Source organism: Scyliorhinus torazame, chromosome 18 (assembly GCF_047496885.1).
Source record: "Scyliorhinus torazame isolate Kashiwa2021f chromosome 18, sScyTor2.1, whole genome shotgun sequence".
Taxonomy (NCBI): Eukaryota; Metazoa; Chordata; class Chondrichthyes; order Carcharhiniformes; family Scyliorhinidae; genus Scyliorhinus; species Scyliorhinus torazame.
Genome location: NC_092724.1, coordinates 89643798 through 89715886, shown reverse-complemented (window position 1 = coordinate 89715886; position 72089 = coordinate 89643798). Strand labels below are relative to the sequence as shown.

At 51.3% G+C, this 72089-nt stretch overlaps 1 protein-coding gene across 2 annotated transcripts; it reads left to right on the top strand.

The window, feature by feature from the left end:
- Positions 1-35890: 35890 nt before the first annotated feature.
- On the top strand, positions 35891-64451 carry LOC140395363 (serine/threonine-protein kinase SBK1-like). Of its 2 annotated transcripts, none has more exons than XM_072483018.1 (4): positions 35891-36157; positions 41276-41446; positions 59379-59581; positions 60284-64451. In XM_072483018.1, exons 2-4 carry the CDS (start codon positions 41278-41280, stop codon positions 61067-61069), a joined length of 1158 nt encoding a protein of 385 aa, XP_072339119.1. In that variant the 5' UTR covers positions 35891-36157; positions 41276-41277; the 3' UTR covers positions 61070-64451. The 2 variants fall into 2 exon arrangements, with proteins under 2 accessions (XP_072339119.1, XP_072339118.1); XM_072483017.1 differs by having other exon boundaries at positions 35892-36157; positions 41216-41446.
- Positions 64452-72089: the final 7638 nt, after the last annotated feature.

Below are 72089 nucleotides of genomic sequence, written 5' to 3'. Positions count from 1 at the left end.
TGCAGGTGTGAACGGCGCCAGCGTGACCTGGAGTCACGCCATCGGGACTTCGGCCCATCCGGACCGCAGAATCCACGGGACCCCGGAGAATTATGGGACTTGGCCCCTTGGCCGATTCTCCGGGCGGCACGGCGCCGTTCACGATGACGCCGGTCACGCCGGTTGAGAGAATGGCGGAACAGTGTTGGACCAGCATTGCGTACAAAATCGGCACGATCGCCGATTCTCTGACCCGGCGCGGTTTGAGAGAATCCTGCCCCCTGTCCCTCAGCATCTTTTCCTAAAGGGGCATAGCCTCAAAATAAGGGGAAGTAGATTTAGGACTGAGTTTAGGAGTTTAGGAGGAACTTCTTCACCCAAAGGGTTGTGAATCTATGGAATTCCTTGCCCAGTGAAGCAGTAGAGGCTCCTTCATTAAATGTTTTTAAGATAAAGATAGATAGTTTTTTGAAGAATAAAGGGATTAAGGGTTATGGTGTTCGGGCCGGAAAGTGGAGCTGAGTCCACAAAAGATCAGCCATGATCTCAATGAATGGTGGAGCAGGCTCGAGGGGCCAGATGGCCTACTCCTGCTCCTTGTTCTTATGTTCTTATGTTCTAAAGCTTCCCACCACTGATGTCAGGCTCACCAGCCTATAATTTGCTGGATTGTCCCTGCTTCCTTTCTTAAACAAGGGAATAACATTGGCTATTCTCCAGTCCTCTGGAGCCTCATTTGTGGTCAAAGAGAATGTGAAGATATCTGTTAAGGCCCCAGCTATTTCTCCCCTTGCATCGCACAGTATCCTGGGATAGATCCCATCCGGCCCCGGGGACTTATCTACCTGAAAGCAATTTAGGATACTCAACACTTCTTCCTTTGATATATTGATGTTCTCAAGAGCATTCACACACATATCCCTGACTTCAACATCCGTCATGTCCTTCTCCCTGGTGAATACCAATAAGGATTTCACCCACTTCTTGTGGTTCCACGCATAATGTCCCTCCATTGTCCTTGAGTGGGCCTACTCTTTCTCTTGCTACCCTCTTGCTCCTAAGATATGCAGAAAAAGCCTTGGGATTCTCCTTGACCATGTTTGCTGTGGCCCCTTTTAGCCCTCCTTTCATGGCCCCTTTTAGCCCTCTAATTCCCTGTTGACGTTCCTTCCTACTTTGACTATACTCCTCAAGGGCTGCTTCAGCTTTTAGATGCCTAATCCTATCTTATGCAGCTTTTTCCTTTTGACTAAGCTTCCAATTTCCCTTGTCATCCATGGTTCCCAAATCCTGCCATTTCTATCCTTCATTTTTGCGGGGACAAGCCTGTCCTGCACTTCAATCAACTGGCCTTTAAAAGCTTCCCACGTGTCAGACATGGATTTGCCTTCAAATAGCCGCTCACAATCCACATTTCACAGTTCCTGTCTAATTTGGATGTAATTGGCCCTCGCCCAATTAACACCCTCACTCACAGGCCACTTCTGTCCTTATCCATGACTATTCAAAGTCTTATGGAATTATGGTCGCTAAACCCAAAATGCCTCCACTGAAACATCAATCACCTGGCCTGGCTCATTCCTCAATACTAAGTCTAGTAGGGCCTTCCCTGGTTGGATTGTCAACATAATGTATCAAAAAGCCTTCCTGGACACATCTTTTCTTTTTTTTTTAAATTTTGCGTACCCTATTCATTATTTCCAATTAAGGGGCAATTTAGCGTGTTCAATCCACCTATCCTGCACATCTTTGGGTTGTGAGGGCGAAACTCACGCAAACACGGGGAGAATGTGCAAATTCCACACGGTCAGTGACCCAGAGCCGGGATCGAACCTGGGACCTCGGCGCCGTGAGACAGCAGGGCTAACCCACTGCGCCACCGTGCTGCCCCTTACTGGACACATCTGACAAATTGCTCTCCATCCGAGCCCCTGGCTGTAAGGGATTCCCAGTCAATATTGGGGAAGTTAAGTCACCCATCATAACTACCCTGCTTTTTTCACACACCTTTTCAGTATCATGACACAATTGCTCCTCTGTCTCCTGCGGGCTGTTGGGAGGTCTATAGTACACTTCCAACAATGCGATTTCACCCTTCTTATCCCTGAATTCCACCCATAATGCCTCACTACAAGATCCCTCCAATGTGTCCTCCCTCAACACAGCTGTGATCTGCAGCTTAATCAGCAATGCCACTCTCCCACCTCTTCTTTTTCTCCTTCTGTCACGTTTAAAACAACGATATCCCGGAATTGTTAAGCTACCAGTCCTATCCCTCCTTTAACTATGTCTCCATTGTCGTGTTGTGTTCTCTGCTCCATAGACGAACCAACACGGTTGCGGATGGTACAACTCAATTTTATTACTAACAATATTTACAATGATAAACTGGTGACTGTGGTTCGTTCATTACCCTTGAATCTGTGGACCTAGCCCTAACACTATCTTGGAGAAGCACTCAGCACATAGTGAATGTCTGAGTCGCTTGCTGTGAGGTCTGTGCCCTGAGCTGTCTCCTGCCAGATTGCCCGGGAAGTGTCGTGTTCCCCGTTTTATCGTGTGTATGCTCTTGCCTGTGATTGGCTGTGGTGTTGTGTGTGTATTGATTGGTCCGTTGATCTGTCCATCAGTATGTATGTATGTTTACACCATGATGTTTACCTGAATATCATGACATCCCCCCCCTTTTTTTACAAGAACATGTGCCTATGTGGTTATAAATAGAGATGTGTACTGAGTGCAGCTGAATGTGTATGTGTGCAATATCTACAGCATGTACATGAGGCGAAACTATATACATGGGACGATGTCAGGTGCGAGGTTTACCATAAACAAAAGACAGGGAAATGTTGAACGTCAAAACGAACTCCTGTAACGACAAGGAAAAATAGAAACATATTAACACAGTGTTATTATGCATCAGTGAGTTCAATGTTCAGACAGGCTCATAAGTCCAGTCTAGTAGGCGGGCGATGAATTCGGGTTGACCGCCTCAAGGGTGGGTCAGGATCCACCGGCTGAGGAATGGGCCTGGCCACGGGCGACGACGGAATGGGCATGGTGGCAGGAAGCTCCACGAAATCGACATCAGGAACAACAGGAGAGCGTGGTACCGGTGTAAGTTCCCGTAGCGAGCGTGGAAGCAGGCGAAGAGCCCGGCGATTGCGCCTGCGAATGGATCCATCAGGCATGCGAACCAGGAACGAGCAGGGAGCCACGCGTCGGAGAACTTCGGCAGGTGCTGACCAGCAACCTTCTGGTAGGTGGATGCAGATGTCGTCTCCAGGCAACAGGTCGGGAAGATCAGTTGCCCGTGTGTCATGTGCCACCTTCTGGCGAACGCGCTGCTGTCGCATCCTGTGCAGTACTGGAGCATGGTTGGTTGTGGGGACCAGAATGGATGGCACAGTGGTCCTGAGGGCGCGACCCATCAACAGCTGGGCTGGTGAGAGGCCAGTGGCCAGTGGGGCCGAGCGATAGGCCAGTAGGGCTAAGCAGAAATCCGATCCGGCAGCAGCAGCCTTGCAGAGGAGCCGCTTGACAATGTGAACGCCCTTCTCCGCCTTTCCATTGGACTGGGGATGCAGAGGGCTGGACGTCACGTGCGTGAAGCCATACGAAGCAGCAAAGGATGACCATTCCTGGCTGGCAAAACAGGGCCCATTGTCCGACATGACAGTAATCGGAATGCCGTGGCGAGCGAAGGTGTCTTTGCAGGCCCTTGTGACAGCGGACAATGTCAAATCGTGCAGGCGTATGACCTCTGGATAGTTTGAAAAATAATCTATGATGATTACATAATCCCTGCCGAGCGCGTGAAAAAGGTCCACACCCACCTTCGCCCAGGGGGACGTCACCAGCTCATGGGGCTGAAGCGTCTCAGGAGGGTGCGCCGGCTGAAACCTTTGGCAGGTGGGGCAGTTGAGCACCATATTGGCAATGTCATCACTGATGCCCGGCCAGTATACCGCTTCTCTGGCCCTCCGTCTGCACTTCTCGACCCCCAGGTGGCCTTCGTGTAGTTGGTCGAGTACCAGCTTGTGCATGCTGTGCGGAATCACAATCCGGTCCAGCTTTAGGAGGACACCATCAATGACGGCCAAGCCGTCCCGGACATTGTAGAATTGTGGGCACTGTCCTTTGAGCCACCCTCCCGTCATGTGGCGCATCACACGTTGTAGAAGGGGGTCAGCCGCAGTCTCCCGGCGAATACGGGCCAGACTGGAGTCGTCGGCTGGCAGATTTGCCGATGTCAAGGCCACCTGCGCTTTGACCTGACAGACGAACCCCTCCGAGTCGGGCGGTGTGCTCACTGCTCTAGATAGGGCATCCGCAATGATAAGGTCCTTTCCCGGGGTGTAGACCAGTTGGAAGTCGTACCTCCTGAGTTTGAGTAGAATGCGCTGGAGGCGAGGGATCATTTCGTTCAGGTCCTTAAGTATGATGCTGACCAGGGGGCGATGGTCAGTCTCAACGGTAAACTGGGGGAGACCATACACGTAGTCATGGAACTTGTCTATTCCGGTTAGCAAACCCCGGCACTACTTTTCGACTTTTCGATCTGTGCGTAGCGCTGTTCTGTGGGGGTCATGGCGCTCGAGGCATAGGCGACCAGGGCCCATGTCGCAGTGTTATCCCGCTGTAGGAGTACCGCCCCAATGCCGGACTGGCTGGCATCAGTCGAAATTTTAGTGTCACAAGATGTGTCGAAAAACGCCAATACCGGGGCTGTGGTGAGCTTGATTTTGAGCTCCTTCCACTCCTTGTAGTGTCCAGGCAGCCACTGGAACTCCGTGGACTTCTTGACTAGGTGGCGAAGAGCCGTCGTGTGGGAGGCAAGGTTGGGAATGAACTTCCCCAGGAAGTTGACCATGCCTAGGAAGCGTAGCATTGCTTTCTTGTCTGCCGGCTGCGGCATGGCTGTAATGGCGCTCACCTTGTCTGCATCCGGACGTAACCCTGACCGGGAAATGTGGTCCCCCAGAAACTTCAGCTCGGTTTGGCCGAAAGACCACTTGGCTCGGTTGAGGCGCAGACCGTTTTCCCATATCTGCGCAAAGACGCGCTGGAGACGATTGATGTGCTCCTGTGATGTGGTGGACCAGATGATGACGTCATCAACGTAGACACACACCCCTTCGATGCCCTCCATCATCTGTTCCATGATCCTGTGAAAGACCTCGGATGCCGAGATGATGCCAAACGGCATTCTGTTATAGTAGAACCTGCCGAAAGGAGTGTTGAAGGTGCACAGCTTCCTGCCGGACTGGTCCAGTTGGATCTGCCAAAAACCCTTCAAGGCATCCAGTTTTGTAAAGATTTTAGCCCGGGCCATTTAGCTCGTGATCTCGTCCCGTTTGGGTATGGGGTAGTGTTCCCTCATTATGTTGTTGCTGAGGTTTTTTGGATCAATGCAGATCCGGAGCTCGCCAGAGGGCTTCTTAACACACACCATGGAGCTGACCCATGGCGTGGACTCCGTGACATGGGATAGCACCCCTTGGTCCTGGAGACCCTGCAGCTGCTGCTTGAGGCAGTCTTTGAGTGGCGCTGGGTCCCTGCGAGGTGCGTGAATGACCGGGGTGGCGTCCGGTTTGAGTTGTATTCTGTAGGTATAGGACAGTGTGCCCATGCCCTTGAATGCCTCCTGGTTGTGGGCGAGGAGCAATTGAAGCTGTGCCCTAAATTCTGCATTCGGAAAGTCTGATGTGCCTTCTGGAGACAGAGCGTGGACCCGCTGCAGGAGGTGGAGAACCTTGCATGCCTGTGCGCCTAGCAGGGAGTCCTTTGATGAGCCGACTATTTTGAATGACAGTGTGGCCATGTATGTGTTGTGTGTCACCTGGAGCTGGCAGGATCCCATGGCCGGGATAACGTTTCCATTGTAGTCCACCATCTTGCAACGGGATGGCCGAATTGGTGGTCTGACCTTCATGGCATAGAAGGCTGACCATGCTATGTGGTTGGCGGAAGCGCCAGTGTCCAGACGGAATGTTATCGGTGATCGGTTGACCGTTAGAGTGGCACACCATTCATCACCCGGATTGATACTGTTCACTTGCAACGGCTGGTGGGTCCTGCCTGGAGACATCCGGTTCTGGATATCGCCTGGGCACGACTCATAGTATGGAGGCTGAATGGTCCGCACGTCCCTGCGAGGTTGTCAGAATTGGGGAGCAATGGCAGGTTGAGCTGCTCGACAGCAGGCAGCGTAGTGGCCCATCTTGCCACAGCGGAGACATTGTCCGTTTTTTGCCAGACATTGCCGCTTTAAATGTGCGGCTCCGCAGTTGCCGCACGTCGTGACGTCATGGTGTTCGTTGCGCCACCGCGCATGCGCAGTTCGGTCTTGCGTTGTGCGCGCCTGCGCATCACGTCCCTCTGCGTCAACGTCTTTTTTGGCGCGCACAAACGCGGGAGGCCTCGGAAAGCGTGCGAAATGGCCGCCCTCATCCGGGCCGCAGGCCTGGAGGAACTCAATCGCCTGGACCCGTTCGACCTCGCAGGACGCCTGCCCTGTCGATCCGGCCGCGTAGGACCCCTGCTGTGCCGATTCAGCCGATTGAAATTGGGAGTAGCGGCTGGTCGCGTTTTCATGAAGGACACATGCTTCGACTGCGGAGGTTAGGGTGAGGCCTTTCATTTTGAGGAGCTGGTGGCGTAGGGTGTTCGAGGCGACCCCAAAAACAATCTGATCCTGAATCATTGAATCGGAGGTGGCGTCGCAACCGCAAGACTGCGCGAGGACACGGAGGTGTGCAAGGAAAGACCGAAAAGGCTCAACCCTACCCTGCAGGCGTTGAAACAGCTTCCAGTGGACGCCGAGGTTTTCAGCGATCTGCAGCGGCTGCGGCATGCTGACGGTGTCCATGGCGCAGCATGGATTCCCGAGGACGCGTAGGTCGGTCTCACAGATACTGGGTTCCACTCGTGGTACTATGTCGTCTTGTGTTCTCTGCTCCATAGACGAACCAACACGGTTGCGGTTGGTACAACTCAGTTTTATTACTAACAATATTTACAATGATAAACTGGTTACTGTGGTTCGTTTATTACCCTTGAATCTGTGGGCCTATGCCTAACACTATCTTGGAGAACCACTCAGCACATAGTGAATGTCTGAGTCGCTTGCTGTGAGCTCTGTGCCCTTAGCTGTCTCCTGCTGGAATGCCCGGGAAGTGTCGTGTTCCCCGTTTTATAGTGTGTATGCTCTTGCCTGTGATTGGCTGTAATTGGTGTGTGTATTGATTGGTCCGTTGATCTGTCCATCAGTATGTATGTATGTTTGCACCATGATGTTTACCTGAATACCATGACATCCATAATTGCAATTACATCATAATTCCATGCAGTAATCCAGGCTCTCAATTCATCTGTTTTACCTGTTATATTTCTTGCATGAAGCAAACGCCCGACAGATCTACCAGCTGTGCCCTGCGACTTCCCTCTGCCTGCTCTTACTCTGTGCTATGCTTATCTCAGTCTCACTTTTTTCCCCAGTCTCTACACTTACTGGCCTGCTGTTCCAGTTCCCACCCCCCTGCCACACTAGTTTAAACCCTCCCAAACAGTACTAGCAAACCTCCCGCCGAGGATATTGGTGCCCCGCCAGTTCATCCTTGTTGTATAGGTCCTTGACACCAGTTCTTCAGCTCCCACAGTACATTCGAGTGACTGAGTTGACTTCCTCCAGAATCCTCTTCTGCATCTTCTGCCACCTCTGCTGGATGATGATCGTTGGAATAGTTGAGCCGAGAGATATGAGTGAGGGTTTCAGAAGCAGTAGAGCTGAGACAGTGTTGAATGATGTTACGGAGGTGAAATAGTTCACCTTGGCACAAATATGAGGTTGGAAGATCATCTTGGAATCAAATGTGATGCCAGATGCTGCGAACATCCTGGCGTAACCTCAAACCTTTGCAAAGGTGAGGGATGGATTCGGTAGCAAGGGAAGAGAATTTGGAAAGGGACAACAAAGAATGGCTTCAGCCTTCCCAATATTTAGTTGGAGGAAATTCCTGCTCATCCAGAACTGGATATTGAATAAGCAGCCTGACCATTCAGCAACAGTGAAGGTATGGAGAGGTGTGGTGAGGTAGATAAGAGTGGGGCCAGGTAGAAACGGTCGCACCCAGCTGAGCAACGATGATAGTGTCAAAGACTGCAGACAGGTTGTGAATAATGAGGAGAGATAGTGACCTTTGTCACAGTCACATATGCAATTTGTGACTTTAATCAGAGCTGTTTCATTTGGCGAGAAGAAAGTTGTGCCATTCATCTTTCAGCATACAACTATACTCCTTGGAGATACTTTTATATCAAATAAACAGTCACCTCAGAAATCCACTGCCAGTGCTGTTTCCTCCTACAGTTTCCATTTGCAATTCAAGTTATTTGCTTCCACTCATTTGATTTTTGATTAGAAAATTAGATTACATATAAAGTAAGATGGAAACAATTATATTGTGAGTCACTGAGCATATTAAGAGACGGAATTATTTTGTGCTGATGCACGGTCTCTACGCAGTTGTACAAAGGAGCACAGACAATCAAGTCTATTGTCGTGCTCGCTCAGGTTTCTCTGTTGGGTGAGCATCCAGATATAATTATCCACACGTTGGAACTGATTGAGCTGGCCAGTTACAAGATGACACCGATCCTTGCAGTCCAGAGTGAGACATTTTGAACACTGAGACCGTGGCCTTGAACCACCCCATCAAACGGCATATCTTTACTGAACGCCTTGTACCAGCGAACATTTAACACCCAGTCCTGCTCTTCCTTGAGCCAGGTCTCTGTTATCGCCGCAGCATTACAATTCTGCATGGCAATCTGTGCCTGTGACTCCCAGTCTTACTATATTCCTTGCATTCAAATCGATGCACCTGATTCAGACATCATGGGCGGGTTTCTCTGTCCCATCGCGCCAGATTTCTGGTGCGACACGCCGTCGGGATTCACCGTTTCGCCGGCTGGTCAGTGGGGTTCCTCATTGTGGGGCAGTCCCACGCCCTTGGGAAACCCACAGGCTGCCGGCAAAACGTAAAATCCCGACGGCGGAGAATTCAGCCCCATTACTTTCTCACATAGAAATATAGCAGGTAAGGCAGATGAACTTAGAGCACTTGGAATTATGATGTTGCGGCTATCACAGAAACATAGAACATAGAACTGTACAGCACAGTATAGGCCCTTCGGCCCACGATGTTGTGCCGAACCGTGGTTAAAAGAAGGGTAGGATTGGCATCAGAACATTGGAGGATATAGATACAGAGATACATAGAAGATAGGAGTAAGAGGAGGCCTTTTGGCCCTTCGAGCCTGCTCCGCCATTTATCACGAACATGGCTGATCATCCAACTCAATAGCCTAATCCTGCTTTCTCCCCGTAGTCTTTGATCCCATTCTCACCAAGTGCGATATCCAGCCGCCTCTTGAATATATTCAAAGTTTTAGCATCAACTACTTCCTGTGGTAATGAATTCCACAGGCTCACCACTCTTTGTGTGAAGAAATGTCTCCTTATATCTGTCCGAAATGGTTTACCCTGAATCCTCAGACTGTGACCCCTGGTTTTGGACACATCCATCATTGGTAACATCTTCCCTGCATCTACCCTGTCTAGTCCCGTTTAAATTTGATAAGTCTCTATGAGAGCCCCCCTCATTCTTCTGAACTCCAGCGAGAACAATCCCAACCTAGTCAATCTCTCCTCATATGACAGTCCCGCCATCCCTGGGATCAGTCTGATAAACCTTCGCTGCACTCCCTCGAGAGCAAAAACATCCTTCCTCAGAGAAGGAGACCCAAACTGCACACAATACTCCAAGGGTGGCCTCACCAAGGCACTGTATAATTGCAGCAACACATCCCGGCTTCTGTACTCAAAATCTCTCGCAATGAAGGCCAATATACCATTAGCCTTCTTTACCGCCTGCTGCATCTGCATGCTTACCTTCAGCAAATGGTGCACACAGACACCCAGGTCCCGCTCCACACTCTCCTCTTCCCAATTTACAACCATTCAGGTAGTAATCTGCCTTCCTGTTTTTGCTTCCAAGGTGAATAGCCTCATACTTATCCAAATTATACTGCAACTGCCATTGATTTGCCCGCTTGCCCAACCTGTCCAGATCATGCTGCAGGATCCTTGCATCCTCGTCACAATTCACCCTCCCACCTAACTTGGTATCATCAGATAGATGATATAGGTGCCATATATATATCATATAGATGCTTGAGGAGAGATAAAGGGGGATGTAAAAGGGGTGGGGGAATAGCAATACTGGTTAAGGAAAATATTATAGCCGTACTGCAGGAGGACACCTCGGAGGAATCATACAATGAGGCAATCTGGGTAGAGCTCAGGAACAGGAAGGGGGCAATCACCATGTTAGAGTTTATTACAGGCCCCCCAACTGCCAGTAAGAGATAGAGGAGCAGATAGGTAGAGAGATTTTGGATAGGTGCAAAAGTAACAGGGTTGTTGTGGTAGAGGATTTTGACTTCCCCTATGTTGACTGGGACTCACTTAGTGATAGGGGCTTGGATGGGGCAGAGTTTGTAAGGTGTACCCAGGAATGCTTCTTGATGCAATATGGCGATAGTCCAACTAGAGAAGGGGCAGTACTGGATCTGGTATCTGGGAATGAGCCTGAACAGGTGGTTGAGATTTCAGTCGGGGAACATTTTGGGAGTAGTGACCACAATTCTGTAAGTTTTAGGGTACTTGAAATGAAAATGAAAATGAAAATCGCTTATTGTCACAAGTAGGCTTCAAATGAAGTTACTGTGAAAAGCCCCTACTTTTGGTACTTTTGGATAGGGATGAGGGTAATCCTCGCGTTACGGTGCTAAACAGGGGATAGGCAAATTATGATAACATTAGACAGGAATGGAAGAATTTGGATTAGGTGCGGCTGTTGGAGGGTAAATCAACATCGGACATGTAGGAGTCTTTCAAGCGACAGTTGATTAGGATTCAGGAAAGCCACGTTCCTGAGAGAACAAAGGATAAGAATGGGAAGTTTAGGGAGCCTTGGATAACGAGGGATATTGTGAACCTCATCAAAAAGAAAAAGGAGGCTTTTGTATGGTCCAGAAGGATGGGGACAGTCGAAACCCTTGAGGAGTATAAAGAAAGAAGGAAGGTACTTAAGTGGGAAATTAGGAGGGCTAGGAGGGGTCATGAAAAGTCCTTGGCAAGTAGGATTAATGTGAATCCCAAAGCTTTTGATTCATATGTAAAAAGCCAGAGGGGGGCCAGGGAAAGGATTGGACCACTTAAGGACAGTGGAGAAATCTGTGTATTGAGCCAAAGGAACTGGGCGAGGTACTAAATGAATACTTTGCATCAGTGTTCCCAAAGAAAAGGACTTGGTGGAAGATGATTCTCAGGTAAGGTGTGTGGACAGTCTGGGACATGTTGACATCAAAAAGGAGGAGGTATTGGGTGTTTTAAAATACATTAAGGTAGGTAAGTCTCCTGGGCTGGAAGGGATTTACTCCAGAATACTAAAGCAAGGGAGGAAATTGCTGGGGCCTTGACTGACATCTTTGTATCCTCATTGGCTACAGGTGAGATCCCAGAGGACTGGAGAATAGCTAATGTGGTACTGCTGTTTAAGAAAGGTAGCAGGGATAATCCTGGAAACTATAGGCCGGTGAGCCACATGTCGGTAGTAGGTAAATTCTCAGGGACAGAATTTATACTTGGAAACAAATGGACTCATTAGCGATAGACAGCTTGGTTTTGTGAAGGGGAGGTCGTGCCTCGCTAACTTGATCGGGTTTTCTGAGGAGGTGACAAAGATGATTGATGAGGGGAGGGCGGTGTATGTTGTTTACATGGACTACAGCAAAGCCTTTGCCAAGGTGCCTCAAGACAGACTAGTACAAATGGTGAAGTCACCTGGAATCAGAGGTGAGATGGTAAGGTGAATATAGAACTGGCTTGGTCACAGAAGGCAGAGGTTAGCAGTAGAAGGGTGTTTTTTTGAGTGGAAGGTTGTGACTAGTGGTTTTCCACAGGTGCTGGGGAGTCTGTTGTTTGTAGTGGACGTAAACGATTTGGAGGAAAATGTAGCCAGTCTGATTAGTAAGTTCGCGAATGACACCAAGGTTGGTGGCGTGGCATACAGTGCAGAAGGAGGCCATTCGGCCCAATATGTCTGCACCGACCCACTTAAGCCCTTACTTCCATCCTATCCCCGCAACCCAATAACCCCTCCTAACCTTTTTGGTCACTAAGGGCAATTTATCATGGCCTATCCACCTAACCTGCACATCTTTGGACTGTGGGAGGAAACCGGAGCACCCGGAGGAAACCCACGCAGACACGGGGAGAACATGCAGACTCCACACAGACAGTGACCCAGCAGGGAATCAAACCTGGGACCCTGGTGCTGTGAAGCCACAGTGCTATTGTTATGGGCCAGGGTTTAGAGAACCCCAAAGTGTATCATGGAGTTCACCTGACCTAAAGCTTTTAATAGATTGTGGTATGGGGAGCACACGGCCCACTCCACAGGTGCGGTACAGCAGAAATGGAAAAGCATTATTTAAAGCAAAACAATGTTTATTCTATGAACTCAAGTTAACCTTTTTAAAACATACAGTGAACATCTTAGCAACCATTAATTCAAATACAACCCTAAGGACTACAACACTAAGTAATCCTTTCAGCTTTCCTTTTAACATCCATAAGACTTAAAAACAAAACCTTTAACAGAAGCACATCAGGTTAAAGTCACTACTGCGAGCAGTTATTAGTTTTAAAACACCAAAGGATAGATTTACAGTTTTTAGATTACAGAGAGAAAGACTAATACCCCTTCTGGCTGTGACTGCAGCTATCCAGCTCTGAAAATGAAATTAAAACATACCCTGCAGCAAACAGACTAAAACGAAAGTAAAAGGCTGACAGACAGCCCAGCTCCACCCACACTCTGACATCACTGATAAACACCCATTTCTTAAAGGTACATTTCTGAAACACCCATTTATTAAAGGTACTCTCACATGACACCTCCCCCCCCAAAAAAAACCCATCAACTTCAAGATGGTTTCATTTTTCACTTTTTCACGAACCTTTAAGAAGTGCACACAGTAACTATACTTTTTCGTTTAAATAAAACAACACATGCAAACAGGTATAATAATCTAGTCCATTTTTTTTCGTTCTTCTTCCTCGAACTGAAATTCTTCTTTTTTAAAAAATAAATTTAGAGAACCCAATTCATTTTTTCCAATTAAGGGGCAATTTAGCGTGGCCAATCCACCTAGCCTGCACATCTTTGGGTTGTGGAGGCGAAACCCACGCAAACACGGGAAGAATGTGCAAACTCCACACAGGCAGTGACCCAGAGCTGGGATCGAACCTGGGACCTCAGCGCCGTGATGCTGTAGGGCTAACCCACTGCGCCACCATGCTGCCAACTGAAATTCTTCTTGATTGACAGTCTATTTGGACAAGAAGGTCTCTGCACGATCCATCCATTTCTCTACACCTCGGCATGTCTCTTTAAAGTCAGATGCTTTAGTTCAATCTGACCACAGAGTCCCTTGCAATTCTCCAACACAGGAGCATTGGTTATCACAGCTTTCAGGCATTCAAATGGGTGTTGAAACGCCGCTGTCCATTGAAATTTTCAACATTTCTTCAACAAGTCCATCAGTGGAGCAATGACTCTACAAAACCTTTGCACACATGTTCAATCAAATCCACTCATGCCACAAAATCGCATTATTACCCTTCGTCTTGAGGCTATCGGAAACTCCTCTGTACCTGTTGGTTTCACATCCCGTGTGACCATTCGACCCTGTCCAATTGTATGGCCAAGGAAAGTGACTTGGCTTTTCCAAATTCACTTTTAGCTAGGTTTATCACCAAACCCGCCTCCTGAAGTCGATCGAATAACTCCATCAGATTTTAAATGTTCTTTCCATGTCTGGCTGAAAATTACCAGATCATCGATGTATACCGCATTATCGGGTAATCCTGAAATGACTTTGTTAGTTAACCGTTGAAATGTGGCTGGGGCGTTTTTCATGTCAAATGGCATAACTTTGAATTGGTACATACCATCTGGAGTCACAAAAGCTGAAATCTCCTTTGCCCTCTCGGATAAAGGTACCTGCCAGTAACCTTTAAGTAAATCCAATTTGGAAATAAAAGCTGATTGCCCCACTTTCTCAATGCAATCCTCCAAACATGGGATAGGATAAGAGTCCGTTCTTGTAACTGCATTAACCTTTCTATAGTCCACACACAACCGTTGGGTACCATCTGGTTTAGGTACCATCACTATGGGTGAGCTCCATTGGCTGCAACCCACTTCAATTATGCCATTTTTAAACATACTCTCAATCTATTTGTTAACCTGTGCCAATTTTAAAGGGTTAAGTCTATATGGTTGTTGTTTGATTGGAACAAAATTTCCCACATCTACATCATGTATAGCCATTTTAGTACTTCCCAATTTAGCTCTACAAACTTGCCCACGTGATATCAATAACTCTTTCAGGTCAGTTTGTTTTTCCTCTGGAAGGTAACTCAACAATTTATTCCAATTTTTAAGAACATCCTCATTTTCCAATTTAATTTGAGGTATGTCAAATTCACAGTCATCTGGATTTGGTTCATCACTTTGAGTTAGAATCATTAAAACCTCCCCTTTTTCTCTCCTTCCCTTTCAAAGTACCTTTTAAGCATATTCATATGACACACTCGGTGAGTCTTCCTTCTATCTGGTTTTACCACATAATTCACCTCACTTAATTTCCTTTCAATCTGATACGGTCCACAAAACCTTGCTTTTAAAAGTTCACCTACCACTGGTAACAACACTAAAACTGTATCTCCAATGACAAAACTACGACCTTTGGATTTCTCGGCCGCTACCCGTTTCATCACATTTTGTGCAACTTTTAAATGTTGTCTAGCCAATTCACCTGCTCTATTTAATCATTCCCTAAAATTTGACATGTAATCCAATAATGTAATTTCCGATTTCTCACTCACCAATTTTTCCTTAATCAATTTAAATGGTCCTCTTACTTCATGACCAAAATTTAGTTCAAAAGGACTGAATTTAGTTGACTCATTAGGTGCATCCCTAATTGCAAACAGTATGAATGGAATTCCTTTATCCCAATCCTCTGGATAATCTTGACAATAAGCCCTCAACATTGTCATTAATGTCTGATGCCACCTTTCTAACGCTCCCTGCGATTCTGAATGGTATGCAATTGATTTAAATTGTTTTATTCCTAAGCTATCCATAACTTCTTTGAACAACCGGGAGGTAAAATTTGATCCTTGATCCGATTGTATTTCTGTGGGTAGTCCATATCTGGTAAAGAGTTGAAGTAACTCCTCCACAATCTTTTTAGCTGTAATATTACATACTGGAGTGGCCTCTGGAAACCTAGTAGACACATCCATTAGAGTCAAAAGGTATTGATTCCCACTTTTCATTTTAGGAAGCGGTCCTACGGAATCAATTAGGACCCTTGTAAAAGGTTCTTTAATGCTGGAATGGGTATTATGGGTACTGGTTTTATCACTGCTTGAGGTTTCCCAATCACTTGACATGTGTGACATGATTGACAAGATTTAACTACATCTTTATGTAGACCAGGCCAATAAAAATGTTTCTGGATTTTAGTTTGAGTTTTTCTCATCCCAAATGACTTCCCACTGGTACCTCATGTGTAACTCGCAACACTCCTTTCTATACCCTACTACTTGATGAACTTCTGCTCCCTTTTCATCCGCCTGCATATGTAAAGGTCTCCATTTTCTCATCAAGACATCACATTTACGGTAATAACACTCTGGTATACACGCAGATTCCTCTTCCGTGTATGCTTTCTGATACATCCGTTTTATTTCTACATCTTTCTGTTGTAACTCCACCAATTTTCCTGAACTAAAAACATCCGCCTCATCCTCCACCTGTTCCTGTTCTTCTTCAACCATCTGATCAAAAATCGTTTCTGATAATTGCACTTCAACTTGACCTTCACTCTTTGATTTCTCCTCTTGTCTTAACCTGTGACTTTGCAACCTTGTTACTGCACAATCCGGAAAAATCCCAGGATATTCGTCCTTCAACATTTCAGTTGTCTGATTTTCCATTGGCTTATCAACCACAGTAGGCATCACTCCCACCTGCGATCCAGCTATATCATTACCCAAGATAAACTGTGTTCCTGGTCAAGATAGTTTCTCTATTACACCTACTACCACTTCACCACTCTTCACTGGACTTTCCAACCTTACCTTATATAATGGAACACTACTCCTCTCACTCTGAATTCCACATATTACCGCCTTTTCTGGCAACATTCTTCCCAAACTACATAGCTCATCTCTTACCATTAAAGATTGACTAGCTCGCGTATCTCTTAAAATTGTGACTTCTTTACCTACTTCTCCTGATATACATGAGTAAACTTTACCCACACAAGTAAATTCTTTAAAGAGATCTGGCACCTTCTTTTCAATCAACTGTTGATCAGGCTGTACAATCTTTTGCACCTCCTTCGCTTCACTTGAGCTTTCCTTTACCACTTTAACAAACCCCACTGTCTTATCCTGTTTTACCACACCAGCCTTCCCAGTGCTTTTCTTCAACCACCAACACTGACTTTACATGGCCTAATTTATAACAGTGAAAACATTTGAAACTTTTCATTTCTTTTCCACCCTCCTGAATTTATTTTTAAATCTGAGGTACACTCTCCTTATTATCTCCCATCAGATCACCTTTACCTTTACCACTTGAGTATTTCTCATGTCCCCAGTTTCTATCCCTCACAGGCTGAAACTGATGTCAGAAATCAAGCTTTGATTTATGAACTAATTCATAATTATCTGCCATTTCTGCTGCTAATCTCTCTGCTCTTCCACATGAGTTCTCACTTCATCAGGAACTGAATTTTTAATCTCCTCCAAAAGTATAATTTCTCTGAGAGCTCCATACGTTTGGTCTATTTTCAAAGCCCTTATCCACCTATCAAAATTACTCTGTTTGATCCTTTCAAAATCCATGTATGTTTGACCAGGTTCCTTCCTTAAATTTCTAAACCTTTGTCTGTAGGCTTCAGGCACTAGTTCATATGCACCTAAGATGGATTTTTTCACCTCCTCATACGACTCAGATACCTCCTTTGATAGTGATGCAAATACTTCACTAGCACTACCCAACAGCTTTGTTTGAATCAGTAATACCCACATGTCCTGTGGCCATTTCATTTGTTTAGCTACCTTCTCAAATGAAATGAGAAAGGCTTCTACCTCCTTCTCATCAAACATTGGCATTGCTTGGACATATTTAAATAGATTTCCACCAAGCCTTCGACTATGACGCTCTTTCTCACTATCCTCATCACTATCATCTAACTGTACGTTTCCCTTTACGCCTGCCAATTTTAACTGACTGTCATGTTTCATGACCATTTTCTGAAGTTCAAAATCTCTCTCTTTATCTTTTTCCCTGATCTGTATCTCCCTTTCTCTTTCTTTTTCCTCTCTCTCTCTTTCATATTCAAGCTGCTTTAATTCTTTCTCATGTTCCATTTGTTTAATTTGTAACTGAATTTTTGCCATTTCCAATGATTTCTTAAAGGTACTCTCACATGACACTATCCACTTGTGCTACCGCGCTGCCCGATATTAGTATAAATATCAATATATTGATATATAAATATATAGTAAATAGCAAAACTCTTAGGAATATATAAAGTCAGAGAGATTTGGGTGTACAGGTCTGCAGATCTTTAAAAGTGGCAACACAAGTGGACAAGTCAAGAAAGCATACGGGATGCTTGCCTTCAATGGACGGGGCATCGAGTATAAAAACTGACAAGTCATTCTAAAGTTGTATATATCCTTGGTAAGACTGCACTTGGAATATTTTGCACAATTCCGGTCGTGGAGAAGTCAGTCAACAGGGGGCATAGGTTTCAGGTCCATGGGGCAAGGTTACTCTGTTTGATCCTTTCAAACTCCATGTTTGAAAGGCGAGGCAAGTTTTTTACACAGAGGGTGGTGAGTGCCTGGAACGCGTTGCCAGGGGAGGTTGTGGAAGCAGATACATTAAAGCGTTCAAAAGGCATCTCGACAAATACATGGATAGGATGGGTATAGAGGGATACGGCACTAGGAAGTACTGAGGGTTTTGGCCAAGGATGGTATCATGACAGGTACAGGCTTGGAGAACTAAAGGGCCTGTTCCTGTGCTGTGTTGTTCTTTGTTCTTCTTTGTTCTTTATTCCGATTTCGCCTGTTAACTCACTAATTTCTATTCTAGTGCTATCTGCCTCTCCTTGTATTTTGTGCACCTTGGTATTATCCTCTAATATTCCCTCCTGAATTTAAATCCCACCCAATAGCACTGGCAAAATAAATGCTAGCAAGGAGCTCAAGTCCTGGATCTGTTCAAGCCGTCTAGCTTGTACAGGTGCCATCTTCCCAGTGCCCCAAGAATCTAAAGCCCTCCCTCCTACATCACCTTTCCAGCCATGCATTCATCTGCCTTATCTTCCTATTTTGTATTAAATTGCTCTGGGAGTAATACAAAAATTACTGCATTTGAGGCCCTGCTTGCTGACTTCCTGCCAAGCTCCCTAAATCCTAATTGCAGGACCAGATGCCCCTTCCTAATGAAGTCATTGGTACTAATGGGGACCATAGCCTCTGGCTCATCACCCTCCCCCAGAAGAATGTCTTGCAGCCATTCTTTGACATTGTTGGCCCTGGAACCAGGCAGACAACATATCATCCGAGAGTCCCGTCTATGGCCACAAAAACACCTGCCTGTTCGCCTCGCTAATGAGCTCCCTATCACTATTGCTCTTCATTTCTTCTTCCCCTCCTCCTGTGCAGCCGAGCCACTTGTGGATCACAAACATAGCACTGACTGCACTCCTCTGAGGAACCAACACCTTCACCAGTATACAAAACGGAAAACTGATTAGTGAGCGTGACCTCAGGAAATTCTTACACTCCATGCCTGGTTGTTTTGGACTGCTTCACCCATTCCTCTTCTGCCTCCATGCTCCTAACCTGTGGTGCTCCTAACCACCTCTCTGAACATGCTATCATATATCCCTCTGCCTCACAGATGTGCATCAGTGACTGGAGCTACCACTCGATCTCCAAAACCCAGAACTCAAGTTTCTGCAGCTGGCAGCAGTTCCTACACAAGTGGTCATCCAGGTCACCAGTGCTACGCACAACATCCCACATATTACAGGACATGCATTACATGTGACCGAGTTGCCTTACCCTGTCTTAACTTTACTTCCCTTACAATAACTTTATCTTACTTTGGTTTACTTCTATTACTTTACTTACTGGCCTTGGTTTCCCCTTAATCATACTGTTTCTTACCAACCAATGAACTTGAAGTTTTCCTGTGATGTCACTCGTCGGTTTTTTAAAAACTCAGCTCCAAAGGTGTGGTTTGCATCCAGGTCCGTTTCTGCTCAGCTGCTCCTGTTCCTGACTTACAATAATTCCTGTTTGTACCACACCTTTTTCCCCCTGCACGGAATTCTCTTGTGTACCTAATTTGCGGGTCACTCAGTCTCTGTCTCACCTTTGGGCCAGAATTCTCTGACCGTTGGTATTCTCTTTACCCGCTGGCACCACACCCCAGTGTCTGGGTTTCCCAGGGGCATGGGGTGGCTTCAATGGGAAATTCCATTGACAAATGGCGGGGAGATGGAATCCTGCCACCATTGCCGAGTCACACGGCTGGGGGTGGGAGAATCCAGCCCAGCGTCTTTAGTTTTGTCTAAAATTTTGACAAAACTTTCAGAAATTTAGGAAGCCAAGGGATAGAGTTGATTTGGGGCATGGCACTTGTTTGCAGTATAACCTGAGGAGTTTGGAGTCACAAAATCACACTAGTTTATACTAGACCGCCACCAGCAGCCTGGTGTAATTCCTATGTAAGAAGCTTATGTGACCAATTGCCATTAGAAATGTAGCACAGGAATGGAAAACATTGACTGAAAGTGCAGGCAGACATAGGGGGTGGAATTCTCCATCGGCCGACACCGAAATCGGGAAAGGCGATTGGGCGGAGAATCAGTCTTGATGCCGAAATCGTGGCTCCCGCGCTATGATCACGCCAAATCGCAATTCTCCGGTTCCTCTGCAGCAGCGTCCATGCGTTCTGCTCCACACGCACAGTAAACGCCGTTTAAATATCATTGGCGGGCCTGAGCCGGTATTCTCCGGGGCCTCCGCAATCCTCCACCTCCGCAGGGGATCTTCACTTGTGCTTTCAAAAATCGGGCAGCAGGTGCCATGGCTGATGAGGAAGAGAGAGGAGCTAGGATACGAAAATATTGCCGGCCCTGACACTGATCCGGCTGGCTGAGGGGGGCCATGTAAGGGTCGGAGGGGGTGGGGGGGAGGGGGGGGGGGTGATGGGGGCTGACAGGGGGTGACCAGGGTTCAGGCCGTGGGGCCGGGGTGAAGATTGCCATTGCCGCGGCCAGCGAGGCAGCCACCTTTCTGCACACCCCACTGACCGACCACCTTGGCCCATGGTTCTGCAGACTGAGACCGGCCATATGGGTGGCCCCAACCCACCACCCCCCACACCCCATCCTTCACCCTCCACCCCACCACCTCCACACCCCACCCTCAGCAATACCACCTCCCCCCTCACATACTACACGCGAGCGGACATCAGGCGGCCCACCCAAGGGCAACGCCCACAGTAGCCCCTATAGGAGAGCAACGGACGGGGGTCATGGAGTGTACTGCTGGCAAGGGCAACACCACCCGACAGTATCTCTGGCAGCAGGGACGGGCGCCAGGGTCAGGGGCCCCGGTGGTGTCAGGCATTAACGTGGCCAGGGGTGCAAAGTTGGGGAGGAGGGGGGTGGGAGGGGGACATGCGGGGGCAGGTGGCAACTGGGGCCACCATGTAACCTGTTAGACCTGATTAGGCACGGGGTTACGCACCATGCTGATATGTCGGCACTTCACCTGCTGCAGACAATGGATATTGGAATTCAACCAGCAATGGTGGCCTTCCTCCTAGTCACCGTAGCCTTGGGGGATGCACTGAGGCTCAAGAGCTGGAGCTGCTTGAGGAGGAGGAAGCTGCAGCAGCAAAACCAGCCCCAGTGAAGCAAGAGCCAGCTGGTGAGGATGAAGAGCCGGCCTCCCAACCGGCTGACGAGGAGGATACAGGGGAGGGAAAAGGATGGACAAGGCATATGGCCCAGGCAGACACAGGAGGCCGTGCAAAGTGTGTGCTTGGGCTGACATGCATGGGATGCTCTGATCGCCTCCAGGTTCACTGACTAGGGGGATAGTGCACCCCACCCCTACATCCAGCCCCCAGCCATCCCCTCCCATGATCACCCTCTCCGCAAACCCCTCCCCCCCCTTGCTCCCGTCTCCCCCTTGCAACCTGTGGTAGTCACCACTGTTGTATTATATTGTATATACTGCACTGCATACGAGGGTATTACGGTAAGGCCCCTGTACTACAGGTACGGGGGTAAATCCCTGCCTGCTGGCTCCGCCCAGTAGGCGGAGTATCAATGTGTGTGCTCTCCGAACGGCAGCCATTTCGGCAGCAGCTGTAGGAGGTCACACATCTCTGTGTAATAAAGCCTCGATTACTCTCTACTCTCGTCTCGTCGTAATTGATAGTGCATCAATTTATCACACAGAGATTTTACAAAGATGGATCTCCGCATCAAGCCGAATCGCCTGAAGCTGCATCTTCAAGCAGACAATGCCAAAAAGGACTTTGCACATTGGCTAGCAAGTATACATCGGAACTGCGACAGAATCCCAGAAGCTCCAGATTCTGTACACGCGGCTGAGCTCCGATGTCTTTCCCCTCATCCAGGACGCGCCTACCTACGCAGAGGCCATGGCGCTACTGAAGTAGAACTATGCTCAGCAGACCAACAAGATCTACGCCAGGCACCTCCTGTCCACGCGGCACCAACTTCCCGGTGAGTCTGTGGAAGATTTCTGCCGTGCCCTGCTCGCCCTGGTGAGAGACTGTGATTGCCAGGCCGTTTCAGCCGCTGAACATTCTAAGCTGCTAATGAGAGACGCGTTCATTACGGGCATAGGGTCGGCCTACATCCGCCAGCGCCTCTTAGAAGGGGCTATGCTTGACCTTGCGGCGACCAAGAAACTAGCGCTCTCGCTCACGGTCGCCTCACGCAACGTACAGGCGTATGCCCTCGACCGCACGGCCCACCACTCCTGGGCATCGTGGACCCCGCCAGCGGCCACCCCATCGTGGACCCCATCAGCGACCGCCCCCAGCCAACCGCACGCCTGCACCGCGCGGCAGCCAACCAACCCCGGGGGACCCAAGTGTTATTTCTGCGGACAGACAAAATACCCCCAGCAGCGCTGAGCGCGCTCTGCAAGGCCTGCGGCAAGAAAGGACATTTTGCTGCAGTGTGCCAGGCCCGCTCAATCGCGGCTATTGTCCCTGCATCCACCGCGTGTGGCCAGTGAGCGCCACCATCTTCCTCGCCTCAGAGCGCGTGCGGCCTGTGGGCGCCGCCATCTTCCTCGCCTCAGAGCGCGTGCGGCCTGTGGGCGCCGCCATCTTGCTCCCCTCACAACACATGCGGCCCTTGGCGCCACCATCTTGCTTGCCTCACAACCAATGGGCGGAGCCATCTTGCCTGCCCCAGGACACATCCGGCCCGAGGGTGCCGCCATCTTGCCTGCCTCAAGACACGTGCAGACCGTGGGCGGCGCCATCTTCCCCGCCTCAGGACCCCTGCCCGTCGGGCACCTCATCAGGCCGCTCATCGCCTGCAACCACTAACGACCAGCCGCGTCTCACCTCTGTGACGATCGACCAGTCCCAACCACACAACCTCGCGACCACGTCGACAAAGGTGAAGGTCGACGGGCATGAGATATCCTGCCTGCTGGGCTCCGGGAGCACTGAGAGCTTCATCCACCCTAATACGGTAAGGCCCTGCTCCCTTGCGGTACACCCCATTAACCAAAGAATCTCCCTGGCCTCCGGATCCCACTCCGTGGCGATCCGGGGGTATTGCACCCCCACCCTCACCATCCAGGGAGTAGAGTTCAGCGGCTTCCGACTCTACATCCTCCCCAGCCTCTGTGCTGCCTTGCTACTCGGCCTGGACTTCCAGTGCAACCTCCAGAGTCTATCCCTGAAATTCGGCGGGCCCCTACCACCCCTTACTGTATGCGGTCTCATGACCCTTAAGGTCGACCCGCCTTCCCTCTTTGCAAACCTCACCCCGGATTACAAACCCGTCGCCACCAGGAGCAGACGGTACAGCGCCCAGGACAGGACCTTCATCAGGTCTGAGGTCCAGCGGCTGCTGCGGGAAGGTATCATCGAGGCCAGCAACAGCCCCTGGAGAGCCCAAGTGGTAGTGGTGAAAACGGGGGAGAAAAACAGGATGGTCATTGACTACAGTCAGACCATCAATCGGTACACGCAGCTCGACGCGTACCCCCTCCCACGCATATCTGATTTGGTCAGTCAGATTGCACAGTACCGGGTCTTCTCGACAGTGGACCTGAAATCTGCCTGCAACCAGATCCCCATTCACAAGGCGGACCACCCATACACTGCGTTTGAAGCGGGCGGCCGCCTTTACCATTTCCTGAGGGTTCCCTTCGGCGTCACTGACGGAGTCTCGGTCTTCCAACGGGAGATGGACCGAATGGTTGACCGGTACGGACTGCGGGCCACTCTCCCATACCTGGATAACGTCACCATTTGCGGCCACGACCAGCAGGACCACAACGCTAACCTTTCCAAATTTCTCCACACCGCCAAACTCCTCAACCTAACCTACAACAAGGAGAAGTGTGTGTTCAGCATGAACCGATTAGCCATCCTCGGCTATGTGGTTCAAAACGCAGTTCTAGGGCCCGACCCCGATCGCATGAGCCCCCTCATGGATCTCCCCCTTCCCCACTGCCCCAAGGTCCCCAAGCGATGCTTGGGGTTCTTTTCGTACTACGCCCAGTGGGTCCCTAACTATGCGGACAAGGCCCTCCCACTCATCCACTCCACCGGTTTCCCACTGACGGCCGAGGCTCACCAGGCCATCAACCGTATCAAGGCCGACATCGCCAAGGCCTCGATGCACGCGGTCAACGAGACGCTCCCCTTCCAAGTCGGGAGCGATGCATCAGACGTCACTCTGGCCGCCACCTTCAACCAGGCAGGCAGGCCAGTGGCATTCTCTTCCCGCACCCTCCATGCCTCCGAAATTCAGCACTCCTCCGTCGAAAAGAAGGACCAAGCTATCGTTGAAGCTGTGCAGCACTGGAGGCATTATCTGGCCGGCAGGAGATTCATTCTCCTCACAGACCAACGGTCGGTTGCCTTCATGTTTGTGGTAGTATGTATTGGGGGTCATGTGGGACTGGAAGCCCTAATGTCATTGGCTGACAGATCCCGGGTCCTGGTTGGCCGTTGACCTCATACTCCGCCCTGAAGGCGAAGTATAAGGAGCCGGTGCCTTCCCCCGCATGCCAGTTTACTATCGGGCTGCTGGGGAACAGACACGCTTAATAAAGCCTCATCGACTTCACTCTGTTTGTCTCACGGAGTCTTTGTGCGCCACAATGTTTAACAGCACACAGCGGGGTAAGATCAAAAATGATAAGATATTGCGGTGGAGGATCGAGCTCTCCACCTTTAATTACGAGATCTTGTAAGGCCCCGGTAAACTCAACGAGCCCCCCGATGCCCTGTCCCGAGGTACATGTGCCAGTGCACAAGTGGAACGACTTCTAACCCTGCACAACGATCTGTCACCCAGGGGTAACCTGCTTTTATCACTTCATTAAGGCCCGCAATCTGCCCTACTCCATCGAGGAAGTCAGGGCGATCACCAGAGACTGCCAGGTCTGCGCGGAGTGTAAACCACACTTCTACCGGCCAGACCGGGCACACCTGGTGAAGGCCTCCCGCCCCTTTGAACGCCTCAACTTCAAACGCCTTCCCGTACCAGCCTCCCTGAACAGGCGCCGGAATGTGCCGACTAAGGGCTTTTCACAGTAACTTCATTGAAGTCTGACAGAAATCTTTGGATCCTCGCTGTCTTCAGGGGATGTCCCGGAGGACTGGAGAATAGCCAATGTTGTTCCTCTGTTTAAGAAGGGTAGCAAGGATAATCCCGGGAACTACAGGCCGATGAGCCTTACTTCAGTGGTAGGGAAATTACTGGAGAGAATTCTTCGAGACAGGATCTACTCCCATTTGGAAGCAAATGGACGTATTAGTGAGAGGCAGCACGGTTTTGTGAAGGGGAGGTCGTGTCTCACTAGCTTGATAGAGTTTTTCGAGGAGGTCACTAAGATGATTGATGCAGGTAGGGCAATAGATGTTGTCTATATGGACTTCAGTAAGGCCTTTGACAAGGTCCCTCATGGTAGACTAGTACAAAAGGTGAAGTCACACGGGATCAGGGGTGAGCTGGCAAGGTGGATACAGAACTGGCTAGGCCATAGAAGGCAGAGAGTAGCAATGGAGGGATGCTTTTCTAATTGGAGGGCTGTGACCAGTGGTGTTCCACAGGGATCAGTGCTGGGACCTTTGCTCTTTGTAGTATATATAAATGATTTGGAGGAAAATGTAACTGGTCTGATTAGTAAGTTTGCAGACGACACAAAGGTTGGTGGAATTGCGGATAGCGATGAGGACTGTCGGAGGATACAGCAGGATTTAGATTGTCTGGAGACTTGGGCGGAGAGATGGCAGATGGAGTTTAATCCGGACAAATGTGAGGTAATGCATTTTGGAAGGTCTAATGCAGGTAGGGAATATACAGTGAATGGTAGAACCCTCAAGAGTATTGAAAGTCAAAGAGATCTAGGAGTACAGGTCCACAGGTCATTGAAAGGGGCAACACAGGTGGAGAAGGTAGTCAAGAAGGCATACGGCATGCTTGCCTTCATTGGCCGGGGCATTGAGTATAAGAATTGGCAAGTCATGTTGCAGCTGTATAGAACCTTAGTTAGGCCACACTTGGAGTATAGTGTTCAATTCTGGTCGCCACACTACCAGAAGGATGTGGAGGCTTTAGAGAGGGTGCAGAAGAGATTTACCAGAATGTTGCCTGGTATGGAGGGCATTAGCTATGAGGAGCGATTGAATAAACTCGGTTTGTTCTCACTGGAACGAAGGAGGTTGAGGGGAGACCTGATAGAGGTATATAAAATTATGAGGGGCATAGACAGAGTGGATAGTCAGAGGCTTTTCCCCAGGGTAGAGGGGTCAATTACTAGGGGGCATAGGTTTAAGGTGAGAGGGGCAAGGTTTAGAGTAGATGTACGAGGCAAGTTTTTTACGCAGAGGGTAGTGGGTGCCTGGAACTCGCTACCGGAGGAGATAGTGGAAGCAGGGACGATAGGGACATTTAAGGGGCATCTTGACAAATATATGAATAGGATGGGAATAGAAGGATACGGACCCAGGAAGTGTAGAAGATTGTAGTTTAGTCGGGCAGCATGGTCGGCACGGGCTTGGAGGGCCGAAGGGCCTGTTCCTGTGCTGTACATTTCTTTGTTCTTTGTTCTTTGTACTTGTGACAATAAGCGATTTTCATTTCATTTCATTTCATTTCCACCGACCACAACACTTATTTTCTCAATGTGGTCGACGAATATTCCAGATTTCCCTTCGCCATCCCATGCCCCGATATGACGTCTGCCACCGTCATCAAAGCCCTCAACACCATCTTCGCTCTGTTCAGTTTCCCCGCCTACATCCACAGCGACCGGGGATCCTCATTTAGGAGCGATGAGCTGCGCCAGAACCTGCTCATCAGGGGCATTGCCTCGAGTAGGACGACCAGCTACAACCCCCGGGGAAACGGGCAGGTGGAGCGGGAGAATGGGACGGTCTGGAGGGCCGTCCAGCTGGCCCTAAGGTCCAGAAATCTCCCGGTCTCCCGCTGGCAGGAGGTCCTCCCCGACGCACTTCACTCCATTCGGTCGCTCCTGTGCACGGCGACTAACGAAACCCCCCATGAATGCCTCTTTGCCTTCCCCAGGAAGTTCACCTCCAGGGTTTCGCTCCCAACGTGGCTGGCAGTTCCAGGACCCGTTCTCCTCCGCAAGCACGTGCGGCTCCACAAGGCGGACCCGTTGGTTGAGAGGGTACAGCTACTCCACGCAAACCCGCAGTACGCCTACGTAGCGTACCCCGACGGCCGCCAAGACACAGTCTCCCTCAGGGACCTGGCACCAGCTGGGTCCCCACACCCCCCCCCCCCCCTCTGCCCCGGCACCACCCTCCCTTCCCCCAGTGCACCGCACCACAGCCCCCGCTCCAGGACAATCCGTCCTCCCCTTGGTCCCACCCGGATATGAAGAGGATGTCGACACGCTCCCGGAGACACCGACGACCGAGCCGACGCCTGACTCACCACCAGCACTGCGGCGCTCTCAACGACGGATCAAGGCACCCGACCGTCTAAATTTGTAACCTTCTCTGAAATTTTAATGGCGACCTGTATGTAAATAGTTTTCCACCACCCCCGCTGGACTCATTTTTAACAGGGGGTGAATGTGGTAGACACCACTGTTGTATTATATTGTATATACTGCACTGCATACGAGGTTATTACGGTAAGGCCCCAGTACTACAGGTACGGGGGTAGATCCCTGCCCGCTTGCTCCGCACAGTAGGCGGAGTATAAATGTGTGGGCTCTCCGAACTGCAGCCTTTTCAGCAGCAGCTGTAGGAGGCCACACATCTACGTGTAATAAAGCCTTGATTACTCTCTACTCTCGTCTCGTCGTAATTGATAGTGCATCACTGCCTTCATCCTGGTTCGTACATGCCTCACTATGGGGTGCGGTCTCGGTTGCAGTAACAGCGGGTGTGGCCCACGGGATGGAGGAAGATGACAACCCGTCTAGGATGAGCTGTGGTGTTCCGCAACATTGGGCAACGTCTGACTCCTGCCTATGTTAGCATTTATGTCCGCCCACCTGGGTGATCCCCGCATGTGAGCTGACCATTCCATCATACGGTCCCATCAAATCTTTGGGGTATCGGAGGTTGGGACAGTGTGGGGTGGGGAGGAATGGGGGAGGGGACACCAGAGTGGTTCCTGGGCTAAGTCCACCCACAACGTCCGCCCATACCCCACCCCACACCCCTGCGTCCCCTCTGTGACCAGCCCAGACCAGCCCATCCCTCACACCCTTCTGCAGAGCACCGAGGCATTAAACACATTGTGCACAGGTGTTTAATGTGAACAAATATATGCATGTTTGTGCCCTAGCCTCTCTCGCTATACTGTGCCCTACCCATGCCAACCTAACTGATGACTGCTTTTCTGGCCATATGAGCCCTAAAGCTACACCTATGTGAATCCCCAGATGGTACATCAGGAGTGAAGGCGGCCTGCTGCGGTTCCCACCCTGCGTCAGTGTCTTCCCTGGATTCGAGCTCTGGGGTATTACGGGATGCGGGTTGTTGGCTCCCGTCCATATCAATGTCATCATCATCGCTGCTCGCCACCTGGGGATGTGCTTGTGATTGGGGTCAGGGGTGAGGGACACCAGAGGGCCCAGCTCATCAACAGCAGCTCCTGCAAGACAAGACAAGGCGCATGATTGCACCGTGGGCAGGGGAGGGGGTGGGGGTGGGGGGGGAGGGGAGGAGAGTGCGTGGGCATGATAGGTATGTACGGGGGGAGTGTCTGGCAAGGGGGAGGGGAGGTGGTGGTGGCGACGAGGTGTCGGGGTAGTGGTGATCGAGCGAGGGTGTGGGGAGGTGTGGGGGTCGTGGTGGATGTGGGGGTGGGTGGAGGGGTGGTGACAGGGGTGGTGAGGGGGTGACACACGTGCCATGGGAAACCGCAACTCAGCGGGGTCTCACTTCCTCGCCCAATGCTGACCTCCACCCCGATGGCTGCCTTTCTCCAGGCTTTCCGACCACCTCCAGTGCCCTCTGTTCTGCTGCGGTGAGGGAAGCAGTTCCGGCGGTCCCCCTCCAGTCTTCTGTGTGCGGCCTTCTACTGGGGGGTGTGGAAACAGAAAGCACGCAGGCTTAGACAGTCTGATGCATGCAGCACAGGGGTTGTTAGCTGGTGCCTCCAGTGGCCAGGGCACCTGTCCATGGTGCCGACATGTGGTGCAGGATGGGAGTTCCAGCTACCCTCCGGGTGGGAGGGGGGGGGTGGGTGCGCGGGTTATGGGTGTGTGGAACGTGAGTTAGTGGCAGGGGCACGGTGCTGCCTACTCACCCTGGCCACACTGAAGAGGTCCTGCAGCTTTTTTCTGCACTGCTGGCGGCTTCTCATGACATTGCTCACGGCGCTCACGACCTTTGCACCCTGTGTCCAGACTCGGCGAATGGCGGCAGCTGGCAGCCGCCTTCCGAGGTACAGGGTCGCCTGCTTCTCCTCTACAGCATCCAGCAAGGTCTCGAGTTCGCTGTCTGTAAATCTTGGTGCCCCTCTTCTTGCTGCACCTTGTTGGCTGGGATGAGTGTGCGCGGGGTGGAGTGTGTATATGCGGCTGCAGCATGTCAGCCTCCTGAGTGTGAATCCCGAACCCAGTGAATCAGACACCTGTTCTTATTGGAATTGGTCGTGTTCCATGTGTTGCTGGCCCCTTAATGGACAGTGAATTGGTCCAGGTGCAGCACCTGTTTTGCTGTCATGGAACTCCACTAATCCTGCCCCGGCCTCACCATTACTCTGAGGAACGGAGAATCCAGCCAAGGATTTTTGATATATTAGTAGTCATGCATGCAGCAGTCATTTCCTCTGAGTATGACATTTATTTCTTATAACACTTACCCTGTCACACTTTGCTGGTTACATCCACATTATAAAACAACATACCCTCCAACTCATTGTGAGCAATCCCATCTGCTAATGTATTATATATAGTTTGGAAGTTACTTGATGCTGAACTGTACATATGTTCAGACGATTCCCTTCAAGTTTCAATGTCATCCATTGAAAAAAGTATTATTATTTATTTTAAATAAAGACAGAAAAGGTTAGAAATATTCAGTTGGTCTGGCAGTCTCGGTGTAGCGAGATCTCCGGCCTTTGGGATTCTCTGTTCCCGTTGACAGTGCACCCTCACCTGCAGGATTCCCGGCGAGTGGGGGTGGTTTCAATGGCAATTCCCACTGACAAGCAGCGGGAGTAGAGAATCTGGCCACCAGCGAACGACGTGACAAAATTCCCCATCCTCGCTAGCAGCGCTATTGGGGCGGACTCGCAACGGAGAGTCCTGGCCATTAACTCTGTTTTTCTCTCCACGGTATCTGTCAGATCTGCTGAGTACTTCCAGCATTTTCAGATCCGCGACATCGGCAGTATTTTGCTTTTGCGTGTGATTGTTTAAAATTGGTTAGCATTCTGTTAGAACAAGCAAAGAGGTTTTCTCAATGATGACAGGCTAACACGGCATGGTCTGTGAGGCACGATCAATTTGGTTGGAGACGAAGTTGAATTCAAACTGAGGCTTTATTAGTCCCTGAAGTGTGGCCTCCCACAGCAGCTGACGAAATGGCTGCGAAATGAAATGAAATGAAATGAAAACCGCTTATTGTCACAAGTAGGCTTCAAATGAAGTTACTGTGAAAAGCCCCCAGTCGCCACATTCCGGCGCCTGTTCGGGGAGGCTGATACGGGAATTGATCCGTGCTGCGGTCCTGCCTTGGTCTGCTTTCAAAGCCAGCGATTTAGCCCTGAGCTGAAGGCCACGCATATTTATAACCCGGCTCCTGGGCGGAGCTAGCATGCAGGGGCCCAGGTGAACCGGTAGTGCAGGTTCTACCGTACAACCCTTAATATAGGAACACAGTGGTTTACTACATTCACCCCCTGTTAAAATTGAGTCCGGCGGGGGTGGTGGATAACTATATACAATTCGCTATCTTTAATATTTACAGAACAGTGAAAAAAAAAATTATCTGGCCATCCGGTGGGCCGGTCAGAGGTTCAGCCGGTCCGGCGCCTTGATCGTCCTCTGGGATCAACGAAGTGGAGCCGGCGATATTGGTGCTGTCGTGGTCGAAGTTGACTCCGGGAGCGTGCCGAAATCCTCTTCATTAACGGGAGTGCGCAGCGTGAGGATGGACAGTCCTAGGGGGGGTGATGGGGGCAGCGGGGGAGGGGAGGGTGGTGCCGAGGGCGACGGGGGTGCTGTGGGGGCGGAACCTGCTGGTGCCAGGTCCCTGAGGGAGATGGTATCTTGACAGCCGTCGGGGAACGCCATGTAGGCGTACTGTGGGTTTGCATGGAGCAGGTGTACCCTTTCCACCAACGGGTCTGCCTTGTGGAGCCGCACAAGTTTACGGAGAAGCACGGTTCCCAGAGCTGTGAACCAAGTTGGGATTGATACCCCGGATGTCGGCTTCCTGGGGAAGGCAAAAAGACGTTCATGCGGTGTACTGTTAGTAGCAGTGCAAAGTAATGAGTGAATGGAATGTAGTGCATCAGGGAGGACCTCTTGCCAGCAGGAGGCTGGGAGATTTCTGGACCGTAAGACCAGCTGGACGGCCCTCCATACCGTCCCATTCTCCCTTTCTACCTGTCCGTTTCCCCGGGTGTTGTAGCTCATCGTTCTGCTGGAGGCGCTACCCCTGCTGAGCAGGAACTGACGTAGCTCATCACTCATGAATGAGGATCCCCTGTCACTGTGGATGTAGGCGGGGAAGCCGAACAGAGTGAAGATAGAATTAAGGGCTTTAATGACGGTGGCAGACGTCATGTCGGGGCATGGGATGGCGAAGGGAAAATAGGAGTATTCATCGATCACACTGAGGAAATGTGTGTGTCAGTCGGAGGAGGGGAGGGGGCCTTTGAAATCCATGCTGAGACGTTCAAAGGGGCGGGAGGCCTTCACCAGGTGCACGCGGTCCGGCCGGTAGAAGTGCGGTTTGCACTCCGCACAGACCTGGCAGTCCCTGGTGATTGTCCTTACTTCCTCGACGGAGTAGGGCAAATTTTGTGCCTTAATGAAGTGGTACAACCGAGTGACCCCTGGGTGACAAAGGCTGTCGTGCAGGGTCCGGAGTCGGTCTACCTGTGCGCTGGCACATGTACCTCAGGATAGGGTGTCTGGGGGCTCATTGATTTTGCCAGGGCGATACTTAATTTCGTAATTATAGGTGGAGAGCTCGATTCTCCACCGCAAGGTTTTGTCATTTTGATCTTGCCCCGCTGCGTGTTGTTGAACATGAAGGCAACCGACCATTGGTCAGTGAGGAGAGTGAATCTCCTGCCGGCCAGGTAATGCCTCCAATGTCGCACAGCCTCAACGATAGCCTGGGACTCCTTTTCGACGGATGAGTGCCGAATTTCAGAGGCATGGAGGGTGCGGGAAAAGAATGCCACGGGCCTGCCTGCTTGGTTCAGGGTGGCGGCAAGGGCGAGGTCTGATGCGTCGCTTTCTACTTGGAAAGGAAGCGTTTTGTCTACAGCGTGCATTCCAGCTTTGGCGACATCAGCCCTGATCCAGGCGAAGGCCTGTTGGGCCTCGGCCGTCAGGGGGAAATGAGTGGACTGTATGAGTGAGCGGGCCTTGTCCGCATAGATTGGGACCCACTGAGCGTAATACGAGAAGAACCTCAGGCAGCGTTTGAGGGCCTTGGGGCAGTGGGGGAGGGGAAGCTCCATGAGGGGGCGCATGCGATCGGGATCGGGCCCCAAAACTCCTTTCTGGACCACGTAGCCGAGGATAGCTAAGCGGTTTGTACGGAACACACACTTCTCCTTGTTATACGTGAGGTTGAGGAGAGTGGCGTTGCGGAGAAATTTAGCGAGGTTGGCGTTGTGGTCCTGCTGATCATGGCCACAGATGGCCTCATTGTCTAGGTACGGAAACGTGGCCCGCAAGCCGTACCGGTCGACCATTCGGTCCATCTCCCTTTGGAAGACCGAAACCCCATTGGTGACGCCAAAGGGGATCCTAACGAAGTGATAGCCGGTCGTCTGCCTCAAAGGCTGTGTATGGCCGGTCCGATTTGCGGATGGGGAGCTGGTGGTAAGCGGATTTCAGGTCCACCGTTGAGAAGACCCGGTACTGTGCAATCTGGTTAACCATGACAGATATCCGTGGGAGGGGGTACGCGTTGAGCTGCATGTACCTGTTGATGGTCTGGCTGTAGTCCAAGACCATTCGATTTTTCTCACCAGACTTAACCACTACCACTTGAGCTCTCCAGGGGCTGTTGCTGGCCTTGATGACTCCCTCCTGAAGCAACCGCTGGACTTCGGACCTGATGAAGGCCTTATCCTGGCTGCTGTACCTGTACCTGGTGGCGACAGGTTTGCAATCTGGAGTTAGATTGGCAAAGAGGGAAGGAGGATCGACCTTTAGGGTCGCGAGGCTGCATGCAGTGAGGGGTGGTAAGGGTCCTCCGAATTTAAGGGTCAGGCTCTGCAGGTTGCACTGAAAATCCAGGCCAAGGATAAGTGCAGCGCAGAAGTTAGGGAGGACGTAAAGGCAAAAACCATGGAACTCTACGCCTTGGACTGTGAGCATGACCGTGCAGTACCTCCGGATCGCTACGCGATGGGATCCGGAGGCCAGGGAGATACTTTGATTGGTCGGGTGTGCCTTCAGGGAGCTGCGCCTTACTGTATTTGGATGTACAAAGCTCTCGGTGCTCCAGGAGTCCAGTAGACAGGAGGTCACGTGGTCATTGATTTTCACGTTGGTGGATGCGTTGGTCAGAGTGTGTGGTCTGGACTGGTCGATTACCATGGATGCGAGTCATGGTTGATCGTCGGGTAGTGAGGCGGCCGCTGCGTCGGGGTCCTGAAATGCCGTTGGTCTCCGTGTGCTACGGGGTGGACAAGCTAGCGGCGCTCGGAGGTCCTGGTGGTCACAGAATTGCAGCGCCCATGGAACGCACGTTGCAGGGGTGGAGCAAGATGGCGGCGCCCATGAAACGCACATGGCCTAGGGAGGAGGGGAGGATAGCGGCGCCCATTGTCCGTGACCGGGGGAGTGGGGGCGACCGCTGTCGCTGAGTGGGCCTGGCACACCGCTGCGTAGTGGCCCTTCTTCCCGCAGGCCTTACAAAGGGCAGCACGGGCCGGGCAGCATTGGCAAAAATAGCATTGGGGCCCCCCCGGAGATCACTGGCTGGCGCGTAGCGCAGGCGTTCTGAGTGGGTAGCGACCCCGCTGGGGCGGCTGCCTGTGCGACCCATGAAGCATAGGAGGAGTGGGCCACGCGGTTGGGGGCGTAGGACTGTACATTGCGCAGGGCGACCGTCATGGAAAGCGCTAGTGTTTTAGTCTCTGCGAGGTCGCGCGTGGCCCCTTCTAGGAGCCGCTGCCTGATAACATTGGACCCAATCCCAGTTACAAAAGTGTCCCTCATAAGGAGATCTGAGTGCTCCTTAGCTGTAATGTCCTGGTAGTCACAGTCCCGAACTAGTGGGATCAGGGCCCTCCAGACATCCTCGATTGACTCACCAGGTAGTTGAGTACGCGTTGCGAGTGCGTGTCTGGCGAAGAGCGTGTTCGTCTTCTGCTCATAACTCTCTTTGAGTCGAGTCATAGCGTCAGAATAATTGGGCGCATCCTGGATCAGCGGGAAGATTTTAGGTTTGAGTCGGGAGTACAAGATTTGAATCTTCTGAGCCTCTGGAGCAGGGGTCGGCGCCGCGTTGATATACGCTTCAAAACAAGCTAGCCAGTGCTGAAAGTCCTTTCTGGCGTCGCTTGCGTGTGGATCCAGCTGCAGTCGATCTGGTTTAATCCGGAGGTCTATCTTCTGAATCAGAGACTAATAAATTGAGGCACGATTAATTTGGTTGGAGACGAAGTTGAATTCAAACTGAGGCTTTATTAGTCTCTGAAGTGTGGCCTCCTATAGCAGCTGATGAAATGGCTGCGAGCTGAAGGCCACGCATATTTATAACCCGGCTCCTGGGCGGAGCTAGCATGCAGGGGCCCAGGTGAACCTGTAGTGCAGGTTCTACCGTACAACCCTTAATATAGGAACACAGTGGTTTATCACAGTATGACATCCAGACTCTGCACTCCTAATTGCTTTGTGTGGCTTCCGTATTGTGGTAATGAATCTATTAACGTGGTATTTATAAGCACAAGAATTTAGACTTATTGTGAATTAATGGCTTGCGGTTAGCAGCATTTTTATCTGTTGTCTTATTATTACACAGGGTAGGGAGGAAAGCTGCTTTTAAACATGGCTGACAGAAGCCTGCATGTGCCTCATGAACCGAAAAATGATGATAAGTTCAGATGTTATCCAACACAATATAGTGATGTGAACTCCACAGGTATGGTACAATGAATCAAAAGACTGTTACGTTGTTTGTACTATAAACGTAATAACAGATACCAGGGAGTGATTACAAGGCTGTAATTTAACCTCAGGGTTCATTCAAATTATAGGCTTTGCTCTCGCAGCCTGTGGCATTTGCATGTCTGGGCATTCTTGTTGGTGTGGGACTGCCCCCATCCCCAAGAGAATCTAATGTTTGGAACAGGTAAATAGCTCAGGAGTCTTGCTGGGAATACATTGCAATGTCAATTCAACATTGCAATCTGAAGGCTGATGGGTTCCACACACTGTTTTGTGCTTGTCTTGCATATGTGCAGATAGAGGTGTTTTGTTCTCTGAATCTCTCTCTCTGCCCGCTCTGAGCACCCAGTCGGCTTGATGTGGGGGCCAGCCCTGGTTGGTGGTTGGGCTCCACACTGCCTTTCCATTGGCCGACATCGACCTTCTCCCAATTGGTCCAGCTGAGCCGGGCTGTGATTGGCGCTGGTTTTCCGAGGCTGCATTTTCACTGGCGGATGGCTGCGGTGCGGGGATTTCCGATTGGAGGGAGGATTGAAGATGCTGGGCGGCACCGACTTGTCAGCTGGTTGGTCTGGGTCCCTTTAAATGTCCCTCAGCTGGCAGCTGAAAGCAGGAGTGAGAGACGAGAGCTCTTATGGTAAACTGAGGGGGTGGTAATGAACAGCAATTCCATCTGAGGGAGAGAGGAAACAAAACACCATCACAAGGGACAAGTCAAAGGCAAGAGGAGCAGGCACTCTCAAACAAAGGAGCAAGTCAATGCTGCCATCAGAGGTTGCTGCAGACACAGCCAATTCCATCCTTGCCCTCCATCTGGGCTGCACAGTGGCCAGGTATCCCAGCACTAAGGTGAGGCACCTTGCAACTGCACAGCAATTTAAAAAAAAGACGAGATTGGGTTTTTATGTTGCATAAACAATCGAAAACCACAACAAGCGAACATGTCAGCAGTGGGAGAACATATTTTTTTGCTATGTTAATTTGCTTATGGAATAACGACCATAAGGAATGCAATATAAGAATTAATATTCTTCAGTGAGAATGCATATAGTTATACACCTATTAATTTGCATGCGTTAATCTCAAATATGTGGGCAATATTAATTGCTTGTATGTTTGTCTCATGTCAAACTCTTCTGTGCACACGCAAACATAGGGACAGCGGACAAGAGAAGATCGCCGGCTGCAGGGTTGTCAAAAGATTTAATCTATGCCCATTGTATAAATGGGTGCAGTGCAGAAATGAGAGGATGCAAGGTTGATCCTGGCACGAATGCAGCCGGCTAGTCACCAGGGCAGCGGTTTCAGGAAATCCAGCTGATGCCTCAGTCTGTCCTTTCCAGTGCATTGTGCTACTGCGGTGCTCCGCACTCAATTCAGACGTGCGAGTCTTTTTTCTGAACGTTGCACAGTTCCCTCAAAGCAGCATTCTTGTCTTGCTTAATATGCAGAGGGCGAACAACGTTTTAGAGAATTTCAGAAGAAATAAAATGCTTCTTTTTCCTTTTTGTCTTTGAACTCAAATAGTTGAATAAATAATAGGGAGCAAAGTGATATGACTGCACTCAACGGGGACGCCGTTTTATTACCTTCTGGGGGTTGTGGGGGGAGGGCGGGACACATTTGTTGTTATGATTCTGCCTCATGGGATTCCGAAAGGCAGGTGCTGGAGGCTTGTTTTGCTTTCCAAAAAACAACCAGCATCTTGCAAAAAAACAATCTGCATTGTTAAAGATCTCTCTGCATTGGGTGCGATTTGAGATGTTTGGCTTTATTTTGGATCAAGGGGTCCAAGCTGTGTTTGTATGGATAGATCAGTTAGTGTGTGTTTAAATAGTATTGAGGGTGGGTGAGAATTGCAGGATGCTCAAGTCACTCACAGCAGTGCAGCACTTGCCATTCACCAATGTTGACTGCGAATCTGTTTGAGAATGTGCATTAAACGTACCTGACACAACTGTCCTTTGTGGTCATGTTCTGTGGCCAAACCCAACATTAAGAAGCCCCAGAATAGTGGAGCTGTACCTTGTGGTCGATGTCCCTGTGTTTTGTGTGTGTTATTGACCCGCTCCCCTGGTCTTTCTATCCTTGGTTGTTTTTTTCGGATAGCTTTCATTCCTTCTAATTTCATTATTCATTGGCCGAGGCAAAATGAATGAATATTAAACAGCCTTGATCCTAATGAGTGGTCAGCAAGGGAATTGAACCTTCCAGATCCCTTTCCTTTGCATAATTAGCAGAAGAAACAGCGAGGAGATGAGTATACATTTTGTGTTACGGGGCGAGTTGTTGTGATTAGCAGATGTGGTGGAGACACATTCAGTAATAACTCCCAAAAGAGGATTGAAGAAATATTTTACAGGGCTGTGGCGGAAGAGCAGGGGAAGTGGGACTAATTGGATAGCTCTATTCAAAGAACTAGTAGGGGCACAAAGGGCAGAAGGGTCTCCTTCTGTGCTTCATCATTATGTAAGTAACACATAAAAAAATGAGTACCTTCAAGGGTCTGGGTATTCTACAAATCTTAATATTTAATTTACTGTCTATTTTCATGTTTTCTTAATTAATTAACAAATTATGTCTGTTTCCTAACCTCCTTCATCCTGCAGAACCTCCAAAGCCCCTGTTAAATATATTTTCTGCTCAGTGAATCTTGAGCAGAAATCCCTTTTGACCCATACATTGTAATCAGTGCCTCGGAATTGCAGTGTCAGGATAATCTTGGGGATTGATATTCAGCATCTCGCTGCAAGGCAGGCTTGAGGTGATGCTTTATTTACAGGGAGACGTGTTAATATTTTTAAAGGTGCTGATTTGGGTATTATGGGTTGTGTCGCATTAGGCAAGCTGGTCACGCAATATTGGCGATGGACAGAAACAGGAGATGTACACAGAGGGTGCTCGTAAAAAGGAGGAGATGGCAGCTGAAGGACAGAAAGGGAAAAGAAAACAGAGAATCATAGAATTTACAGTGCAGAAGGAGGCCATTCAGACTATCAAGTCCATCGGCCCTTGGAAAGAGCTCCCTACTGAAGCCCACACCTCCACCCTCGCCCCATGACTCAGTAACCCCACCTAACTTTTTGGACACTAAGGGCAATTTAGCATGGCCACTTAACCTGCACATTTGGGCTGTGGGAGGAAACCGGAGCATCCGGAGGAAACCCACGCAGATACATGGGGAATGAGCAAACTCCGCTCAGACAGTGACCCAGCAGGGAATCGAACCTGGGACCCTGGAGCTGTGAAACAACAGTGCTAACCATTGTGCTATTGTGCCGCCCACTGAGAGCAAGAAAGGTGGAACTGCAAAGGAGGAAACATTGAGATAAGGAAATAAGTCAAATGGAAATGGATGACTTGAGAGACAGGCCAGCACAGATGGGTGAAACTGGGAAGAGCAGAGACAGAGGATGATAAATTGGAGGGCAGAGAGATTCAGAGATAGAAATCAGTCCTTTTTCCCAGTATTGCAATTGCTCCAATTCACCAGGTTTAAATGAAAGGTTTGAACTACCCAAACATGTTGAATTAAAACACACACACACAGCTAAGTGATTCAGAGTATCACTGTCTCCGGTGTTAAAGGTCTTGATGTAAACTGTTTGGTTCTGGAGAATGATGAGCCTCGCATCATTTCCACATCACCCATAAGATGTGTGATGACGCCTCTCCACACGGCTTTCATCCTTGTAATCTCTATTTGGTAAACAGACTTTATTGAAAGGGCACCGAGGAACATGTTAGATTTAGCTCTCCAATCTCCATAACTTTCTGTAAAGGCGCTGGATTGTCATCGCATTGGAACCCTCCTCTCACTAACTGGCCTCGGTGGATATAAATCAGGATATAAATCAGCTTTGACAAAGAGTCATCCAGACTCAAAATGTTAGCTCCCTTCTCTCTCCACAGATGCTGTCAGACCTGCTGAGATTGTCCAGCATTTTCTGTTTTTGTTTCAGATTCCAACATCTGCAGTCATTTGCTTTTGTATAAATCAGGAGCCAGGCGTCTTCCCAATTTTTGTGCAACTTGAACCAGCCCAGCCAAGTTCAGCCACCTAAAACAGGAACTGACAATGGACATTCATTTGGGCGCTGTGTGACTTGAGTCTCAGAGAAAAATAGCTACTCTGCTGGCTAAGCTACTTGGGAAAGCCTGGATTGGTGGCTTCGATCACTCAGACTCTGTGTTGACCAAGTCTTCAGCATATATGGGCGGCACGGTGGCATTATGCATGGGTGGTACAGTGGCAAAGTGGTTAGCACTGCTGCCTCACAGCTCCAGGGACTCGGGTTCAATTCTGGTCTCGGGTGACTGTCTGTGTGGAGATTGCACTTACCCCTCATGACTGCATGGGTTTCCTCCGGGTGCTCCGGTTTCCTCCCACAGCCCAAAGAAGTGCAAGTTCTGTGGATTGGCCATACTAAATTGCCCCTTAGTGTCCAAAAGGTTAGGTGGGGTTATTGGCTTAAGGGGATAGGAGGGAAGTGTGGGCTTAAGTAGGGTGTTCTTTCCAAGGGCTGGTGCAGATTCAATATGCCGAATGGCCTCCTTCTGCACTGCAGGGATACTATGGCAATCCAGGCTCCAATGCAGTCCTGGGGCAGTGCAGCACTGCCGGGAGGCGCTGGCCTTTGGATGAAACATTAAACCAGTAAAAGGTTGCATAGCAGTATTCAAAGAGCATGGATTTTCTTTTTATATGGTGCCCTTTTCATGGCCAACAACACCAAAACAAATTATTCAATCACTTGCTGTTTATGAGATCATTCTGTGCATAAATCCATTGGCACATTTGTCTACCATCAGTGACTGTAATTCAAAAGTGGTCTGTTGTTTGTAAAGATCGTCAAGACTCCCAAGCATGGGATGCATATAAAAATATGCTACTTAAATGCAAATTCATTTGCCTCAAGTCCAGTCACAATGAAATATTCCAGGTTAGGCTCAGCTTGGGTGTGAAGGAAAACCAAGTTCTTGGCAATATACAGGGTCTGAAAACACGATCTCAGTTCGTGACCTTACTAGAGCTGAACCCCAACTCCTAATCTCTTATGACCTGTAAGTGAAGGTGATGCAGTCAAACAAAATTTGGTTGATCTTCTGCCAATCTAGTCTGCCAATCTAGTTATCATATCTGAGATATGAGAATTTTTGTTCCATTTGATAGCTGTCCAGTAATAACCAAAGACCTATGTTCTGATATATAGTGTAGTGATGCCAAATCTGAGAGATTCAGACATGACAAGGAACTTCAAACACATTGGGATAGGATGACTGTTCTAGAAAATCGGAGTACATGTATCAGACATTACTGGGCAGATATCACTGTATTTGACAGGCCAGATATTACTAGGTCGATATAGATATGACTGACGGAGCAGGATGTTAATGGACAGATATCCCTGTGATTAGCAGACTGTTTAATGATAGACTCAGATAAATGAGTCCCAGTATGGGCAATAGTGGATGGCAGTTTTGGTGATATTGGGCTTTGATTGGCATAGTGAACGTGAGATTGAATATTTATGATTTGACTCAAAAGTGGAAATTAGATAGAAATTGATTGGGGGAAGAAAAGTGTGAAGGAAGTGATTTGTTGTAACGACCCCCTGAACAAGCCTACAAAGTTCTGGACTTAATTTGTGTACTGGTGTTTGTTGCCAGACTATTGCATAAACAGTACAGGGGGCAATGGATGTAGCAGTGCCCAAGTGACAGCAAATCATCTGTCCTAGTCCGAAGAATGATTGTTGTCACAGAGAGGGAGGTTGATGGGTGAGATGCTGGGGATTAATCATTGCTAAAGTAGGTTGAGGTAAACAATTAAGGTTTGAATAGAGTGACACGATGTAAACCATGCGATGACAGACGTGTGCTGATAATGCTTCATTTTTCCTGCAGGGAGAAAGATCTGAGTTTGGAGCTGGGAGTGATCTTGATCCACTTTGCCTCCATTAACAGCCATGAATTCTTCACTGATGACTCGAGGAGCGAGCGATGTTCTGGAGGAGCTCCAGCTGCTCACAGCTCAGAACCTGGAGAGGCTGGAGGTGAATAAATACTATGAGGTGATTAGAGAGCTCGGAAAAGGCACCTATGGCAAGGTTGACCTGGTTATCCATAAGGTCAGAGGTATGTACCAGTTGCAGTGGTAGTTTCTTAATAATTGTAGAGTGACACTCTACACTACACTAAACATCCTCTTTCGTCACATCGACTCTTGGCATCAAACATGAGACAAGTTTGGTAAGGGCCTCTCCATCCATTGTCTCACAACATTGTCCCACAATGTTTTCCAATGTCTTCAGATAACAGTTCTCATGCATATGTTTAAATCCATAGAATCCCTACAGTGCAGAAGGAGGCCACTCAGCCCATCAAGCCTGCATCGACCTACTGAAAGAGCACCCTACCCAGGTCCACTCCCCCGCCCTAGCCCTGTAAAACCCCATAACCTGCACATCTGTGGACACTAAGAAGCAATTTAGCATGGCCAATCTACCTAACCTGCACATCTTCGGACTATGGGAGGAAACCGGAGCACCCGGAGGAAACCCACATAGTCACCAAAGGCTGGAATTGAACCCAGATCCCTAGCGCTGTGAGGCAGCACTGCTAAGCACTGTGCCACCCCCACTATGCCACCGTGCCACCCTTCTTGATCAAATCTCCCCTTGCCTCCAGAGTTTTCCCAAGCTCTATGACTCAGCAAGAACAAGATGTTTCTTTCAATCCAATCTTTTGAAATGAAATGAAAATCGCTTATTGTCACAAGTAGGCTTCAAATGAGGTTACTGTGAAAAGCCCCTAGTCGCCACATTTCGGGGAGGCTGTTACGGGAATTGAACCGTGCTGCTGGCCTGCCTTGGTCTGCTTTCAAAGCCAGCGAATTAGTCCTGTGCTAAACAGCCCCTATTTTGCACATCCTCATTATAACACCACTGCTCATTTTGCCTCAGCTGTTTAAGCCCTAAGATCTGAAGTTTCCTCCTTAAACCCTCCACCTCTCTACCTTCCTCATTTTAAAAAGGAAAAACTTACAGATATATCCCACCTTTCATAACCTCAGGATATTTCAATGCACTTTAAAGCCAATAAGGTGCTTTGGAAGTGTAGTCACTGTTGTAAGATCAGCCAATTTGCACTCCGTGAACTCCCATAAACAGCAATGTGATAATGACCAGATCATCTGGTTTTGTGACATTGGTTTTGGGTTTGATCTCAGATAACACCCATGCTCTTATTGTAAATAATACCATGGAATATGTTACCTCCAGCCGACGGGGCAGACAGAGTTTTGGATTTTTGTCTCGTGGAGAGCCCAGCATGTCTGACACTGCAGCACTCCCTCAGTACTGCAATGAAGCACCAGCTTAGATTGTTGTGCCCGAGTCTCTGCAGTTACACTTGAAGCGTCTGGCTTAGAAGTAAAAGTGGTACCAACTGAGCCACACTGACACTTGGGACCCTCGTTAGGATACACTTTTTGACCAAGCCTTTGATCATTGGCTTGGCGTCAGTTCCTGTCTGGCGATTGCACAATGGTTAGCACAGAGCCAGGGACCCAGGTTTGATTCCGGCTTGGGTCACTGTCTGTGCAGAGTCTGCACATTCTCCCTGGGTGGGTTTCCTCCGGGTGCTCCGGTTTCCTCCCACAAGTCCCAAAAGACGTACTTGTTAGGTGAATTGGACATTCAGAATTCTCCCTCAGTGTACCCAAACAGGCGCCGGAATGTGACGACTAGGGGTTTTTCACAGTAACTTCATTGCAGTGTTAATGTAGGCCTACTTGTGACACTAATAAAGATTGTTATTATTGTTATTGTTACTTAAGTACCTTGGGACATTTTTTTGCCGTAAGGATGTCAAATACATATAAGTTGTTGCTTTTGTTCAGTTGAAGAACAAAGCTCTCTCTACAAAACTCCAGCTATGTGACATTACTTCATATCCAATTAAATAATGGCTTACTTCAAGCTGGGCGCAATACAAAATAGAACTCTCTCTGTGTTTACCTGGCAATGTGCAGTGGTACAGCCGAAAGCTCTGAAATACGCCCAATTTCCAAAGTGACATTCACATTATCCTTGTGGCTGCTTTGATTAAACCTGTTGAGTTCATGTCGAGCAAAGCTCAACTTCTGACTTATTTGTGCAGTTATCGTTGAAACTTGATAACTTTGGTAACCGCCAGAGAGAATTCATTCATAGGATGCGTGAGTCACTGACAGGTTCAGCATTTATTGCGTAATAGCCTTCAACAACCAACTGGGTAGCTGGCTAGGCCATTTTAGAGGACAGTAAAGCATCAACCACATTGCTGTAGGCCTGCAATCAAAAGGCCAGGCTGGTTAAGGAGGGCACATTTCCTTGCCTGAAGGACATTATTGAACCAGAATGGTGTTTACAACAACCTTCATGTTTCATGGTCACTGCTGAGAGACAAGCTCTTCCTGCCAGATGAATTAAAGTGACTGAATTTAAGTTGTTGTTGTGGTGGGCTTCAGACTCATGGGGCGAAATTCTCCGGTATCGGCGCGATGTCCGCCGACCGGCGCCAAAAACGGCGCAAATCAGTCCGGCATCGCACCGCCCCAAAGGTGCGGAATCCTCCGCCCCTTGACCAGCCAAGCCCTCACCTTGAGGGGCTAGGCCCGAGCCAGACTGATTTCCGCCCCGCCAGCTGGCGGAAAAGGCCTTTGGTGCCCCGCCAGCTGGCGCGGAAATTAAATTGCCGGGCGGCATATGCGCGGGAGCGTTAGCGGCCGCTCATGGCATCCCCGCGCATGCGCTGTGGAGGGAGTCTCTTCTGCCTCCGCCATGGTGGAGACCGTGGCGAAGGCGGAAGGAAAAGAGTGTCCCCACGGCACAGGCCCGCCCGCGGATCGGTGGGCCCCGATCGCGGGCCAGGCCACCGTGGGGGCACCCCCCGGGGCCAGATCATCCTACGCCCCCCCCAGGACCCCGGAGCCCGCCCGTGCCGCCTTGTCCCGCCGGTAAGAGAGGTGGTTTAAACCACGCCGGCGGGACAGGCATTCCAGCAGCGAGACTTCGGCCCATCCGGGCCGGAGAATCGCAGGGGGGGGCCCGCCAACCGGCGTGCCGCGATTCCCGCCCCCGCTGAATCTCCGGTGCCGGAGAATTCGGCAACCGGCGGGGGCAGGATTCACGCCAGCCCCCGGCGATTCTCCGACCCGGCTGGGGGTCGGAGAATCTCACCCCAGTAGTCTAGGCCTGTGAATAACAGAACCACTATATCCCATTGAGAGATCTTCATTGCCCACTGCCCCACAGTTTGGCCTAGTTTGGATAGTCAGCTCTCTGTGGCGACTAGACTGTAATCCAACACAGACATCTGCAATGAATTATTGACGAGTTTGGGTCAGGATCTGTGATCTAGACATGTCTATAGATGGAAGGATTAATAACCACACAGAGCAAAACCATCAGTGTCTGAAACGAGGAAATACATCTTTGACTTTCACAAAATCCCAACGCAGGTCACAGTCAATGAAGCACTTTTTGAAATGTAGTCACCATTTCAGTGTAGGCACCACAGCAGTCGATTTGCACACAGGTCACACAGACATGAATCACCAGATAAGGGGGTGGCATGATGGCACAGTGGTTAGCACTGCTGCCTCACAGGGCCAGGGACCTGGGTTCAATTCCAGCCTTGGGTGACTGTCTGTGTGGAGTTTGCACTTCCTCCTGTGTCTGCATGGGTTTCCTCCCACAATCCAAAGATGTGCAGGATTTGTGGGGTGCCGAGGATAGGGAAGGGGAGTGGGCCTAGGTAGCGTGCTCCTTCAGAGGATCGGTGTAGACTCAATGGGCCAAATGGCAGGGATTCTAATGATTTCTCATTCTATGAATGCCCTTGTGGTGTTGGTTGAGAGACCTCGCTGCTTTTTTCCAAATATTAGGATGCTTTATGTCTGCCTGGGAGGGAAGCCTGAGGGAAGGACAGGGCCAAAAACAGTACCTCCAACAGTGTTACACTCCCTCAGTCCGCCCTAGGACGTCAGCTTGCATTTTGCGCTCAATCTCTGGAATGGGACTTGGACACACAACTTTGCGACTCAGCAGCAAGAGTGCTATTAACTGAATCAGACCGACACCTACGGAGAAGGACTGCATCGATGGAGGTGCTGTCCCGACAATGACTTGTTAAATCAAATGGCCTTGTCCATTTGAACTGTGGCACAAATTGTCACCTGGTCTTGGTCAGGCTTCTGGTCTCCAGTTGGGCAGGCTTATTTGGAGATTGAAGCTTGGGCTTTATCTCTACCCTCCTATTATCAGATGAAACAGCTAGTCTGCATGTTGATAGGTTGAGGTAAATCTTAAATAATTCTTCCTCTACCAAACCAATGAAATCACAGATTAATTGGCCATTTATCTCATTGTTGCTTTTGAAATCTTGCAACATGGTTGCTGTATTTGACTGCCTCGTAACAGTGCCTGGGTATTTAACAGTAATTCATTGTTTGAAGCACCCTTGGTACACAATGCGGTGTGATATAAAAGTGTCTTCCAACTTGGCATATGTTGATGTATCTGTGGTGCTCCTTGAGTTTTCTGTATTCCCTTTTGGCTGGTGAGGCATTTAGAGGGGGTGTACTCTCTGATGTTAGGTGTGCCTCGTTCGGGTGTGGTGTTATAATTCTCATCCCTTTCTATGAGAGCACGAACTGATCAGATATCTGACAGTCTGAACACAGCTGACAGATTCAGAATTAGAAACCTGTCGAGATGCCACGCCTTAGGTGGAGCGAGGTCCAGTTATTCTGGGCGAGGTGCTATTCGGTAGGAATTTAATTAATCAGCATTATTTCGGGATCTGACAATAGAATTAATGATTCCGTGGACCTGCCTTTGAAATGTGTGTGTGTATGTTTGTGTGTGTGGATGTGTGTGTTTGTGTGTGTTTCTGCTCAGTGTGTCTGTGACACTTACAGCCAATGGGGAATGCACACGGCCAGAAATTCTGTCTGCACAACTTGGGGGAAAAAATAATTAGCATTTATATAGCACCTCAAGATATCTCCGCAGCTCTTTCCAACCAATGGAATACTTTTTTGAAGTGCAGTCATTGTTGTCATGCAGGGAATGCAGCAGCCAGATAGCTCACAGCAAGCTCCCATGGACAGCAATGTGATAATGACCAAAACATTTGGATTTGATGTTGATGGCTGAGGGAAAACGCTGGGGAGAACTCCAGTGCTCATCTTTGAAGTAGTGTCACAGGATCTTTAACGCCCACTTGAGACGGCAAATGAGGCTTCAGTTTACTATCACGGGCAGTCCGACACGCCCTCGGCACTGCATTCGAGAGTCAGCTTCCATTTTATGCTCATGTCTCCAGCATGCGATGTGAACCTACGACCTTGTGGTTCAAAGGCTTGAGTGCTTCCAATGATGCCACCTATACTCTCTCCCTGTAGGTACATACTCCATCTGCCAAAGCCCAGGGAACCTTAGATACAGGTTGGCAGTGCGAAGAATGTGCAGTCGCCAAATGCACACAGCGACACAAGCTAAAACCAAACACTTTACCACAGACGAGCTCTGTTTATGTACGGGTTATGTTATTGGACTAGTAAGGAGATAGTGATATCTAACTAGTTTTGCCCAGTGTCCCACTTATTGATATCTATTGATGCCCAGTTTGCCTCATGCAGTAACATCTGTCCAGCAAGACCTCAACTAATCCAGAGAGCATGAGTTCCGATCTCACCAGTGCAGATTAAGAATGTGGATTTTTTTTTTTTAAAAGGAGATAAAAGGTTGATATCAGTAAAAGTGGCCAAGCTGTTGACTTCTTGTAAGAACCTAGCTGATTCACTGATGTCCTTTAGGAAAGGAATCCTGCTATCTTTACACAGCCTGGTCTCCATGCGATTTCAATCCCTCACCAATGTGGCTGACTCTTAACAACCCTCTGAAAAGACACTCAGTCAGACCTTTGGGGCGGCAAACAAGTGTGGTCTTGCCAACAACACCCATGTTCTGACAAAAAATATCCTTTTCAGAACTGGCTTCGAATTCCCCAAAAATTACAGAGGTAGAGCACCAGAATCAGCAAACAAAGTCCAGGAAGGAAATGAGCAGAAAGCGTTTCAATAGACGAGTTGTTGTGCACTGGAATGCACTGTCTGAAAGGGTGATAGAAGCGGATTGAGTAGTAACTGAGAAGGAATTGTGGGGCGGGGTGTGGGAGCGGAGAAGGTGCAGAACTAGTTGGGCAGCTCTTTCAAAGAGCTGGCACAGACATTTGGGCCAAATTCTAATCATAGAATTTACATTGCAGAAGGTCACTTCTGCCAAGGTTCTGCACCGTACAATTGGAGCTAGATGAAAGTTCTCCCAAATCACACCTTATGGAAAAAGATTAATTTTAGTTCAGGCTTACCTCATTGCAGAGCAAAGATATTTCGCCACTATGCCTGAATTTGACAGTAATTTCCACATTGACACAGTAGTTAGCATTGCTGTCTCAGAGCACCAGGGACTCGGGTTCAATTGCAGCCTTGGGTGACCGTGCAGAGTCTGCATGTTCTCCCAGTGCCTACGTGGGTTTCCTCCAGGTGCTCTGGGTTCCTTCCACAGTCCAATGATGTGCAGGTTAGGTAGCTTGCACATGATAAACTGCCCCTGAGTGTCCAAAGATGTGCAGGTTAGGTGGGATTGCGGGGTTGGGGCAGGGGAGTGGGCCTAGGTAGGATGCTCTTTCAAAGGGTCGGTGCGGATGCGATGGGGCAAATGGCCTTCTTATGCACTGTAGGGATTCTAAAATGACTCTAAGGCGATGAGAGTTCAATTTACATTAAAAACTGAAGCAAAGTCTGAACAAATGTAACATCAGAGATGCTGTAAATGAATGAGGAGATAATTTGAAAAAATCAACATGAGCCATCATGGGCGAAATTCTCCGTTATCGGTGCAAAGTCCGCCGATCGGCGCAAAAAACGGCGCAAATCCGACTTGCGTCACGCTGCAAAAATCGTCGCGAAGTCTCCGGCCCGAAATGGGCTAGCAGCGACGTGACGGGATCCGCACTTGCTCACGTGGTTCACGCCGTGCAGCGTCATACACGCCGCATGGCGTGACGGCTCATAACGACGCGCTGCTCCCCCCCACCCGACCGGAACACCTGACCGCAACACCCGACCGCAACACCCGACCGGAACACCCGACCGGATGGCCGGCTGCCGCTCAGCCCCGAGGTTCCAGTCACGGGATGTGGAGGCGCTCCTGGACGCAGTGGAGCAGAGGAGGGAGGCCCTGTATCCCGGGCACGGCCGCAGAGTTGCCCCACGCCACAGCCGGCGTCTGTGGAGGGAGGTGGCAGAGGCCGTCACCGCTGCGGCCCTGACACCACGGACAGGCACCCAGTGCCACAAGAAGGTGAACGGCCTCGTCAGAGCAGCCAGGGTGAGCCTCCCAACCCCCCCCCCTGCCCGATATCCATATTCCCCCCTCCCCCATATCCCCCCTCCCCCATATCCCCCCCTCCCCCATATCCACCTTCCCCCATATCTCCCATATCCCCCCCTCCCCCATATCCCCCCTCCCCCATATTCCCCCCTCCTCCATATCCCCCATATTCCCCCCTCCCCCACATCCCCCATAATCCCCCCTCCCCATATATCCCCCTTCCCCCATATTCCCCCTCCCTCACATGGCCCAGTCGCAGCAGGCCATAGCCCAGTCTCAGCAGGCCATCGCTGAGGGCATCGGCGCCATTGGCCATGTGCGAGCCGGCGTCACACAGTCACAGACAGGGTTTGCCAATCCCCTGGGCACCATGGCTGCAAACCTGCAGATCCCTGTCGATACCAGCATGGGCCTCCAGGACTGGCAGCGCCAGATGTCGGGGGGGCGTCGGATGGCCAGTCCGTTCGCATCCCCCACCCATGTAGAGGCCTGGGGGTCATCGGGCACCCCGAGGGAGGAGGAGGTGGTGTGGTCCGTCCCGGGTCCCCCTGTAGGGGAGGTCCCGGAACACCGCGACACCTCGGACTCCCCCCCTCCCCCCTCCCGTCCCAGATGCATCGGGTGGGCAACGGGCAGGACAGGCTGGCAGCTCGCCATCCCAGTCGCCCGGGCCGCAGCCTGGCCCATCTAGGCCAGGACGCCCCAGGAAACGGCCGCCAAAGGGATCCAGTGTCAGAGGGCACGAATCACAGGAGTCCACCTCCAGTTCTGCTGTACCGTCTGGGGAACCGCGTAGACGTAGTCAAAGGGCCCGTAAGGCCAAACAATTAGACACTGAGTAAGTTGGCATGGGTGCAGGGCACAGATGAGTTTTGGGGGCTAGGGCACGTGCATGAACTCCTTTGGTTATTAAAGTCAATGTTACACCTACAGAAGCTGCCTTTGTGCTCTGTCCAAAGCGTGCGGGGGTGTCATGTACGTTGAGCGCAAGTGTGTGTGTTTGTGTGAGAGGGGTGGTCTTACCTCAGCCCCAGGTGAGTCTGCCCCTTCCCCCTGGGCCGCCATCAACATCCTCCTGGGCAGAGGACGGGACCGTGCGCTGCAGTGTCACAGCCGCATGCAGGGATGGTCCGGGTGGATGGTGGTACTGTGGCCTTGGGTCAGAAACAGTCCAACGATGTGGAGCCAGGAGCTCATCGCAGGGCGGGTTGTCATCATCCTCCATGGCCTGCAATAGACACGCGTCCACCCGCAACTGTGTGAGCCCGGCCATTGTGCCGCAGGTGGATCGGCAATGGGGGGGGGTGGTGTGCATGCGGGTGGTGTGGGTGGGGTTGGGGAGGGGGATGAGGGAGGGGGGTGAGAGTGCTGGGTGGGTGGATGGGTGGGGGGTGTGAGTGGTCGGCTGTTGCCATGGTGTGCGGTCTGTGGCCGTACTACCCGATTCCAACAAAGAACAAAGAACAAAGAAATGTACTCATTGCCCACGCCCATCTAGTCAGTGAAGCGGGCGGCTATCAGCCTGTCCCGTGCCCGCTGGGCCAGCCGGTAATGGTGGACAGCCACCCGCCTGTGTCTACCCCATCTGCCCTGACCATTGCCCCCATCCCCCTCACCTGGGGAGGACTGCGCCTATTCCTGCTGCTCCTCCACTCCGCCCCCTCTGCTGGGCTATGTTGTGCAGGACGCAGCACACCACAATGATGCGGCCGACCCTATCTGACCGATACTGGAGGGCGCCCCCAGAGAGGTCCAGGCACCTGAAACTCATCTTCAGCACGCCAAAGCACCTCTCTATCACTCCCCTTGTCGCTACATGGGCATCATTGTAGCGGTTCTCCACCTCATTGCGTGGCCTCCGTATAGGCGTCATCAGCCACGATCGCAATGGGTAGCCCCTGTCGCCCAGCAACCAGCCCGTCAGCCGGGGATGGCGTCCCTCGTACATGCCGGGGATGGATGACCGCGACAACACGTATGAGTCGTGTACACTGCCTGTGTAACGGGCGCAGACGTGCAGGATCATCATGCGGTGGTCGCAGACCACCTGTATATTCATCGAATAGGTCCCCTTCCTATTGGTGAACACGGCCCTGTTATCTGCAGGTGGCCGCACGGCGACGTGCATCCCATCAATCGCGCTCTGGACCATGGGGAACCCGGCCACGGCAGAGAAGCCCACGGCCCGGGCATCTTGGCTGGCCCGGTCCACAGGGAAGCGGATGTAGCGGTGCGCCATGGCATATAGGGCATCTGTCACTGCCCGGATGCACCGATGCACCGAAGTCTGCGATATGCCGGACAGGTCCCCACTCGGTGCCTGGAATGACCCCGTTGCATAAAAGTTCAGGGCCACCGTAACCTTGACGGACACGGGGAGAGGGTGTCCCCCGCCAGTGCCACGTGGTGACAGGTGTGCCAGCAGGTGGCAGATGTGTGCCACGGTTTCCCGCCTCATCCGGAGTCTCCTCCTGCATTCCCGGTCCGTGAGGTCCTGGTATGACTGCCGGGGCCGGTACACACGGGGCGCCCTCGGGTGCCTCCGTTGCCGTGGGCCCGTGACGTCCTCCTCCCCCTCCTCGTCCTGTCGGTCAGGTGTCCCTCCAGCCTGGGCGGCTGCCGCCTGCCCCTCTGCGGCAGCCTGCGCCGCCTCTCTGGCACGCTCCTCCTCCTCCTCCTCATCCAGGGCAACATAGACATTAGCGGCTGCCGCCACGGCGGCCAACATCGCTGGATGTTCGGAAAACATGACGGCCTGGTTGGGGGAGGGGGGGGGAAACGACGACATGTCGTCATTGCCCATATCCCCTCCTCCCCCCCCAGCCAGGTGGCATGGACCGCATGGGTCCAACTGTTGGAGGCTGGCACCTGGCCAGGTGGACCAACTCACTTTCCCTCGCATCCCCCTCCCCGGCACGGGCCCCCCCATCCTCCTCCCCGGCACGCCCCCCCCCCCCCCCCCAACCCCCTCCCCGGCACGGACCCCATCCTCCTCCCCGGCACGGACCCCCATCCTCCTCTTCGGCACGGACCCCCCATCCTCCTCCCCGGCACGGACCCCCCCATCCTCCTCCCCGGCACGGACCCCATCCCCCTCCCCGGCACGGACCCTCCATCCTCCTCCCCGGCACGGACCCCATCCTCCTTCCCGGCACGGGCCCCACCCACCCCATCCCCCTCCCCGGCACGGGCCCACCATCCTCCTCCCCGGCACGGACCCCATCCTCCTCCCCGGCACGGCCCCCCCACCCCATCCCCCTCCGCGGCATGGGCCCCCCATCCTCCTGCCCGGCATGGACCCCCCATCCTCCTCCCCGGCATGGACCCCCCCATCCCCCTCCCCGGCACGGACACCATCCCCCTCCCCGGCACGGGCCCCCCGGCACGGATCCCCCTCCCCGGCACGGACCCCCCCCATCCCCCTCCCCGGCACGGACCCCCCCTCCCATCCCCCTCCCCGGCACGGACCCCCACCCCCATCCCCCTCCCCAGCACAGGCCCCCCATCCTCCTCCACGGCACCGACCCCCCCCCCCATCCTCCTCCCCGGCAAGGACCCCATCCTCCTCCCCGGCACGGCCCCCCCCCCATCCTCCTCCCCGGCATGGACCCCCCATCCTCCTCCCCGGCATGGATCCCCCATCCTCCTCCCCGGCACGGACCCCCCATCCCCCTCCCCGGCACGGACCCCATCCCCCTCCCCGGCACGGACCCCATCCCCCTCCCCGGCACGGACCCCCAATCCCCCTCCCCGGCACGGACCCCCATCCCCCACCCCGGCACGGGCCCCCCATCTCCCTCCCCAGCACGGGTCCCCCCACCCCATCCCCCTCCCCGGCACGGACCCCATCCCCCTCCCCGGCACGGGCCCCACATCCTCCTCCCCGGCACGGATCCCCCTCCCCGGCACGGACCCCCCCCATTCCCCTCCCCGGCACGGACCCCCCCTCCCCGGCACGGACCCCCCCCCCCATCCCCCTCCCGAGCACGGGCCCCCCCTCCTCCTCCCCGGCACCGACCCCCCATCCTCCTCCCCGGCAAGGACCCCATCCCCCTCCCCGGCACGGACCCCCCATCCTCCTACCTGGCACGGCCCCCCCCCATCCTCCACCCCGGCACGGACCCCCCCCCATCCCCCTCCCCGGCACGGGCCCCCCATCCTCCTCCCCGGCACGGCCCCCCCCTCCCCCTCCCCGGCACGGACCCCCCCCATCCCCCTCCCCGGCACTGACCCCACGCCCCATCCCCCTCCCCGGCACGGACCCCACCCCCCATCCTCCTCCCCGGCACGGGCCCCCCATCCTCCTCCCCGGCACGGACCCCATTCTCCTCCCCGGCACGAGCTCCCCATCCCCCATCCTCCTCCCCGGCACGGGCCCCCCATCCTCCTCCCCGGCGTGGACCCACCATCCCCCTCCCTGGCACGGACCCCCCATCCTCCTCCCCGGCACGGACCCCATCCCCCTCCCCGGCACGGACCCCCCATCCTCCTCCCCGGCACGGACCCTCCCCCCATCCCCATCCCCGGCACGGGCCCCCCATCCTCCTCCCCGGCACAGACCCCCCCCCCCATCCACCTCCCCGGCACGGACCCACCCCCCATCCCTCTCCCCGGCACGGGCCCCCCATCCTCCTCTCTGGCACTGACCCCCCTCCCGGCACTCCCCCGGAGCCCAGCCCACTCTAACCACCACCCCCGCCACACGCACACACAACCCTAGACACACCTCTCCCCACACATTCAGACTGCGGCCACGCCATCGCCTGCCCAGCGGCCAACCCCCCAGGCCGTCACTCACCTCCACGCTGGTCGGCGTGAACCTGGAGCACAGGTTGACGCCGATTAAAAGGAGGTTTGATTTACGTCGACGTGACCCGTCATCACGTCGACGGGACTTCGGCCCATCCGGACGGGAGAATATCGGCAGGCCCAAAATCGGCTGCCTTGCGCACACCCGTGCCATTCTCCGACGTCTGCGGCGCCATTAACACCCCGCCGACTTTTCTCCCTTCGGAGACTTCGGCAACCGGCGGGGGGCGGGATTCATGGCGGCCAACGGCCATTCTCCGACCCGCTGGGGGGTCGGAGAATGACGCCCATCATCTTTCTCAGTGTAAATCCAGTTGCTGTTTTTTTCAGTTCATGCCAAAATTTTCGACCCATCCCTACTGACTGTCTGCATTCTTAATAACCTGGCTCAAAATACGCCAGCTAACTCTGCCTGGGCGTATTCCCACCTCCAACTGCGCCAACCAGTCAAACAGGCATTTCTTTCCATCTCGAATATTGTCAGAATTAATAAAGATCAGAGTTTAATTAAAATTGGGAACAGAACCACACACATTTTTTGAGTGCCCTTATCATTCTTCTCATAGGACTACTCACAGCAGAGTCCTGAATGATCTTTGTTTTCTGAGGCTTGGACTGGCAATGCAGCCCTGAAGCTACCCAATATAGCAGGTTCTATAGCCTTGTTCATCTGCATCATTATCCATAGAATCCCTACAGTGCAGAAGGAAGCCCATTGAGTCTGCACCGACACTCCGAAAGTGCGTCCTACCTAGGCCCACTCCCCTGCCCGATAACCTCACCTAACCTGCACATCTTTGAGCTGTGGGAGGAAACCAGAGCACTTGGAGGAAACCCATGTGCAGGCTTGGGGAGAAAGTACAAACTCCACAGTCACCCAAGGCTGGAATCGAACCCGGGTCCCTGACGCTGCGAGGCTGTGCCACTGTGGTCACCTCCGTACAATGAACGAGGAAGTGTGTTTGTGCCTGGGCCGTTCCAGAGCCAGACCATGCCCAAGTCTTTAGGACTCAACAATAGGTCCTTCAAACTGTTGTAACTCTGCATTCCCAATCTGTATCCAGCAAGGTCCTGTTGAGGCAGTGAGCTCCCTCAAATGGCAGGAAGAAGTAGCGCAGGGTTTCAGTGTACTCCACTGGCTCAATGATTCACACCTGATGCTTTCTACAGGTACTGAGGCACCTAAACACCAAAGTGTGTAAACAACACAGCTCAGGTCTCCCCTCTGGTGAGAATTTTTCTTGAGAGAAATATTGGGCGGCAATTTGGGACGGCACGGCTGCAATGTGGTTAGCACTGCTGCGTCATAGCTCCAGGGTCCCGGGTTCAATTCAGGCCTTGGTAACTGTCTAGAGTTTGCACTTTCTCCTCGTGTTTGTGTGGGTTTCCTCCAGGTGCTCCGGTTTCCTCCCAGAGTCCAAAGATGTGCAGGTTAGGTGGATTGGCCATGCTAGATTGCCCCTTAGTATCCAAAAGGTTAGGTGGGTAATGGGGATAGGGTAGATGTGTGGTCTTAAGTAGTGTGCTCTTTCCAAGGGCCGGTGCAGACTCGATGGGTCGAATGGCCTCCATCTGCACTGTAAATTCTATGATTCTATGATATTGCAATAGATCCTGAGCTCTGGAATTATCTCCCACCTCCACTGCTCACTCCTCCTTTAAGGCACCCTGAAAATCTGCCCCTTTCACCAAGTTTTTGTTCATCGGTCTTAATGTCTCCTTCTTTGGCTCAATGCCAAAACTTGTTTGATTGGCTCCTCTGAAGCCAACACGACATTTTACTTGAGTAAACATGCTGCACAATTCAAGTGTCCGAGAGTTGACCCCTTATTGGTACGACTCAGTTAGCTGACCTCATTCAGGTGGTCCAGAGTATGGCCGTTCGCTTTGGAGCCCCTAAGTCGTGGAGTGAGAATTAGACTTGCTTCTTGTTGCTATCTACTGACCCAGGTTGGCACAGGTTAAGGTTAGCTGTGCCACCTACCTGTTTTTGTTTTTTCCTCTCCCACATGTTCCCTGAGGGTCTCTCTGCATTGAGGCAAGAAGTGGGAAACGAGAGAGTGGGAACACCTTCACCCCTCGATAGAATCAATGCCTTGCCGTGACTCGATTGCCCTTTAATCCTTTGCACAGTGAGTCTCTACCTACTGCTGTGAGAGGTGTGAGCAGGACTGAGTAGCACCCATAATGGGACAGATAATTAGAATGAGACTCCTTTTGCGTTTTTATCGTGTATCTTCTGACCATGGCACAAGCATGGTCATCAGGTTATGCACCCATCCACCCACCCGCCCAGAAGTGGAATTGATTAAATGTTGGGGCAGCTTTATGAACATTTGTCTTGTTTTCTTATTTCTCCTCTGTCCCTTTCAGGTTGTTGGGGTGGGGGGGGGGGGGTTGGATTAATTTTTGCCCTGGTTACAGTGGAGCAGTGTCTGAGGGTGGGTGTGAGAGCAGTCCAAAGACGTGCAGATTAGGTGGATTGGCCATGCTAAATTGCCCCTTAGTGCCCAAAAGGTTAGGTCGGGTTACTGGGTTATGGGTAGAGGGCGGAAGCTTGGGCTTAAGTAGGGTGCTCTTTCCAAGGGCCGGTGCAGACTCGAGGGGCCCAATGGCCTCCTTCTGCACTGTAAATTCTATAGTAACTAACAGCAAACATTGCTACCGGTAACCAGCATTTGCTCTGCCATGCTTCCTTGAGGGAAAGCTGGAAAAATATAAACCAAACGAAGTTTGATGTGACCATTGGGTACTTGACTACTATCTGGATCAAACTGGTATAATCAGACTGATGATTTGAATTGAACAGTATGTGACACTCTGGCTCTGTTCGGCAATAATAGAACAAATTGGAAAATCGAGTGAGATTTGCATTTATATATCTGTTTTCAGGACCACCAGATGCCTCAAAGCCCTTTATTGCCAGTGAAGCATTTTTTGAAGTGTAGTTACTGTTGTAATGTAGGAAATACAGCAGCCAATTTACCCTCAGAATATTCCCACAAACAACAATGCGATAATGCCCAGATAGTCTATTATGTAATGTTGAGGAATAAACATTGGCCAGGGGATAACTCTCCTGGTTTTCATCAAAACAGCTCGATGGGATACTTCACATCCACCCGAGCAGACAGACGACCCCACAGGTTCACAGCATATCTGAAAACCAACACCGTCAGCAGTGCAGCACTCCCTCAGTACTGCATTGGAATGCAGCCATGAGTTTGTGCTCAAGTCTTGGAGGGGCTTGAACCCAGAGTCTTGTGACACAAAGGCAACCACAGCTGGCACTGCAACTGGTAACATGTTTATGTTGCAGATTGGAGCAACTGTGTGCCAAGCCTCAGACAAGTGAGATATGGTTTCTGCCTCCAACCTGTGGCACACAGAGTAACAAATCTCAGCCAAACGCTCTGGGATGCAACTCACAGGAGCAAAGCCCTTCTATAGAGCAAAGAAGAGAAAATGTGAAGGGAAAGATCCTGATCTAACTTTCTCACCGTCTATCCAGTGCCCCAGGTTTCCTGTGCACCAAATGGCTGCAGGGCGTCACGGTGGCATAGTGGTTAGCACTGCTGCCTCACAGCTCCAGGGATCCGTGTTTGATTCCGGCCTCGGGTGACTGTGTGGAGTTTACACTTTCCCCCCCATGTCTCCATGGGTATCCTCCGGGTGCTCCGGTTTCCTCTCACAGTCCAAAGATGAGCAGGTTAGGTAGATTGGCCATGGTAAATTGCCCCTAAGTGTCCAAAGGTTAGGTGGGGTTATGGGGATAGGGTGGGGGGTGGGTAGGGTGATCTTGCGGAGGGTCGGTGCAGACTTGATGAGCCAAATGTCCGCCTTCTGCCCCCCGCCCCCCCAAATATCCCACCAGGAGGGAGGGGACATAAAATCCTGGCCTGTGTCTGGATAAATGGAAGTGGAGAGAAATACCCAACTTCAACCCCAATCCTGGGGGAATAATTGAGACTGCATTGTAGTCGTAGATGTATCACATTTTCAACCATCCGACAGAGTGCTAATATCCTAATTAAATATTATCGGGCTCAGCCATTGCCAACAAAGGTCCTTAGAACCTCTTGATTAATTCTCCTGGTGCTGCATAATGGGCATTAAGATCAAGCAGTCTTCAGGAGAATTCAGGCTAGAGGATAATAATTGTATCAGGCTGCATAGGTGTAAGGTATTGTTTAAAACGTTTTTAGACAATACTTTGTCATTAAGTTAAATAATATGCAATCAATCTGTGAGGCAAAGAAGTAGGAGTATAAGAAATGTCTCTGCAGTCTAGCTAGTGTGACTGGGTGATGCACTGATGAGGCGTAGAGCACGACTGCTAGTGAGAGGGTAAAATTACAGCATGGCAGTTGGACACAGACAATTTCCATTAAAAATGGAGAATATAGGAACTTAGAATGGAAAATCTGATGCAATATTGTGACAAAAAGCGGGAAAATGCCAGAATTTGTAATCTATTAAGGTAAGGTAGGTCGACATAGGCTCTGATGGCCATAGGCTGCTTTCCCCTTTGAAGGGGAGAGCTGACTGCTGGTGATTTAACCTGAGGATCACCACACCTCAGGCGAGTGGCAAGGATGAGAATGGGGAGCCTTCATGACTAACCTCAGCCGGTACAGGAATTGAATACTTGCTGCTGGCCTTGCTTTGCATCATGAACCAGCTGTCTGGCCAATTGAGCTAAACCAGCCCCCTTATATTGATGAGAATAACCTCACAAAACATGATCAGGGCCTCTGGAGGTAGAGTTACTTTTCCACACCGACCCATTGGGTTCAGACTTGGACACTGGGATATCCTGGCTTGTACCCTGAAGGGACTCTGGTGGGATCATTACCTGGATTAACTTTGCAGGCAGGAACCTCACTTCTGCAATTTGCAGGCCGCACAGAGACAGGGCAGTTGCCCTTCTGAATTAGAACTGCATTTGGGAGTTGGCTTGCGAAGAGCCACAAGGCAATCCCATTATCAGCGTCACCACGGAGAGACTGCCATTTGGTCTGACCAATCTGATCTGGCCACATAACAGCAAGTCAGCACATTTCAGGGATTTCATGCTGGAATTCTGAGACATTTCAGGGATTTCATGCTGGAAATAGAGAACAGGAATGTTAGGAAAGCTTGCAGTCTGAATACTCAACAGATGCCATGTAACATATATTGTTCTATGGTTGGCAGACATTTGGGTTGCTTTAAGAAACAATAAAGTGCTTCAGGAGTCCTAGAATCTACAGTAAGAGACACGGTTCCTGATTATACTCTGTGGATAACAGTGCAGACACCATTCAGTTGGAGTGGGCACACAGTCCTTTGGAAACAATAAATATTCACATTTACACAGTGTCTTTATGTTAAAAGTACACAATGAATTCCTTTTATTGAAGGCAATGTCTGTTGCTATGGAATCATCACGATATACCCCAAATACTGTTTAGCATCCCACAGCTCGCAGCAAATTCCCAAGGAGACTCATGATCCAATCATTGGTGGGAGTGTTGCTTGCTGGTTGCTTGCTGCATTGCACTTTCCCCACAGCTTATTTTTCTTCCGAACCTGACTCTTCAAGAGGCCTATTCCATTTTCTTCACTTCTCCTTCGCCGACGATTCCAACTCACACTCTCGACAACTGGACTTAGATTCACACTTTCCAGCGACCATTGCTCCGTAATGACGCAAAAGATTTCATGATTGTTCGAACAAGTAAAAGTTGGGTTCAGGATTGTTCAGATATGATGACAGGTATGCCATCAATGTGTTCGTGAATAAAACTATCCATTTTATTCTCTTCCCACTTCAGGTACCAAAATGGCCTTGAAGTTTCTGAGGAAGAAGACCACCAAACTGAAGAGCTTCCTCAGAGAGTACAGCATTTCCCTCTATCTGTCAGCATCGCCCTTCATCATTGACATGTTTGGAATAGCCTTTGAAACTGATGAATATTATGTGTTTGCCCAGGAATATGCGACAGCGGGAGACCTGTTTGATATCATTCCTCCCCAGGTACACACCCACCTTCAATAGCAATCAAATACAAAACCGTGTATGTGTTTGACCATCTGTTCTCTAGCTTTCTTTACTTCTTTTGGTCGTTATTCTTTTTTGCTATCCAGTTATCTCCATTGTACAAGAAGCAATTCTTTAACAAATCACAGTTAAAAATTAGAGTCTGAGGATTTTCTTCAGAATAAGGTAAACAAAAATTGAAAGTCATTGCGAGAAATCAGTTATCTTGTTTTCCTTAAGTTTGAAGATGTGTTATGTTATCCCCGAGTTTTAAATGACCCATTCCTGTTGTCCCTGGATCAGAAATCCAGATTTCAGGTCTGCCATCTCATTATTCATTAATTTGAAGTTCCCTATCCCATTATGCTTGATTTTATGGTCCTCCAATCTCCTATCCTGACTTTTGGAATTGTTCATTCCACCTTCCTTTATTTGAGATCTCTATTCCACTATCCCTCTTTTGGAAATCTTCCATCCCACCACCAGTAAGTATCAAGACCCGCTTTCAGTGACCCATGGGTTCAAAAATCTCCATTTCATTACCCCTTGATTCATGGACCCCATCTCAATATCGTTGGGTTTGGGTCCCTCTGTTCCATAGTTGTTAGGATTGAAGTCAATCATCTCAATGTGTCTGAGGCCACATGTGGTTATGAAGAATCCAAAAATTGTAACCCATGTTTCATTGTTTTTTGTAAGGTTGGACTTCCTGAACAGATTGCCAAGCGCTGTGTGCACCAGGTTGCCTTAGCTCTAGACTATCTTCACAGTAGGAAGCTGGTACACCGTGACATCAAACCAGAGAACATCCTCATCTTTGACAAGGAGTGCCGCAAAGTTAAACTGTCTGATTTTGGGATGACTCGTCGGGCTGGCACTCCTGTCAAACGGGTGAGTGGGACCATCCCTTACACTGCGCCAGAGCTTTGTGATGCCTCCAAACATGAGGGCTTCTCAGTGGATTACAGCATTGATGTCTGGGCTTTTGGAGTGCTACTCTTCTGCATGCTCACAGGAAACTTCCCCTGGGAGAAAGCCCTACTGTCAGACTCTTTCTATGATGAGTTTGTGAGATGGCAGAAGCGCCGAGGTGCCTGCGTGCCATCTCAATGGAGGCGGTTCACTGACGATGCTCTCCGCATGTTCCGTAAACTTCTACCTGTCGAACCAGAAAGGAGATGCTCTGTCAAGGAAATATTCAGATACCTGAGCTATCGATGGATGTTGGACACAGATTGTAACAACAGTATTGCTGATGTGAGCTCTTCCTCTGAAGAAGATCTGGTGGCCCGGATGAAGCAACAAAGCTTGTCCCCAGTATGCAATATTGCCAAGAGTGCAATTTCTGTGGAAACACCATCCTCGCGCTTCTCCTCCATGACAACGTCTAGCTCCCTCTCGTCTAACAGCAGCTATGAGAGAGCAACAAGGGAGAGCAACAACACCAGAATTCTGGTTGCCACACCTATTGAAATCTGCGTCTAGATTGCACTGTGCAGTGTCCAAGATGCAGGTGGCTTTAAATGTGATGAGAAACACCTTTTAAAGAGTAACAAACTTAATATTAAGGAAATGTTGCTTCAGACGTCAACATGAGCCACTGGCTGGGCTCAAACTCAGGCTTGCAGTGGGGCTCTTCAGAGCTTTCAACCCTGAGCTGACTTTTCCCAGCTGTGACTGAGTTGCTTTGTGTCTTTGGGTCAGTCAGACTGAGAAGGTGCGAAACATAGCACTTGGCCCAACCCGAACATTTTTAAAGCAATATGCTCAGTTTGTGTTGAAGTTATGGGTGACATCAAAAGAGGAAGCAGCACAACGGTCTAAGAACTGAGCAGGACCACAACTAGGATCTTGACCGATTAGGACCAGTTCCTGTGCAAGAATCCTTCTTTTTATTATAAATTAAGAGTGAAAGATAAGGGCATTGCCTAATGATCAAACTGCTGCTGTTCAAATGACTTTTTTCCCCCCAAGGGCTGGTTAGTGTTCACCAGGAGGATGGCTCACTCGGCACAAGTCTTCACTACTTACACTGACCTTTCACTAATACGACTGCCACTTCCTGTAACAGATCATGCTAATTTATTCTTCTTGGTTCTTATTTTGCAGCCTTCACCCTCTACCCTCCCCTGGCACGGCCAGCATGTTAAGCTGCTAAATATCCTAACATCTCATGTAATAATCAGTATATGGGCTGACTTTCCATGACCATGAGGTTAATACGGATTGAACAAAAACAAATAACATTTGAGGTAATTGCTGGAATTCAAGAAGTCAAGAGATCAATTAGCTCTGTGGAACAGTCGCAGGCAACAGGATTGTGCTGTTGTGACAATTTAAAGATAATTATTAGTGAGATCTCAAGGAGTCCAAGCCACTTGAACCTCCCCAAATGTTTCCCGGCTCCCTCCATTCTGGTATGGACTAAATGGGCTGAATGGCCTGCTTCTTTCCTACACATTCTGCATCCCTCTTTTGCATCAATGTGTGCTGGAGAAGGGTTAGGGTTACTGCACTGCCTCCTTCTGTGCCCCACAGTGACAGTAAGAGTGAGGCCTGAACAGGGATTGTTGCTGTGGTTCTCCTGCGCACCAAACTGATTATTCCTTCACCAGATTGGTAACGACCAAGCTTATGGCAGTAGAGGACTCAGGTGTAATAGTTATTCGTTAACCCACAGCTTAACGAGGAGCTAACCTGGAGAGGAACCAGGAGCTGGACAAAACTCAATTAGAACAATAAGAAAATGAAGGGAAAGGAAATTTGTTGTGTTTGGGTTAAAGGGACAAAAGGAGACTGCAATGACAAATCATTCAATTCAACAAATACTTAGCTCGCACAATGTGCAAAAGAGTTAAGTTAAACCTTTGCCTTGTGAAGCCAAGAGGATGGGAGCCCCAGGTAGTCCACCTATTAAAAGCTAGCCAACTCCATATACGCTGTGATGAGCCTGAGAGTTCCTTAATTTCATTTTCCTTTCTCTCTTGGATTTTGTGCATGGATTATGGGTGAGGAGCACTGAGCTCAGACTGTCACAGGATCAGTGCCACCTGCAGTTAGGAAGTTCTCACCGTTCAGTCTTTGTGTATTTCAGACTGAAGGTGATAGATTTGAGACGACCTGGCTTTACATATCACTGAAAGGGAGGCACAAACCGTGGACGGTGGTAATTTTACTGTGGGAGAGAGCAGATGGGTTATGTGTCCAGTATTAGTAAGGGTCTCAGCAGGGACCTTGGCTGTATCACACTGTTGTCATTGTGGGCACTGAGGGTGTTTTTAATGTAATCTGCCCAGAGAAAAACTGACAGGATCCATTGAAGGCAATTGAAATGTAATCAAGCAGGGTGGGGGGGGGGGGGGGGGGTGTAAATGAGACAGCTGATGCAATCCCATCAGTGGATTAGATTAGAGTGAGCCAACACTGCTGTCATTATGATAAAGCTCACTCCATCAGCCGTGGGCCATTGGCAGTGTAACCTCTCAGATAGTCAGCACTCCCAGTCCTCTCGCCTTCAATCCATCCAATGGTCACTGAATACTTTAAGCCCTGTCAGCCAATTGGATCATTGAAAATCAACTTTGCCTGCCAGGAAGAAATCCAGTTAAGCAAAAAAAAATCTCAATGAGAAAAGGCCACCGCCGCTAATTGTATCTCCAGCCACTAGGGGAAAAATTAGCGCGCAGTAAAGAGACAGACAGACACGATCCAACCTGTAGCAACTGTTTAAGGGGACACTTGGCCAACTTTGGCCAATGGACCTTTTGGAATAGCAACACATTACCATGCTTACTGCTGCTAGGCTATTGTTATGTTTTTGACTTCTGGACTCAGAGGTCCAGATGCCTATCTCCCCAACCCTTACCCAGAATCCCCCACAAAACACATATATTTGAATTTGTGTATCTAACAGATCACAATCCTAATGTATCTTCACTATGCTTACAAGAAGTGTTTCTAATGTTAACATATGTGCAATGTGTACGAAATTGTACCACATTTAACTTATGATTTTACAATGGATTGTCATATCTATTTTTTTTATTGATCGACTGAAAACATAGGGCTATGAAACTGATGTCGTAAAGAGAGCTGTACACACCTTACCTGATGTGCTCTGCATTTGTATTAATTCTCCAAAGACACTCAAAAGTGTCACCCAGCTGTGAGCAGGGGCTGGAATGGGGTTCGGTCTCCGTGACCCTGGAGAGAATGGGACTAAATCCAATCTCTCTCTCATTGCTGACATGTCTCACTCATGCCCAGCCAAGAAGGCAGCGGCAAGGACTAATGGACTGCTGCACAATCCTCAACTCAAAATTTTAAATAAATAATTCTTGAAGGAAAACATCCTCTGAAGATCACTGGACGAAAGCTGCAGAAACTTCTTTGTAAAGACTATATTTGAACTGAGAATCTTAGTTGACCAATGCCATGCTTTGTGCTGATGATTGGCAGGAGTGCCAATCCAACCTAAATGGTCAATGTTCATCGTCCCGCATTAGAAATGCACTCAATTGCTTCTTGTAGACAGTGAAACACTCCCATAGAGCAGCAAGGACCTCCCCATGTAGACCCAGTCTCCAAGATGTAGTAGGGGTCATTGTGCAACCGAACTTTGTGTTTGAATTACAGTGCAGTGGGTGTGTTTCTGTTCAAAACTCCCCAAAGTTTCGTTGAATGGTGTGTGGTTTTAACTGTCTGTGGTTTCGTGACAACAATGCGTCCTTTTAGTATCCAGAGTTTTAGCTCTTAGCTAAAATGTTTCCCGAGCTCTTTGAGCCGTAAGATCGATTCAATGGTTGCAATACAATTTGTCTTCCTGTAAGACTTCCTTTATAATTTGATTAAAATTACCTAAGAATAACACCCTTTGTCGAGTCCTTTTGTTTGAATAAAGGAATGGAGAGTGCACACTACATGACAGGTATGGTGAGAGAACAGTGCAGGAAAAAAATATGGTGAGAATTGGAACGTGATCCATAAAGGGAGAAAGTTTAGTGCATGAAATTGTTATGGGCCAGGGTTTGGAAACTCCAAAGTACATTATGAAGTCCATCTGACCTACAATCTTTATGTTGAATTTGGTTAGGATGAGCACAAGAGCCTCCCTTCAGGTGTGATTCATCAGTCTTCCTAGATACTTTACTCAAAACAAGCTTTATTCTAAGAATTTAGTTAACATATATATATATATAAACACACAGCAAGATTTTCTATCAATTACAAACAAGGACAGCACACAGCTACAGTAATCTATGTATAACACTTAATGAATTCCCCCTTAACTATTCCAATTCAAAAACAAAATCAAATAAAGCAAAAATCCCTTTGCAAAGGTGTGGTCCAGCACTCTGTATTCTCCCTTGACTAAGACTGGTCTTGGTCCCTGTGATTCTGATCCAGTTTTCACCCAGCAGATTCAAATTCCTTCCAGAGAGCAATTATATATCCAAAACCACCCCCAAGGTGATTTTTACTGGAACAGATATTTAAAATGAAAATAGAGACAGGCCAAAACAATTATTTTCTTTGGCTGCAGTCCACAGCACTGAAACTGAAACTAAAATGAACCTCACAGCTCAGATCCACCCACAAAATGACCTCACTGAAGCCATATGATAAGGCAAAAACCTTTCTTAAAGGGATACTCCCATAACAAAATAAATATCGAAAATTCACAGTGCACAAGCGGTAAGAAGCAAGAACGATGCACAACAGAAATAGGGAGAGGGCACAGGATAGAAATAAGGAGAAACATGGCAAATGAGAAATAGGAATAGGGAGAATGTAGTATATATGATTACAATAGGGAGAGCATCTGACTAGAAATATTCAGATTGTGTACAATATCAGCATAATAGGGAGAGAATACAATATTGACATAAATACAGAGAGAGCACAATATATGACAGAAATAGGGACTGGGCACAGTAAATGTCAGGCATATGCAGAATGTAGGATAGTGTGAGAAAGAGAACAAGAAATGTATTGGTTGAAGAATCATTATTAGCCAGGGCATATTGAAGAAGAACAATTATATGATTCAGGAGTTAAAATGTCACATTGAAGGAGAATTACTCTGGTATTTGTGTACTAACATTGTAAACTCAATCTAAAATAAAGGGCTGGATTCCCCGCCCCGCCGTGCCACATTTCTGTTTCAGCACGCTGGCGGGATGCTCCGTTACACCGGCTGGTCAATGGGGTTTCCCATTGTGGGGCAGCCCCACGCCGTCGGGGAAACCCCCGGGCTGCCCCACAATGGGAAAACGGAGCATCCCGCTGGCGGAGAATCCAGCCCAAAGTGGTTAAAAATTACAATATGCAACCTTTTAGTGTCTGCTGACACTACATATTGGGAAATGATGCACAGAGAGCCATTGGTTCTTTGAAACAGGATGAAGGGTATAATTCAGATTTTCCACAAAGATGAATACTGGAAATGATGGAAAGGGAGCTAGCTTGATAACATGTTGGAAGGGATATGGGCCAAAGGCAAATATATGGGGCGTCATTCTCCGACCCCCCGCCGGGTCGGAGAATGGCCGTTGGCCGCCATGAATCCCGCCCCCGCCCCCTCCGAAGTCTCCGAAGGGAGAAAAGTCGGCGGGGCGTTAATGGCGCCGCTGCCGCGGAGAATGTCACGGGTCTGCGCAAGGCAGCCGATTTTCGGCCTGCCGATATTCTCCCTTCCGGATGGGCCGAAGTCCCGTCGACGTGATGACCGTTCACGTCGACGTGAATCAAACCTCCTTTTCATCGGCGTGACCCGGTGCTCCAGGCTCACGCCGACCAGCGAGGAGGTGAGTGACGGCCTGGGGGGTTGGCTCTGGGCAGGAAATGGCGTGGCCGCAGACTGATTGCGTGAGGAGAGGTGTGTCTCGGCTTGTGTGTGTGTGTGTGCGGCGGGGGGGGGGGGGTGGTTAGAGTAGGCTGGGCTCCGGGGGAGTGCCGGGAGGGGGTCCGTGCCGGGGTGGAGGTTGGGGGTTGGGGTCCGTGCCGGGGTGGAGGTTGGGGGTTGGGGGGGGTCCGTGCCGGGGTGGAGGTTGGGGGGGGGGTCCGTGCCGGGGTGGAGGTTGGGGTTTGGGGGGGGGGTCCGTGCCGGGGTGGAGGTTGGGGGGGGGGTCCGTGCCGGGGTAGAGGTTGGGGGTTGGGGGGGGGTCCGTGCTGGGGTGGAGGTTGGGGAGGGGGTCCGTGCCGGGGTGGAGGTTGGGGAGGGGGTCCGTGCCGGGGTGGAGGTTGGGGGGGGGTCCGTGCCGGGGTGGAGGTTGGGGGGGGGGTCCGTGCCGGGGTGGAGGTTGGGGGGGGTCCGTGCCGGGGTGGAGGTTGGGGGGGGGGTCCGTGCCGGGGTGGAGGTTGGGGGTTGGGGTCCGTGCCGGGGTGGAGGTTGGGGGTTGGGGAGGGGGTCCGTGCCGGGGTGGAGGTTGGGGAGGGGGTCCATGCCGGGGTGGAGGTTGGGGAGGGGGTCCGTGCCGGGGTGGAGGTTGGGGGTTGGGGGGGGGTCCGTGCCGGGGTGGAGGTTGGGGGGGGTCCGTGCCGGGGTGGAGGTTGGGGGGGGGTCCGTGCCGGGATGGAGGTTGGGGGGGGGGGGTCCGTGCCGGGGTGGAGGTTGGGGGTTGGGGGGGGGTCCGTGCTGGGGTGGAGGTTGGGGAGGGGGTCCGTGCCGGGGTGGAGGTTGGGGAGGGGGTCCGTGCCGGGGTGGAGGTTGGGGAGGGGGTCAGTGCCGGGGTGGAGGTTGGGGGTTGGGGTCCGTGCCGGGGTGTGTGATGGGAGGGCAAATGAGTTGGTCCACCTGGCCAGGTGCCAGCCTCCAACAGTTGGACCCATGCGGTCCATGCCACCTGGCTGGGGGGAGGAGGGGATATGGGCAATGATGACATGTCGTCGTTCCCCTCCCCCCCACCAGGCCGTCATGTTTTCAGACCATCCAGCGATGTTGGCCGCCGTGGTGGCAGCCGCTCATGTCTATGTTGCCCTGGATGAGGAGGAGGAGGAGGAGGAGGAGCGTGCCAGAGAGGCGGCGCATGCTGCCGCAGAGGGGCAGGCGGCAGCCGCCCAGGCTGGAGGGACACCTGACCGACAGGACGAGGAGGGGGAGGAGGACGTCGCGGCCCCACGGCAACGGAGGCACCCGAGGGCGCCCCGTGTGTACCGGCCCCGGCAGTCATACCAGGACCTCACGGACCGGGAATGCAGGAGGAGACTCCGGATGAGCCGGGAAACCGTGGCACACATCTGCCACCTGCTGGCACACCTGTCACCGCGTGGCACTGGCGGGGGACACCCTCTCCCCGTGTCCGTCAAGGTTACGGTGGCCCTGAACATTTATGCAACGGGGTCATTCCAGGCACCGAGTGGGGACCTGTCCGGCATATCGCAGACATCGGTGCATCGGTGCATCCGGGCAGTGACAGATGCCCTTTATGCCATGGCGCATCGCTACATCCGCTTCCCCGTGGACCGGGCCAGCCAAGATGCCCGGGCCGTGGGCTTCTCTGCCGTTGCCGGGTTCCCCATGGTCCAGGGCGCGATCGATGGGATGCACGTCGCCGTGCGGCCACCTGCAGAGAACAGGGCCGTGTTCACTAATAGGAAGGGGACCTATTCAATGAACGTACAGGTGGTCTGCGACCACCGCATGATGATCCTGCACGTCTGCGCCCGTCACCCAGGCAGTGTACACGACTCATTCGTGTTGTCGCGGTCATCCATCCCCGGCATACAAAGAACAAAGAACAAAGAAATGTACAGCACAGGAACAGGCCCTTCGGCCCTCCAAGCCCGTGCCGACCATACTGCCCGACTAAACTACAATCTTCTACACTTCCTGGGTCCGTATCCTTCTATTCCCATCCTATTCATATATTTGTCAAGATGCCCCTTAAATGTCCCTATCGTCCCTGCCTCCACTACCTCCTCCGGTAGTGAGTTCCAGGCACCCACTACCCTCTGCGTAAAAAACTTGCCTCGTACATCTACTCTAAACTTTGCCCCTCTCACCTTAAACCTATGCCCCCTAGTAATTGACCCCTCTACCCTGGGGAAAAGCCTCTGACTATCCACTCTGTCTATGCCCCTCATAATTTTGTATACCTCTATCAGGTCGCCCCTCAACCTCCTTCGTTCCAGTGAGAACAAACCGAGTTTATTCAATCGCTCCTCATAGCTTATGCCCTCCATACCAGGCAACATTCTGGTAAATCTCTTCTGCACCCTCTCTAAAGCCTCCACATCCTTCTGGTAGTGTGGCGACCAGAATTGAACACTATACTCCAAGTGTGGCCTAACTAAGGTCAACTAAGGCATGTACGAGGGACGCCATCCCCGGCTGAGGGGCTGGTTGCTGGGCGACAGGGGCTACCCATTGCGATCGTGGCTGATGACGCCTATACGGAGGCCACGCAATGAGGCGGAGAACCGCTACAATGATGCCCATGTAGCGACAAGGGGAGTGATCGAGAGGTGCTTTGGCGTGCTGAAGATGCGTTTCAGGTGCCTGGACCTCTCTGGGGGCGCCCTCCAGTATCGGTCAGATAGGGTCGGCCGCATCATTGTGGTGTGCTGCGTCCTGCACAACATAGCCCAGCAGAGGGGCGATGTGCCGCAGGCAGAGGAGGGCGGAGTGGAGGAGCAGCAGGAAGAGGCCCAGTCTTCCCCAGATGAGGGGAATGGGGGCAATGGTCAGGGCAGACGGGGTAGACACAGGCGGGTGGCTGTCCACCGTTACCGGCTGGCCCAGCGGGCACGGGACAGACTGATAGACGCCCGCTTCACTGACTAGATGGGCGTGGGAATCGGGTAGTATGGCCACAGACCGCACACCATGACAACAGCCGACCACCCACACCCCCCACCCATCCACCCACCCAGCACCCTCACCCCCCTCCCCAACCCCACACACCCCACCCGCATGCACACCACCCCCCCACCCCCAATTGCCGATCCACCGGCGGCACAACGGGCCGGGCTCACCCAGTTGCGGGTGGACGCGTGTCTATCGCAGGCCATGGAAGATGATGACAACCCGCCTCCGATGAGCTCCTGGCTCTACATCGTTGGACTATGTCTGACCCATGGCCACAGTACCACCATCCACCCGGACCATCCCTGCATGCGGCTGTGACACTGCAGCGCACGGTCCCGTCCTCTGCCCGGGGGATGTTGATGGCGGCCCAGGGGGAAGGGGGCAGACTCACCTGGGGCTGAGGTAAGACCACCCCTCACACACACACTTGCGCTCAACGTACATGACACCCCCGCACACTTTGGACAGAGCACAAAGGCAGCTTCGGTAGGTGTAACATTGACTTGAATAACCAAAGGAGTTCATGCACGTGCCCTAGCCCCTAAAACTCATCTGTGCCCTGCACCCGTGCCAACTTACTCAGTGTCTAATTGTTTGGCCTTACGGGCCCTTTGACTACGTCTACGTGGTTCCCCAGACGGTACAGCAGAACTGGAGGTGGACTCCTGTGATTCCTGCCCTCTGACACTGGATCCCTTTGGCGGCCGTTTCCTGGGGCGTCCTGGCCTAGATGGGCCAGGCTGCGGCCCGGGCGACTGGGATGGCGAGCTGCCAGCCTGTCCTGCCCATTGCCCACCCGATGCACCTGGGACGGAAGGGGGGGAGTCCGAGGTGTCGCGGTGTACCGGGACCTCCCCTACAGAGGGAGCCGGGATGGACCACACCACCTCCTCCTCCCTCGGGGTGCCCGATGGCCCCCAGGCCTCTACATGGGTGGGGGATGCGAACGGACTGGCCATCCGACGCGCCCCCGACATCTGGCGCTGCCAGTCCTGGAGGCCCGTGCTGGTATCGACAGGGGTCTGCAGGTTTGCAGCCATGGAGCCCAGGGGGTTGTCGAACCCTGTCTGCGACAGTGCGACGCCAGCTCGCACATGGCCACTGGCGCCGATGCCCTCAGCGATGGCCTGCTGAGACTGGGCCATGGCCTGCAGAGACTGGGCCATGGCCTGCAGAGACTGGGCTATGGCCTGCTGAGACTGGGCCATGGCCTGCTGAGACTGGGCTATGGCGTTGAGCGCCTCTGCCATCTGGCGCTGGCACTGGCTCATGGCCTCCTGTGAGAGGGCAGCCATTTCCTGGGCCACAGACGCCGCCTGCACGGAAGGCCCCAGGCCTCGCAAACCGTTCCCCATGTCTGACACCGTCGCACCCATTGCCTCCACCGCGGACGCCACCCGTGCGGTGTCAGCCTGGGTGGCACGCATGACCGGGACCACTCCCAGCTCCTGGACGCGGGTGGACTCCTCCACCTGCGACCGCAGCCGCCGCAAGCCACCCGTCACCCTATTCGCTCGTCTCCGTGTCGGTGGTTGCATCGGATCTATGTGTGGGTGTGGTAACTGCAGGAACCCGGGATCCATCTGGGCGGCAGATGTTCGCTTGGCCTGGGCTGCCCTCCGACCGCCCGGTCCCTCTGCTGCTCCTACCTCCACCTGCTGTACCGGGACGGCTGTGTTGTGCGCACCAGTGAGTGTACCAGACGCCTCATCACTAAAGTGCCCAACCGTGGTGAGTGTTTCTGCGATGGTGGAGGGTGTTGGTGACAGCAGTGGCGTTGTGTCGTGCTCTTCGTCCCACTCTGAGTCCATGGCACTTTGGGGTGGGGGTTCGTCTCCACCCATCCACTCTGAGTCACTGTCCGGTATTTCGTCTTCCCGGGTAGGGATGTCCTGGGTAGTGCTGTCCCGGGTAGTGCTGTCCCGGGTAGTGCTGTCCCGGGTAGTGGTGTCCCGGGTAGGGGTGTCCTGGGTAGTGGTGTCCCGGGTAGGGGTGTCCTGGATAGTGGTGTCCTGGGTAGTGGTGTCCTGGCTCGGATGTGACGGGGGCCTGTGGCTGCCCCCCTCATCGCTGGGTTGTCGCTCCCGCACGTGACGGGGGTGTCGTCTCCCTGTTGCTCCAGGTCTCTCCGTCTCCCGTGGTGTGCGAGGGGCATCCTGCGGGCGTCGCATGCTGGAGGGTCCGGGTCTCTCCGTCTCCCGTGGTCTCCGAGGGGCATCCTGCGGGCGTCGCATGCTGGAGGGTTCGGGTCTCTCCGTCTCCCGTGGTCTCCGAGGGGCATCCTGCGGGCGTCGCATGCTGGAGGGTGCGGGTCTCTCCGTCTCCCGTGGTCTCCGAGGGGCATCCTGCGGGCGTCGCATGCTGGAGGGTGCGGGTCTCTCCGTCTCCTGTGGTCTCCGAGGGGCATCCTGCGGGCGTCGCATGCTGGAGGGTGCGGGTCTCTCCGTCTCCCGTGGTCTCCGAGGGGCATCCTGCGGGCGTCGCATGCTGGAGGGTGCGGGTCTCTCCGTCTCCTGTGGTCTCCGAGGGGCATCCTGCGGGCGTCACATGCTGGAGGGTGCGGGTCTCTCCGTCTCCTGTGGTCTCCGAGGGGCATCCTGCGGGCGGTCTGCATCTGCGGGGATGGGTGCCTGGACGTTTGGTCCTGCGATACACAATGAAGCATGCATGGTTAGACATCAGGCAGTGATCAGGTGA

Excerpts from the sequence above, each read along its gene's own strand:
- LOC140395363 (XM_072483018.1), top strand. The coding sequence starts at position 41,278 with ATGAATTCTTCACTGATGACTCGAGGAGCGAGCGATGTTCTGGAGGAG. Across the intron at positions 41,447-59,378 it reads GGTTATCCATAAGGTCAGAG|GTACCAAAATGGCCTTGAAG; the intron begins GTATGTACCAGT and ends TTCCCACTTCAG. Across the intron at positions 59,582-60,283 it reads TTGATATCATTCCTCCCCAG|GTTGGACTTCCTGAACAGAT; the intron begins GTACACACCCAC and ends GTTTTTTGTAAG.